Genomic DNA, 72,089 nt, shown 5'->3' with positions numbered 1-72,089 from the left:
ACAACAGAAGTCTGTCTCTCAGGCTGAGCTGTAGGTCTAGAAGAACTCCCACTCTGAGCTCGATCTTTACCTCGCTGAGGACACACCTTAGCAAAGTGTCCTGACTGCTGACAGATATTGCAGTTCCCGAAGACTCCTACACACTGCTCTTGGGAGTGTCTACCTCCACACTTTTTAGAGAACGAAGATGAAAATCAGAATTCTGTCCTGAACCAAAATTCTTGGAGCCACTGGATCTAAAAGAACTGTTCCCCTGCTTCTTGAACGGTTTCCCTTTTGCTCTGAAACCATTTAATGTGAGACCTCGGTTCTAAACATATAATCTTGGATTAGACAATAACTAAGCATACAAGATCCAAGATTAAAATAAATAAATATTTTTTTAAAGGAACACTGCCTCGCTCGATCGGTAGAACTCAAACGATCGAGCGAGCAAAGTTTCAAAACCTGCTGTCCGAATGAACACCAGCTCCGCTCGATCGGTAAAGTTCAACCGATCGAGCGGGCAAGCTCTTACAAAAATAGAGAACAAAATACAGCTCCCTCACTCGATCGGTCAAACTCTACCGATCGAGCGATGTCAGCTCTGAACAAAACTTCCAGAAATTAAGCTTGCCAACTCATCTCCAATATTCATTCAATACATGTAAGGCCCTTAAATTAATTATTTCATGATTAGCTTAGTTGATTATTATTTATTTTGGAATTATTGGAGATTAATTGAGTCGAGATTGAATTGATTTAATTTGGAGTTTCAGGGACCGGTTTGCAAATAAGCCGGTTGACTAGTCAATGAGGATTAATATATTATTGTTATATACATAATATCTATCCTATCCCCTACCTCTCTCCACCATTCCTTCTCCCTCCTCCATCACACCGAGACCGAGAGAAAGACATGGATGGCCTTTCAAGCTTTCTTTCTGTCTGATTCGCTCGATCCGACCGTCAGATTTTAGATTTGAGTTGAGATTCACGATCACCACAACGAAGGCTTCGTTTGGACGTAAGTTTTGCTACGATCCATGAACTTTGATTTTTGTTGGGTTGTCAGAATTTGATAATTTTTGGGTATGATGTGCTTGAGCTAGCATAGACCGTGTATTCGAAGTCGGTTCGGATAAAGATCAAAGTTTGGGTTTTATATGAATTTTTGGAGCATATTTCGAAAATGGGTCTTGGAATTTTGGTTTGGATTTAGTTGTTTTGATGAATTGGAAGATGATATGAGTTGTATAGAATTGTTTGATGATGTTGATGACTTTTGGTTTGAACGTTTATAGACGTTATGCCGTCGAAATCGAGTTTGGATTATCGGTTGTTTTGTTTCGGTTTGATTTCCGGGTTTGATTTGAATTGGTAGATTGATATCGAATCCGTATATTCTTCATTTTCAGACTTGGATTGGAGTTTCGGGTTTGGATCGGACTTGGGAGTTGAATCGAATTGAGAATTGAAGACGGTATATCGATTGAGTTTTTTTGTTTTGATTTTTTGCGATTCGATTGATTATTTATTTGAGTTCGTTGTTATTTTCAGATTTGAATCCTCGACGAACTTGAAATGGTAAGAAGACGACAATTGAATGAATGAGACGATTAACTCAAATTTGATTTAATTCGAGTGCCCAAAAGAAATCACATACTTGTATGCTATTTGAATTATTTGATTTTATCTTGGATGAGTTTATTTTCACTTGCATACATCTTGAGCCGAAGATTCGATTCGTTTTGAAATTAGACGATTTAGGGAGCTATAGTGAAGTGGCTTTGGATTTCGAGTTTTTCCAATTGCTAGAATACTTCTTATAGTTGCTCTGAAGTCTAGGGGTTTGAGTTGAGCGACATCCACCCTGAATGGGTGTGTCGGTGAGTTGTTCGTAAAAACTTGACCCCGGGATCCCAATCGAGTACCGATTGATATTCGATTATCCGATTAGATAATCCCGAGTTTTGAATTCATGCATTGCATTTTAATGCATTTCGAGTTGAGTGCTGATATGCCTTTTTGAATTGATTGACTCGTTGTTTTATATAACATAATTTGATATATTATTTGGAATTTCTTGAATTGTCTCTTTTACTGGGAATTATATTCTCACCGGATTATCCGGCTGCCGTTTTGTTTGTATGTGTACTTGACGGCAGGTGGGGCAGGATCGAGTCAGAAGCTGCATGACTAGATCGAGTGGGAAATGATAGAGTGAGGACTTTGTTTTAGAAGTCATACCTTGTATTCGAACTCCCGTGTATTCCATTTTGAGTTGTAGAACTTAGAACCGATGCTTGTTCTACATTTTTATGTATTTGAATACCTCGTTGTTGGAAAAATATTAGTTGGATCATGTTAGAGTCCTTATGGGTATGATATTACACTTTTGGAGACATTTTTGGAGCAGAAACAGAAGGCCATGCGCGCCCGCACAGCCCAGAAGGCACGCCCGCGCGTCCTGCACTCTCTCGGAGGCTCGGACAGGGTGTTATGTGCGCCGCGCGTCCCTCCTATAAAAAAAAATCTAATTTTCGCGACGTGGTTTTGCGTCGCCGAATTTAAGGTGTGCACCGCTAAATGTCTTATTGATTATTTTTATTTCTTTTGATTACATGATTTATTTATGTTTGAAAGATTAGAATCTGGGTGTTCACATTAAGTGGTATCAGAGCGATAATATTCTTGGAATTGAATTAGAGTGAGCGGGGTAGATCGAGTCCGCATGGATTGAATTCTCGCATGTGATTGATTTATTTAAATGATTTATTTAAGATACATGCGATCATGCTTTATTTATTGAGAATTATTTGAATTACATGGCTATGTGATTTAAATTTTAAAGCATGAATTACTTGAAATATGAACTGTATTTTAATTTCGGATCCGAGTTCCACCATCTGCTTGAGCTAGCAGATCACAGATTGTTTGCGTTGTGAATTAAAATCCGATTGAGATCCGAAATTCAGTAATCTGTAGTTGAACGAACTTACCAAACAAAGATGTGGAACACCGAATTTTGATATGGAGATTTGGTGTCCTTTTCATACCAAATATTAGAATTGTATCCTGAAGAATTTTAGCAGACGACAACCAGCAGTAACTACTTCGACTGATCTAGATTGTACCACTACTGCCCTGATAGATGCCACTCTGACACCAATGGGAGTACTACCGATAAGGTTTTAGTCATTTAGATTACCGATTTTGAAGAGTACCGAGAATGTTGTTGGATGCAGAAGTTGAATAGAAGAGATCGATCAGTTGGGTGATTCTCTGAACTACACAGATGACCGGAGAATTCGGTTAGTGTGGTACCAACTTAGAGGATCGATAAAAGTTGGTAGAATTTAAAGAAGATAGCATTAGGGAATCAAGGTTCGATCATTTTTTGGAATCCTCTTTCAACCGAATTTCTTCGACATATTCCTTTTCACCATTTGATCAGAGTTAGAGGGATTTTGAGATCATCTTTAATCAAAGAGAAAGCAGTTTATGAAATCAGTGAGCAGTGCCTTGAGATCAGAAGACGCTGTCAGGTCTGTCATCAGCCCGGACACTATGCCAGAGTTCGTCATCATGATATTATCGAAAGATCTCTGAAGGGAATTTCCTTGTATCTTTAACTCCGACAAAGGTACTAGCCGTTTCAGTTGTTCCTTTCGTCCACAATAGCAGAATCTATGAGAATTTAATCATATGATGAATTAATCTTCGAGGCAACAAATTCTAGTTGTACTCTTATCGAGGATCAGACTTAGATTTCACCGATGATGACCGTAGGAAACAGTAGAGTATGGTTCCTATTCTTATGCTGATATGATCGGTTACGCACCTTATCTTTCTTCTTATCGATATTTATTGATGCATCTCGGTTGTTGAATTTTGATTAACAGTAGTCGCAATTCTTTGAATTGATGGGATAAGTTGGAACCGAACATTATTGTACCTCAGATTCAGACTTGATTGAGATTTTGATTTGATTGTAACTGAGCAGTATCGTACTTCAGTTATCAGATTTTGATTTGATTGTAACTGAGCAGTATCGTACTTCAGTTATCAGATTTTGATTTGATTGTCTATTAGCTGCTTTGTCTAGTACAGGACTACTGTGGATTGTTTCAGGAATTTGACAGATTCAGATCCGAGTCAATAGACAAACGGAAATCCTCCGGTAAGGATTCTCGATTCCAGGATTCTTTGTTAGTTGATCTGCCGAATGACCTTCTGATTTTAGAATTTCGCGGAGGGATTCTCTTGTTCACAGCTGATGCCCTAGAATCTAGCCTGAATTGGTTGATAAACCAATGGTTAGAGAGTTGCTGTTATCATCCAGATGAGATTTCTGGATTACCTCTGAGTCATGAGGTTAGATTCAGTAATGACTTGAGATCAGACGTCATCAGCTGAGAGTTTGATAGAAAGAATTATTGAAGACTGGACTTGGATCGAGGTATGACTGCTTTGGAGTATAGTCATATCGTTTGTAGTGAAACTCGTCTACAGTATTGTAGATCTTTTGAACTGAATCTATCAGATGTATTTAGATGAAATTAGAAATTCTTACCGATATTTTCGGTTTTGTTCGAAGAATAGTACTGATCATACAGAGTATTGGAGAATGGTCTTACAGAATTGAGTGCCGAGACTTTGCATGCTATACTATTGAAGTCTGAAATTTGATTGTATCGAGATGTCCTTTTCTCGATCATATTATTTCTAGAGCTGGAATTTCTGTGATCATTGCAAGACCGAAGCTGTTTTGATTGAAGCCAAACCGACATTTGTACTTGAGAATTGAAGATTTTGAGTTCTATAGCAGATTTTTGAGAGATTCTTATCGTCGTGGAGCCGATTTCTCATCTAACTCCAAAGAATGCACTTGTACCTGAACCGAACCTTATGAGATCAGTTTGTTTGACATGAATAAGAGATCGACCCGAGCTCCAGTTTTTCTTATTTCCTTTGTACTGATAATCCTCAGTGCATTGCATCTTCTTATCCAAATTCTGGAGGTATTCTTATTCAGAGGGAGTCTATGATAGCTCAGTCATAGTAGCAGCTGAAGCAGTACGAGACTCAACATCCGATTCATGATATTAAATTGGCAGTAATCTTATTGCTTGTAAGATCGGGCATCACTATCTCCAGTGAAATTTTCGAAGTCTTTTCTGAACTGAGGAGTCAAGTATGAATTGCGCAGCCGAACTGATTTTGAGATTGAGGGAAAGATTGGATATGATGAAGAATCTGATGGTGAAGCCCAGTATGATCCGAAGTAATACAATGCAACAACTGAAGTTTGAACAGAATGATCTATTATTATTTTATCTACTGCCATTATTCTCTTTGAGCCGATGGATCTGTTCTTATGTCATCTACTATCCTTGACTTTGCTGACCGATGAGTGTTGCACTTCCGATTTAGAGTCTGGAACAGATATGAAGTCAATCAGAATTATTTTATCCGAACTGAGCCAGAATTGATTTTGAAGATGGAGATAGCGTAGAAAACAGATTCGAATTCGATAATTTAATGAAGAAGAGTCAGAACTGGGCACAGTCTGAGTTTCAGGACAACGACGATACCTCAGTTGTGAGTAATTGTTTTGTTGTGCCAGAGATTTTGATTGAGACAGAGTATCTTGAGATTGACACTTTGCAGTTATTCATTATTCTTTCAGACGAACGAAAGATATTCAGAGGATTGAGGAATCGACCTTTTTATAAACAGATGAAGAATGAGGTTCAAAGTACGATTTATAATTGCTAGTTTGTCCTCATTTGATAGCTGATAGAGAGAAGGAGCCAACTGTCTGTGGTACAGTTAATTGTCAGAATGAAAGGAAGATTACTTTTCAACGAATACCTTTCTGAAGCTATCGATCAGTTTGGAAATTTGAAGTCACCTGAGCTTTAATAAACCGATTGCAGAAATCTGCTACTGTACTCCGTACGGAATGAATTCCAGACTCGACCCGATGTAGAGAAGTTGGTCAGAAAGAATTTCAGATTGTTTTGATCTGTCGCAGTTTATCCGTGCAGAATAGAATTGGGAGTGTTCGACATGTGGTCACGGAGGTATAGAACTGTCTGATTTGGAGATGCTATCTGATTAGAATCGAGATATTGCTGTAGTCTGCTTCAGTTTTCGTATAGAATGGATTCCAGACATGACAATATGATTGGGACTGTCGTCAGGAGGATTTTCAGATAGTTGACTTGTCAAAGTCTGTCCTTTCAGAATGAGATTTTGAATTAACTCTTCCCTTGAACTCAATCTTTAAGAGACTTTTGTTATTGGATCATAATTGGGTTCAGTTTATTATCCTCAGAATGACGGACATCCAAGAATAAGCGATATAGACTTTAAGAGTATATGCTGAGCAGTAGTGCTTGATTTTGGCACTAGCTGGATGAATTTCTCATCTTTTGCGAAGTTTCTGTACAACAGCTATCAGACGAGTATCTTGATATCAATTTTTGTAAATGAGTTGTACGAGAATAAATGAAAATCCCAATTGAATTGGGATGATTTTTTGAGTTCCCTGACTTGGGATCAGATTTGATTTGAGGTTCGATAGATGGATGGAGATTTCCTGTCTAAAATGAAGACGACTTGAGGAGAAGGATGAACGAAGTACTCGGATTCCGACGCAAATCTCTGTACTTATGTTCAAGGAAGCCGAGTAATTCAGAAGATTCTTCCGTTTAGAGTTGTGGCAGTTATGATAAGAGAGAGAACTGTCTCGATGAACTCACGGGTTCCTTTGAGATTCTAGAGGAGATAGGCGATCTTGCCTACCGACTTTTACTCCTTCAGTTCTCCTTGTTTTCCACTAATTTGTTCTTCCGTATTCTTCGGGTATTCTCGACGTACTTCACGTCTTTTTTGTTGCCAAATTCATAAATTTTCTTTGATGTCGAGAAGGAATTGATGAGTCGCCAATTTTGTTTGAGACGACCGATTCAGAGTTGACCGAGCATAGTGGCAGATCCTTAGCGAAACCGATTCAGTTGAGTTTGTGCAGTTGAGCCGATACGGATTTGAAGAAACGGTGCAAGAAGCGGAGTTTGAATAAAACCGCGTTTACAGAGTTATTTTGAGAGAAGAATTAGTATAGCAGTCTTTGAAATTCATCTTGTTTTTTATGAGATTGAACTGCTTTGATTTCGAGGACGAAATCGATTCTTAGAGGGGGAGAATTGTAAGGCCATGAAATTAATTATTTCGTGATTAGCTTAGTTGATTATTATTTATTTTGGAATTATTGGAGATTAATTGAGCCGAGATTGAATTGATTTAATTTGGAGTTTCAGGGACCGGTTTGCAAATAATCCGGTTGACTAGTCAATGAGGATTAATATATTATTGTTATATACATAATATCTATCCTATCCCCTAACTCTCTCCACCATTCCTTCTCCCTCCTCCATCACGCCGAGACCGAGAGAAAGCCATGGATGGCCTTTCAAGCTTTCTTTCCGTCTGATTCGCTCGATCCGACCGTCAGATTTTAGATTCGAGTTGAGATTTACGATCACCGCAACGAAGGCTTCGTTTGGACGTAAGTTTTGCTACGATCCATGAACTTTGATTTTTGTTGGGTTGTCAGAATTTGATAATTTTTGGGTATGATGTGCTTGAGCTAGCATAGACCGTGTATTCGAAGTCGGTTCGGATAAAGATCAAATTTTGGGTTTTATATGAATTTTTGGAGCATATTTCGAAAATGGGTCTTGGAATTTTGGTTTGGATTTAGTTGTTTTGATGAATTGGAAGATGATATGAGTTGTATAGAATTGTTTGATGATGTTGATGACTTTTGGTTTGAACGTTTATAGACGTTATGCCGTCGAAATCGAGTTTGGATTATCGGTTGTTTTGTTTCGGTTTGATTTCCGGGTTTGATTTGAATTGGTAGATTGATATCGAATCCGTATATTCTTCATTTTCAGACTTGGATTGGAGTTTCGGGTTTGGATCGGACTTGGGAGTTGAATCGAATTGAGAATTGAAGACGGTATATCGATTGAGTTTTTTTGTTTTGATTTTTTGCGATTCGATTGATTATTTATTTGAGTTCGTTGTTATTTTCAGATTTGAATCCTCGACGAACTTGAAATGGTAAGAAGACGACAATTGAATGAATGAGACGATTAACTCAAATTTGATTTAATTCGAGTGCCCAAAAGAAATCACATACTTGTATGCTATTTGAATTATTTGATTTTATCTTGGATGAGTTTATTTTCACTTGCATACATCTTGAGCCGAAGATTCGATTCGTTTTGAAATTAGACGATTTAGGGAGCTATAGTGAAGTGGCTTTGGATTTCGAGTTTTTCCAATTGCTAGAATACTTCTTATAGTTGCTCTGAAGTCTAGGGGTTTGAGTTGAGCGACATCCACCCTGAATGGGTGTGTCGGTGAGTTGTTCGTAAAAACTTGACCCCGGGATCCCAATCGAGTACCGATTGATATTCGATTATCCGATTAGATAATCCCGAGTTTTGAATTCATGCATTGCATTTTAATGCATTTCGAGTTGAGTGCTGATATGCCTTTTTGAATTGATTGACTCGTTGTTTTATATAACATAATTTGATATATTATTTGGAATTTCTTGAATTGTCTCTTTTACTGGGAATTATATTCTCACCGGATTATCCGGCTGCCGTTTTGTTTGTATGTGTACTTGACGGCAGGTGGGGCAGGATCGAGTCAGAAGCTGCATGACTAGATCGAGTGGGAAATGATAGAGTGAGGACTTTGTTTTAGAAGTCATACCTTGTATTCGAACTCCCGTGTATTCCATTTTGAGTTGTAGAACTTAGAACCGATGCTTGTTCTACATTTTTATGTATTTGAATACCTCGTTGTTGGAAAAATATTAGTTGGATCATGTTAGAGTCCTTATGGGTATGATATTACACTTTTGGAGACATTTTTGGAGCAGAAACAGAAGGCCATGCGCGCCCGCACAGCCCAGAAGGCACGCCCGCGCGTCCTGCACTCTCTCGGAGGCTCGGACAGGGTGTTATGTGCGCCCGCGCGTCCCTCCTATAAAAAAAAATCTAATTTTCGCGACGTGGTTTTGCGTCGCCGAATTTAAGGTGTGCACCGCTAAATGTCTTATTGATTATTTTTATTTCTTTTGATTACATGATTTATTTATGTTTGAAAGATTAGAATCTGGGTGTTCACATTAAGTGGTATCAGAGCGATAATATTCTTGGAATTGAATTAGAGTGAGCGGGGTAGATCGAGTCCGCATGGATTGAATTCTCGCATGTGATTGATTTATTTAAATGATTTATTTAAGATACATGCGATCATGCTTTATTTATTGAGAATTATTTGAATTACATGGCTATGTGATTTAAATTTTAAAGCATGAATTACTTGAAATATGAACTGTATTTTAATTTCGGATCCGAGTTCCACCATCTGCTTGAGCTAGCAGATCACAGATTGTTTGCGTTGTGAATTAAAATCCGATTGAGATCCGAAATTCAGTAATCTGTAGTTGAACGAACTTACCAAACAAAGATGTGGAACACCGAATTTTGATATGGAGATTTGGTGTCCTTTTCATACCAAATATTAGAATTGTATCCTGAAGAATTTTAGCAGACGACAACCAGCAGTAACTACTTCGACTGATCTAGATTGTACCACTACTGCCCTGATAGATGCCACTCTGACACCAATGGGAGTACTACCGATAAGGTTTTAGTCATTTAGATTACCGATTTTGAAGAGTACCGAGAATGTTGTTGGATGCAGAAGTTGAATAGAAGAGATCGATCAGTTGGGTGATTCTCTGAACTACACAGATGACCGGAGAATTCGGTTAGTGTGGTACCAACTTAGAGGATCGATAAAAGTTGGTAGAATTTAAAGAAGATAGCATTAGGGAATCAAGGTTCGATCATTTTTTGGAATCCTCTTTCAACCGAATTTCTTCGACATATTCCTTTTCACCATTTGATCAGAGTTAGAGGGATTTTGAGATCATCTTTAATCAAAGAGAAAGCAGTTTATGAAATCAGTGAGCAGTGCCTTGAGATCAGAAGACGCTGTCAGGTCTGTCATCAGCCCGGACACTATGCCAGAGTTCGTCATCATGATATTATCGAAAGATCTCCGAAGGGAATTTCCTTGTATCTTTAACTCCGACAAAGGTACTAGCCGTTTCAGTTGTTCCTTTCGTCCACAATAGCAGAATCTATGAGAATTTAATCATATGATGAATTAATCTTCGAGGCAACAAATTCTAGTTGTACTCTTATCGAGGATCAGACTTAGATTTCACCGATGATGACCGTAGGAAACAGTAGAGTATGGTTCCTATTCTTATGCTGATATGATCGGTTACGCACCTTATCTTTCTTCTTATCGATATTTATTGATGCATCTCGGTTGTTGAATTTTGATTAACAGTAGTCGCAATTCTTTGAATTGATGGGATAAGTTGGAACCGAACATTATTGTACCTCAGATTCAGACTTGATTGAGATTTTGATTTGATTGTAACTGAGCAGTATCGTACTTCAGTTATCAGATTTTGATTTGATTGTAACTGAGCAGTATCGTACTTCAGTTATCAGATTTTGATTTGATTGTCTATTAGCTGCTTTGTCTAGTACAGGACTACTGTGGATTGTTTCAGGAATTTGACAGATTCAGATCCGAGTCAATAGACAAACGGAAATCCTCCGGTAAGGATTCTCGATTCCAGGATTCTTTGTTAGTTGATCTGCCGAATGACCTTCTGATTTTAGAATTTCGCGGAGGGATTCTCTTGTTCACAGCTGATGCCCTAGAATCTAGCCTGAATTGGTTGATAAACCAATGGTTAGAGAGTTGCTGTTATCATCCAGATGAGATTTCTGGATTACCTCTGAGTCATGAGGTTAGATTCAGTAATGACTTGAGATCAGACGTCATCAGCTGAGAGTTTGATAGAAAGAATTATTGAAGACTGGACTTGGATCGAGGTATGACTGCTTTGGAGTATAGTCATATCGTTTGTAGTGAAACTCGTCTACAGTATTGTAGATCTTTTGAACTGAATCTATCAGATGTATTTAGATGAAATTAGAAATTCTTACCGATATTTTCGGTTTTGTTCGAAGAATAGTACTGATCATACAGAGTATTGGAGAATGGTCTTACAGAATTGAGTGCCGAGACTTTGCATGCTATACTATTGAAGTCTGAAATTTGATTGTATCGAGATGTCCTTTTCTCGATCATATTATTTCTAGAGCTGGAATTTCTGTGATCATTGCAAGACCGAAGCTGTTTTGATTGAAGCCAAACCGACATTTGTACTTGAGAATTGAAGATTTTGAGTTCTATAGCAGATTTTTGAGAGATTCTTATCGTCGTGGAGCCGATTTCTCATCTAACTCCAAAGAATGCACTTGTACCTGAACCGAACCTTATGAGATCAGTTTGTTTGACATGAATAAGAGATCGACCCGAGCTCCAGTTTTTCTTATTTCCTTTGTACTGATAATCCTCAGTGCATTGCATCTTCTTATCCAAATTCTGGAGGTATTCTTATTCAGAGGGAGTCTATGATAGCTCAGTCATAGTAGCAGCTGAAGCAGTACGAGACTCAACATCCGATTCATGATATTAAATTGGCAGTAATCTTATTGCTTGTAAGATCGGGCATCACTATCTCCAGTGAAATTTTCGAAGTCTTTTTTGAACTGAGGAGTCAAGTATGAATTGCGCAGCCGAACTGATTTTGAGATTGAGGGAAAGATTGGATATGATGAAGAATCTGATGGTGAAGCCCAGTATGATCCGAAGTAATACAATGCAACAACTGAAGTTTGAACAGAATGATCTATTATTATTTTATCTACTGCCATTATTCTCTTTGAGCCGATGGATCTGTTCTTATGTCATCTACTATCCTTGACTTTGCTGACCGATGAGTGTTGCACTTCCGATTTAGAGTCTGGAACAGATATGAAGTCAATCAGAATTATTTTATCCGAACTGAGCCAGAATTGATTTTGAAGATGGAGATAGCGTAGAAAACAGATTCGAATTCGATAATTTAATGAAGAAGAGTCAGAACTGGGCACAGTCTGAGTTTCAGGACAACGACGATACCTCAGTTGTGAGTAATTGTTTTGTTGTGCCAGAGATTTTGATTGAGACAGAGTATCTTGAGATTGACACTTTGCAGTTATTCATTATTCTTTCAGACGAACGAAAGATATTCAGAGGATTGAGGAATCGACCTTTTTATAAACAGATGAAGAATGAGGTTCAAAGTACGATTTATAATTGCTAGTTTGTCCTCATTTGATAGCTGATAGAGAGAAGGAGCCAACTGTCTGTGGTACAGTTAATTGTCAGAATGAAAGGAAGATTACTTTTCAACGAATACCTTTCTGAAGCTATCGATCATTTTGGAAATTTGAAGTCACCTGAGCTTTAATAAACCGATTGCAGAAATCTGCTACTGTACTCCGTACGGAATGAATTCCAGACTCGACCCGATGTAGAGAAGTTGGTCAGAAAGAATTTCAGATTGTTTTGATCTGTCGCAGTTTATCCGTGCAGAATAGAATTGGGAGTGTTCGACATGTGGTCACGGAGGTATAGAACTGTCTGATTTGGAGATGCTATCTGATTAGAATCGAGATATTGCTGTAGTCTGCTTCAGTTTTCGTATAGAATGGATTCCAGACATGACAATATGATTGGGACTGTCGTCAGGAGGATTTTCAGATAGTTGACTTGTCAAAGTCTGTCCTTTCAGAATGAGATTTTGAATTAACTCTTCCCTTGAACTCAATCTTTAAGAGACTTTTGTTATTGGATCATAATTGGGTTCAGTTTATTATCCTCAGAATGACGGACATCCAAGAATAAGCGATATAGACTTTAAGAGTATATGCTGAGCAGTAGTGCTTGATTTTGGCACTAGCTGGATGAATTTCTCATCTTTTGCGAAGTTTCTGTACAACAGCTATCAGACGAGTATCTTGATATCAATTTTTGTAAATGAGTTGTACGAGAATAAATGAAAATCCCAATTGAATTGGGATGATTTTCTGAGTTCCCTGACTTGGGATCAGATTTGATTTGAGGTTCGATAGATGGATGGAGATTTCCTGTCTAAAATGAAGACGACTTGAGGAGAAGGATGAACGAAGTACTCGGATTCCGACGCAAATCTCTGTACTTATGTTCAAGGAAGCCGAGTAATTCAGAAGATTCTTCCGTTTAGAGTTGTGGCAGTTATGATAAGAGAGAGAACTGTCTCGATGAACTCACGGGTTCCTTTGAGATTCTAGAGGAGATAGGCGATCTTGCCTACCGACTTTTACTCCTTCAGTTCTCCTTGTTTTCCACTAATTTGTTCTTCCGTATTCTTCGGGTATTCTCGACGTACTTCACGTCTTTTTTGTTGCCAAATTCATAAATTTTCTTTGATGTCGAGAAGGAATTGATGAGTCGCCAATTTTGTTTGAGACGACCGATTCAGAGTTGACCGAGCATAGTGGCAGATCCTTAGCGAAACCGATTCAGTTGAGTTTGTGCAGTTGAGCCGATACGGATTTGAAGAAACGGTGCAAGAAGCGGAGTTTGAATAAAACCGCGTTTACAGAGTTATTTTGAGAGAAGAATTAGTATAGCAGTCTTTGAAATTCATCTTGTTTTTTATGAGATTGAACTGCTTTGATTTCGAGGACGAAATCGATTCTTAGAGGGGGAGAATTGTAAGGCCATGAAATTAATTATTTCGTGATTAGCTTAGTTGATTATTATTTATTTTGGAATTATTGGAGATTAATTGAGCCGAGATTGAATTGATTTAATTTGGAGTTTCAGGGACCGGTTTGCAAATAATCCGGTTGACTAGTCAATGAGGATTAATATATTATTGTTATATACATAATATCTATCCTATCCCCTAACTCTCTCCACCATTCCTTCTCCCTCCTCCATCACGCCGAGACCGAGAGAAAGCCATGGATGGCCTTTCAAGCTTTCTTTCCGTCTGATTCGCTCGATCCGACCGTCAGATTTTAGATTCGAGTTGAGATTTACGATCACCGCAACGAAGGCTTCGTTTGGACGTAAGTTTTGCTACGATCCATGAACTTTGATTTTTGTTGGGTTGTCAGAATTTGATAATTTTCGGGTATGATGTGCTTGAGCTAGCATAGACTGTGTATTCGAAGTCGGTTCGGATAAAGATCGAAGTTTGGGTTTTATATGAACTTTTGGAGCATATTTTTAAAATGGGTCTTGGAATTTTGGTTTGGATTTAGTTGTTTTGATGAATTGGAAGATGATATGAGTTGTATAGAATTGTTTGATGATGTTGATGACTTTTGGTTTGAACGTTTATAGCCGTTATGCCGTCGAAATCGAGTTTGGATTATCGGTTGTTTTGTTTCGGTTTGATTTTCGGGTTTGATTTGAATTGATAGATTGATATCGAATCCGTATATTCTTCATTTTCAGACTTGGATTGGAGTTTCGGGTTTGGATCGGACTTGGGAGTTGAATCGAATTGAGAATTAAAGACGGTGTATCGATTGAGTTTCTTTGTTTCGATTTGTTGCTATTCGATTGATTATTTATTTGAGTTCGTTGTTATTTTCATATTTGAATCCTCGACGAACTTGAAAAGGTAAGAAGACGACAATTGAATGAATGGGACGATTAACTCGAATTTGATTTAATTCGAGTGCCCAAAAGAAATCACATACTTGTATGCTATTTGAATTATTTGATTTTAACTTGGATGAGTTTATTTCCACTTGCATACATCTTGATCCAAACATTCGATTCGTTTTGAACTTAGACGATTTAGGGAGCTATAGTGAAGTGACTTTGGATTTTGAGTTTTTCCAATTGCTAGAATACTTCTTATAGTTGCTCTGAAGTCTAGGGGTTTGAGTTGAGCGACATCCACCCCGAATGGGTGTGTCGGTGAGTTGTTCGTAAAAACTTGACCCCGGGATCCCAACCGAGTACCGATTGATATTCGATTATCCGATTTGATAATCCCAAGTTTTGAAGTCATGCATTGCATTTTAATGCATTTCGAGTTGAGTGCTGATATGCCTTTTTGAATTGATTGACTCATTGTTTTATATAACATAATTTGATATATTATTTGGAATTGCTTGAATTGTCTCTTTTACTGGGAATTATATTCTCACCGGATTATCCGGCTGTCATTTTATTTGTATGTGTAATTGACGGCAGGTGGGGCAGGATCGAGTCAGAAGCTGCATGACTAGATCGAGTGGGAAATGATAGAGTGAGGACTTGGTTTTAGAAGTCATACCTTGTATTCGAACTCCCGTGTATTCCATTTTGAGTTGTAGAACGTAGAATCGATGCTTGTTCTACATTTTTATGTATTTGAATACCTCGTTGTTGGAAAAATATTAGTTGGATCATGTTAGAGTTCTTATGGGTATGATATTACACTTTTGGAGTCATTTTTGGAGCAGAAACAGCAGGCCATGCATGCCCGCGCGTCCTGCATCTCTCGGAGGCCCGGACAGGGCGTTATGCCCGCTTGCGCCTCGTTTGGCGCGCCCGCGCGTCCCCCCCTGTTAAAAAAAAAAAAATCTACTTTTCGCGACGTGGTTTTGTGTCGCCGAATGTAAGGTGTGCATCGCTAAATGTCTTATTGATTATTTTTATTTCTTTTGATTACATGATTTATTTATGTTTGAAAGATTAGAATCCGGGTCCTCACAATACATAATGATGAATATAATAAATGCAACAACAGCATACAAACTTCAATAATCACATAAACGATACAACATAATCAACAAGTTCGAGTTCTCAACATGCTTCAAAACATAAAATAGATTGACATGCTGATTCGACTTCTAAATCGAGTCCCACTTCTATCTCTCAATCTTGATGCTAACCAAGTTTTCGCTCACTCGATCCTGCCCCACCTGTTGCCAAGTACACATCCTAAACAAAGCAACAGCCGGATAACTCCGTTGAGAATGATATTCCCAGTAAAAGCGACATAACATGCAATAACAAGTAATATATCAATAACATGTTATAAAGCCAACATATTCAATGTTAATACGAATGAAATCCATGTCTTTAAAATCGGGATATCAACTCTGAAAATCAAGGGATTGTTGTTATTATTTTGGGATCCCGAGGATGAGATCACGTAACAACTCATCGACTCTCCCGATCGAGGTGGTGCCACGTATCTCCATCCTCTAGACTTTGGTGCCACTACAAGGAGTATGTTGACACTAGGTGAACTTTTACACCCAGGCCACTCGATTATAGCCCCCAAATCGTCTAACAAAAAGGGCGTACAGCCCGCTGAAAATCAAAGATTTAGGCTCGAGATGAATGCATAAAAAAACATAAAGCATTAAGCCATATAACAAAAGTTCAAACAACAAAATACAAGTTCCCCATTCTAGAACAAGTATTGATGCAAGTATGTGATTTAAGGGAAACTCAAGAACCAACTGTCTTGATTGTGCTATCCCGCTAAAACGATGTCTGCTTGTACCTTTTGATTCGCAATAGCTCCAATTCTTGATAAGCTACAAAAGAGGTTATATCAAAATCTATACAACCTAAAACAACAAGGCTCAAGGTAAACTCTTTACCGCTCTTCGTCTAATCTCTTTGACGATCGACTTCTGCTAACTCTGGGCTCAACAACTTCAAACGAATCTGTACGGAGGCAAAAAAAGATCACAACGACGAACAAACGAAATAGCCAAAAGTTCAACAACTCGAACGGTTCAAAATCTCAAAACTCAAATCGGGGGCATAACGGCTATATTCTGATCAAACCGAAAACACAGACAACAGTATAACATTGCAAACAACTCAAATTAATGCTAAAACATCAATAACAAATCAAATCCAAGACATCTCAAAATCCATTTTTTCAAATTATGCTTCCAAAAAATCATAACAAATCCGACGACGCTCTATTTCAAGACCGACTGAGAATAATCGATAAGAACTAGCTCAAGAACAACATAACCGAAACTTAATCGATTCTAACAACATCCAAAAATAGAAGTATAACTGATCGGAGAAAAACTTACGATAGAACGAAGCTCTCGCTGCCGTGATCGCTAATCTGCCTTTGAAAATAAATTCTAACGGACGGATCGACCAGAAACCGGAATCACAAAGCTTGAAGAAGGCTTTGGGCGCCTTCAATGGAGGGAGGCGAGTTGGGAAGGAGGTGGAGTGAAAAGAAAGGTCAACTCTTGTATAAATATCTATTAAAGTCCAAATTTGCCTTTTAGTCCCTGAAAAATCCAAAAATTACAAAATAAACCCTGATCAAAATCAAATCGACTCTTGAATTCTGTAACCTCCGATTATCTCAAATAAACTCAATTAAGATAAATTTGGGGCATTACACCTTAGCCCTACCTACCTTTCTTGGTAGCACTCTTGGAAAGTGTTGATTATGTTACCAATTGACTATTGTTATATCCCTAGCAATGATGGACCCAAAGAACTAAAGGGTACCAAAAATTTATATTGCAGGGACAGAAAAGAAGTATGCCACCAAGCATATGGTATCTTGATAGTGGTTGTTGCATACACATGACGGGAAACAAGGAGCTGCTTCAATTAATCAAACCAAAAGCAAAAAGGAAGGTCACCTTTGGAGACAACATTAAAGAAATCATTGAGGACATCAGATCAATATGTATATCTAACTCTACTATGATTGATGATGTTCTTCTTGTGAAAGGACTTAAGAATAACCTACTAAGTATAAGTCAATTATGTGATATAGGTTATGAAGTCAATTTCACTTCCCAACACTGCACCATATCACTCATGTCTGACAAATCCATAAATTTCAAAGGATATAAAAGTGAAAATGTTTACAAGGTTTATTTAAATATTTTATCTTTTTCAAAAATCAAAAGCCTTGTATCCTTGAATGTTGATGAAAACATTCTTTGGCATAGACGGTTAGGTCATGTTGGTCCTAGTACCATTGAAAAACTGTTTAAACTTGATCTAGTTGTTGGTATGTCAAAGCTTAATTTAAAATTAGATTATATTTGTGATGCATGTAAGCTTGGAAAACATACAAAAGAATCTTTTAAAAGCAAAAATTTTGTATCCACTTTAATTCCCCTTGAACTTCTCCACCTCGATCTATGTGGTCCCTCGAGGAACGCTAGTTCAAGAGGAAAACTTTATGCATTTTTCATTGTGGATGATTTCTCACGTTTCACTTGAACATTGTTTTTAGACCACAAAAATGATGCCTTTGACTATTTCAAAGCTTTTGCCAAAAGAGTTGAAAATGAGAAAAATCTTTCTATCAAACAGATCCGTAGTGACCACGGAACTGAATTTCAAAATGAAAATTTTACAAACTTTTGTGTAGACAAAGGCATTGGTCATAATTTTTCTTACCCTAGGATTTTGCAACAAAACGGTGTCATTGAGAGGAAAAATAGGACACTTGTAGACATTGCGAGTACCATGTTATATGAGCATTCTCTACCAAAATATTTTTAGGTTGAACAATGAGCACTGCTTGTTACATCATCAATCGTGTATCAATAAGTCCAATTCTCAAGAAAAATCCATACGAGTTATGGAGGGGGAGAAAGCCTAACATTTTATATTTTCATGCATTCGGATCAAAGTGCTTCATTCATAATAATGGTAAGGACAATCTTGGCAAGTTTGATGCCAAATCCGAAAAAGGTATTTTCTTAGGTTATTCTACTTCGAGTAAGGCATATAGAGTTTTTAATAAACGCACTTTATTGTATAAGAATCAATGCATGTTGTATTTGATGAATCTATTTCTATACCTTCTTGCACTAACAATGACGATGTTGAATTACTCAAAGAAGAGATGGCCTCCTCAAGCTTAAATGATAACAATGATACAAGTGAGGACACATCCCTTCCAAAAGAATGGGCACTTCACAAAGACCATCCTATGAATCTCATCATTGGAAGTCCATCAAAGGGAGTATCTACTCGTTCATCTCTTAATAATTTTTGTAATAATCTTGCATTTGTTTCTTATGTTGAGCCTTAATCTATAGATGATGCATTATTAGATGATTCATGGATTATTGTTATGCAAGATGAGTTGAATGAATTCAAGAGAAACAGTGTATGATATCTTGTTCCTAGACCTGATGATAGACCTGTTATAGGTACTAAATGGGTTTTTAGAAATAAAATTGATGAGCATGGTATAATCAATAGGAATAAAACTAGACTTGTAGCTAAGGGTTATAATCAAGAACAGGGCATAGATTATGATGAAACTTATGCGCATGTTGCTAGACTAGAATCCATTCGCATGCTACTTGCTTTTTCTTGCTCTAGAAATGTTAAGTTATTTCAAATGGATGTGAAAAGTGAATTCTTGAATAGTTATTTAAAATAATAAGTTTATGTTGATCAACCATCTGGCTTTATTGATCCCCATTTCCTTGACCATGTTTACAAACTTGATAAAGCCTTGTATGGATTGAAACAAGCTCTTTGAGCTTGGTATGAAAAACTTTCTTCGTATCTTATCTCTAATGGTTTTTCTAGAGATGTTGATATTACTTTGTTTACCTTGACTAAAAATGATGAATTATTGATTGTGCAAATTTATGTGAATGATATCTTTTTTGGTTCGACTAATGAAACTCTTTGCCAAGAATTCTCCAAGCTTATGCAGGACCACTTTGAGATGAGCATGATGGGGGAACTTAATTATTTCCTCGGATTGCAAATCAATCAATGCAAAGATGAGTTCCTTATCAACCAAGGAAAATATATTAAGGAGATTCTCAAAAAGTTTGGAATGGATAACTCAAAAGCATCATCTACACCTATGAGCACATCAATCAGACTCGACAATGATGAGAATGGTAAAAATATAGATCAACAATATTTTTGTAGCATTATTGGCTCCCTACTTTATACAACTGCTAGTAGACCTGATATTATGTTTAGTGTTTTCTTGTGTGCACGATTTCAATCATGTCCAAAGGAATCACATTTGTTCGCTTTAAAACGCATTTTCAAATATTTTTCAAATACTCCAAATCTCGTCTTATGGTATTCCAAAAATTCTTTTTTGTATTTAAAAGCTTACTGTGATTCCGACTTTGGTGGATAGAAAAAACACTAGTGGAATTTTATTTTTTTTTGGGAAACTGTTTAGTATCTTGGTTTTCAAAGAAATAAAATTGTGTTGTGTTGTCAAAGACCGAAGCCAAATACATGGTTGCTGGTAGATTTTGTGCGCACATTATTTGGATGAAGCATCAATTGCTTGACTATGGTGTATCTTTCTCGAAAATTCCTATTTTTTGTGATAACACTAGCGCCATATGTATTTATTCAAAATTATAAGCTCACATTTTATATGAATTAATTGTTAAGGACTTAAATGCAATTTAAAAAAGCTAAGGGTCATTTTTGTAATTGTGAACTCAAGCAGTTCGGATCCTTCGAACCCAGTTTGGGCCAGTTCGGATCGTCCGAACTGTTTAGCGCCCATTCAGCTAAATTTTTTTGAATTTTACCCCCAAAAATCAGATCGGATCGTCCGAGCCTCTTCGGACCGTCCGAACCACTCCTTGGTTAAATTCAAAATTTATTATTCCTCGTATTTTGGATCCACCGCTCAAACTTCGGACGCTCCGAACCCCTTCGGATGCTCCGAACTATCAAACACTATCCAATTCAGTCAACGTTATTAAATTTTCTAGGGTTTCGGAAGCGCCATCAGGATCGAACAATCCGAACGACTTCGAATTCTCCGATCTGTTCAAAATTTATACGACAAATCAGAAAACTTATCCCTCGATAAATAGGATCGGACCGTCCGATTCGCGATCGGTTTGTCCGAACTCTAGCCTATAAATAGGCTTCAGACCTCCCGATTTTATTCATACCTTCTCTTCCTTTCTCTCTTATATTTCTTCGAAAAACCCTCTAAAATGCCTCGTCGCAATATTGAAGTTGGCGGTTCGAGTCACAATACTTGACCCCGCATTGAGCATATCCCTCATGACCCAAACCAACCAGCCGAAACTTGTCCAATTCTCTATGATTACCCCTCACTCCCAATATTTCCCGGTCAACTTCTCGATATCGACTATCTGGAAAGCTCTCATGTTCTTTTGTTGGGCCTTATCAATGCTAAAAAATGGGCTTCTTTTTTCCTACCCTCTATTTCTGACCTCATTTTCCCTTGTCTTCTTTTTGAGTTATACTCCAACCTTGAACTCGAACTGGGCGGTGATGATATTCATATCGCCATAGTTGTTCAAGGTCAGCATATTTATTTTTCTTCCGCTGATCTTGCTGATTGGTTCGGTCATCCTAGGAACGGACCAAGTCTCTTCTTTTCTCAGCGATGTCCTCAAAAATATCCTACTTTTTATCGTGATGAAGCCTTATCTACTATTCTTGGTTGTCCTGCCACTGCCGCAGACGATCGTCTTCTTCTCAAAAATATTTGTCCTGATTTTCAAATTGTTCAAAAACTTATCACTTCATCTATCGTTCCTCGCAGTGGAGACATCTCCACCTGCAAATATCTCGACCTTTACGTTCCTTTTCATATTATTTCCTCTCTTCCTTTTAACCTTCATCGCTTTGTTATGCAGGTTACGCATAACACAACTAAATCTTCGAAGCGAGTTAGTCTTCCTTTTGCTCGTTTCATTAATTGAATTTTGACTCATTTCGATATTTATTTTGATGGCGTGGAGCATTTACCTATTCCTGATTCTCATATCTTTAACCATGCTACTGTCACCAAGATGGATTTATCTTGGAATCTTGTTTTCTCTCGTGGGGTTGACGACCCAACTCGTGCCTTTTTAAAATTTTATCCTCTTAGAGATTTTTTCATTCCCTATTCAAATCTTCTTCTCTTTGTTCAGTTGAAGGGATTTCCTTCTAGACCTCCTCCCGAAGAATTTTCTTCTTCTTCCGGTCTTCACCGTAGTCCACATAATATAGGTGATCTTCCTTTTCTTTCTCCTGAGGTTCCCCCAACTCCTCCGAATCAATTTTCATTTGATCGTTTCTCGGAGCAGTTGAATCTCATTGAGAACCTTTTGATCAACCACTCTAATGAGTCTAGAGCTTCATTTGCCGAGTTGAACACTCGATTTACTTCTTTGGAGACTCGTTTTGATCACTACATGTCACATCCTCCGCCGCGAAATGAAGATGACTCTTAGATTTTATTTATTTTTTCATTTAAGTTGTAATTTTAAATTTAAATGTAATTTCTATTTAGTTGTTTAATGAAATTAGTTTATGTTTTATTTTCTCTTTTTTAATTATTAGTTTTTTTTATTATTGCAAAAAGGGGGAGAAAAAAAATTGGTTAAATAATAAATTAATTAAATTTTTTAATTTAAAATATGTTGTTTATTTAAGGGGGAGTTATTTAAATGTTTATGTTATTTATTTTAATGCATATTTATTTCTCCTATTTAACCAAGTTTTGTGATCATAAAAAAGGGGGAGATTGTTACGCCTTAAACACATGCAAATCTCGTGTTGTGAGATTAATGTTTTTAATGCATTAACAATTCTCAAATATTATGTTTTGATGATTACAAAACTAGGTTATATTGTTACTAATATTTTAAAGTGAGAAAATTGCAGATATTAATAGTTCTCGTCAAATAAAAATATTGGAAGCAAATACCGATAGCCAAAAATTGAAGAAAATATGTTAAGTGTTCAAATTTCAGAGTTCGGAGGATCCAAAGACTGTTCGGACGGTCCGAAGTATTTCTATCAATTTTAAATTGTTTGTATGGTAGTTCGGATGTTGCGAAGACCAGAGTTCGGACAATCCGATTAGAGATCAGACGGTCCGAACTATATAATCAATATTTTAATATTCGGAACCAAGTTCGAAGGGCACGAAGTATAAGTTTGGACAATCCGAAGACCCGATCGGACGCTCCGATCTCTTTACGGTGAAGGCAGATCACATCCGAAGACTTTTGCTCGACAATGAATTTAATGCAACAGATCGGACGATCCGATCTTCAATTCGGACGATCCGAACAGTGCTACTGCCGCACAAATTTTAATTTGAATTGGTACAGTTTGGAGGCTCCGAAGCCCATATCGGACGGTCTGATCTTACCCGATTCAGCACTATAAATAGAGGCATTCCGAGACCATTTGAAGACACAACTCAACATCCGACTCTTTCATTCATTCAAGCACCATTTGAGCAATCCTTCAAGAATTTTATGCCTGTTTCAAGTTCCTCATTATATATTTGTGTATCGAGTTGTATAAGTTCTTGAAAATCATAGTTGTGTATACTCGAGTGTGAAGCCGAGTTTATCGAGTTGTTGTGCCTATCCTTGGAGCCTTTAAGGCCAAGTTTTTCGAGTTGTTGTGAAGCTATCCTTGGAGCCCTCAAGGCCAACGACATGGTGATCGTGTTATTATTGTATCGGCTATCTTGGAGCCATCAAGGCCAAGACGAAGTGCTAGTGATACCTTGGTTAATCAATCTTAACCAAGAAGGGGAGACGTAGACGATTTATCTTCGAAATTCCATAAACATATCCTCTCTTATTTAACGCTTTATTTATATTCCTTTATTTACTTAATGGGTTTATATTTGACTGCCCTATATCTTCCGCTTGCGTTTTTGCAAAATTATTTTAAATTGCTAAAGTTGCAAATAGAACCTAATTCCCCCCCTACGCATTAGGTTCCAACAATGCATGATATTACTGTTCATGATTTATATGCGGCATTGGCATATCACATTGAGCCTGTGTATTCTTTTGAGATAACCTGTTGTTTCTAAGGCCACTCAGTCCTAGGGTTTTCTTTGTACGATCGGGTACCGTGTGACACCCATTGTATCAATAGAGCAGCGTGTACGGTTTTACCTAGTACAGGTGATAGTCCAAGATCGGAGTTCAGTATGTGTGGCACCCACTGTATCTTCGGATCAGTGTGCACAAATTAGTGGCACCTGTGTTCTGAGCATGATGTTCTAGATCTCGATCCCAGTGTACCAGAAAAATATTCATTATTTCATGTTGCATGCGCTATATAGACCTGTATACAAGTACTTTGCGTTCTGTGTGTTAGCGCTCACGTCCTTGATTTTATCTCGGACATACCATTTGATGGGATGGGTTTACAGGTGCATCAGAAGCGAGATCAGCGGTTGATCAGTGACTAGGGAATTGGTAGCAGCGGTCACCACAGGTTTCTAGTTTAATACTTTCCTTTGGTATTTATTCAATTGGATTGTATTGATTAGGTTCTAGTGATTTACCGTTTGTATTCTGTCGGGTTGATAGTATTTGGTTTAATTTTTCCGCAGTTTCTCTAATTATTGTTGTTTAAGTTTTAATTGCATGCGTAAGTATGTTTAGTAGGTGATTCCAGAGCAGGTCGTTACAGTATCTGTATATACCGTTATATACCGAAAAAATCTTATATTTTTTTAAATTTTAAATTTATTGTTATTATGTATTTTAAATTTTTATAGACTGTCACGGTATTTAGGTTTCCGAAAATTTTAAATTTCATAGCTTTACCGTACTGAAAATTCTGTATTGTTACCGTATCACACCTTAATCTTCGATATAATGAAAATTCGATAAATTTGATATTTTTTCGGTATGGTAACTTCTATATACCAAAATTTCGGTATTTTTCCCACCCCTAAATGAAATAAATAAATTGACTATTTTTTTTTTGCACTTTGAACCCTTTTTAAGCGAAGTGTTGCCATAGCGACAAATAATCTTCACAAAACTCCAAACCAACAACTTTGTTATTAAAAAAAAGAAAAAAAAATTGAAAGTGCAAAAGAAGAAAATTTTGCAAGCAAACCTTTTTTAAGATTATGAGTATCTCACGAATCTATATCCGTGAGACGGATCAATTTAATCCATATTTAATATAAAAGTAATACTTTTCGTAGAAAAATAATATATTTTCATGTATCATATATGCACAATAGTATGATGTTATTCACTTTGGTCTCAAGCCCTCATTTATTTATTTTTGGATTTTACTCAAAAATCCTCATATCAATTAGGATATCTTTCCATCTTCTAAACTCATGATCTTTCTGATCATGTATTTTCAATGTGGAACTCTGGACACATTCTCAACATATTCATTGTATGAGCAATTTAGATAAACATGACTTAGATTGAATAAAGTTGTAGGATACATTTTATATTTGATATTGTTTGTGTTTTGCATATGCATGTCTAGTGTACTTGTGCTCTAATTTTTTATTCCATTTATTTCTTACATAAAACATTATTATCGACATAAGTTTGTGCTATAGCCCACATGTTCTTCCTTTTTGTGGGTTTCAATTATCGGTCGTTCTATAACTAGGTCTAGGATTTCGGCCAGCAAGAAAGACTTCTAATATTTTGGGCAACGAAGTATATTGAGACTCTCCGATGGATATTGTAGTTGTAGACGGCATGGTGATACAGATGAAGGACAAGATCTTTAAGCTACTCTCCAACGAGTATATACGAAATCCTGTCATGTTAGTCCTAGTAACAAACAAGATTTGAAGGATGCAATGACCCTTTAGAGTGTCAAGAATCATGATTAGCATCATATTCAGGCTCGTTGTGCATGCTCTCACCGGTGAAGGGTTGTATGAAGGTTTGGTATGGATTGCACAGTGAGTAATTGGGAAAAGCGCCAACGTGGAATTTCTCATAAACCAATGAAAGTGTTCGCCTTTACCAGTTGTCACGCCACTCCAACGGGCTTGTTGATGCTAAAAATAAAGCCCGGATCAGTTTCTGTTGGATCTGTGTCTATAATTGGTGACTGGGACTCGTGCAAGGGAACTAAAGGATGCTATTTGGGAGTTAGGTGTTGTGCTGGAATTTTAATCTTTTCATGGACAAGGGATTGAATTAAAGCATCGGGCCAAATTCTTACATGAAGTGCTGGAAGCCCAATAGTAAGATAGCCGTTGGGGGCCATTTAATAGCTTCTGTTATAAGCATGCACAAAGATTTAGTTGAATGCAGTTCGAACAAAAGAGATACAGAAACACACACACTCTCAATCATCTTGGAGACAATAAATCTGAAGCAAGGGGGATTCAAGATTTAAAAGAAGTATCAATCAAAGAAGAAGATCAAGCAGCTGGGGTAGCTCAGAAATCTTTTGGTTCATGTATTTGATTTTATGTGAATGAATCATGGATGATTAAAACTTGTGTATTCGGATATTGAATTGGAATAATAAAAGCTGGTTCCCTTTCCCTTGGATGTAGGCACATCATTGCCGAACCACGTAAACTCTTTCTTGTTGATATTCTTGCATATTGTTATGTTATTTGATTATATGGTGATTATCATTTGGTCATAGTATTCTACAGATGAGGTTTAGATTACATCTTTGTGTTCTTGGTGAATTTTGTGTATTGGTGGATCGATTGCATAACAGTGGCACCGTCTGTGGGAATCATAGACATGATGGGATTGATGAAGTTTGACATAGAAAAGTTCATCGGAAAAGAATGAATTTTCCCTATGGAGAATCAAGATAAGGGCGATCCTTGTATAGCAGAGTTGGGCTGAGGACTTGTTAAAAAATATGAAATGTCAAGCTCCTTGAAGGACAAGGAGAAGGATGAGATATTGGACAAGGCTCGGTGTGCCCTTATCTTGTGTTTAGGGGATGAGCCATTGAGAGAACTGTCCCGAGAAAGATAAGCTATTGCTATGTGGATAAAATTGGAAAACAACTATATGACTAAGAGGGTGTTTGGCTAAGCTTATTAAAAAGAACTTATAAGCTCCTAGAGCTTAAAAGTTGTTTTACGAGCTTATAAGCTGTTAGAACTTATTTTAAAAATAAGCTGTTAAAGTGTTTGGATAAACTTATTTTAAATAACTTAAAGATGTTGATGTGTTTGGTATTATAAGATCTTTTAATCGTCGAAATTACCAAAAAAGGTATAATTATATGAAAATAATGTTTCGAGTTATACATATATGAAAATAGTTTTAGAATAAACATATATTTTAAAAAATAAAATTGTTATAATATTTTATTTTAGAAAAATTTATGTGATTTGACTTTTTTTTTAAAAAAATAATATTTAATATTTAATGGGTAAAGGATATGTTGGAGATTTATTAAAATATTTAAGGATATTTTAGAGAGATAAAATGTTAAAATAAGATCTTTTTGAAAAAAGTACCTCCCCCTTACTTTTTTAAAAACAGCTTATAAGCTGTCAAACAGCTTATTTTGACAGCATATAAGCTGTTTTTAAAAAAATTTACCAAACAGATCCGGAGAGCTTTTAAGCTATAAAACAGCTTAAAAGCTGTTTTTAAGAGCTTAAAAGCTCTCCCAAACACCCTCTAAGTCTTTAGCAAATCGATTATATGTGAAACAGAGATTGTATTCCTACAAGATCCAAGATGGCAAGATTATTGAGGACCAGATTGATGACTTCATCAAGATTTTAGATGATCTAGAGAATGTGGAAGTAAAACTTGATGAAGAAGACAAGGCACTAATATTAATTAATGCTCTTCCAAATCATATGACAACTTCAAGGATGCTATGCTCTATGGGAGAGATCATTCCATCTCTCTGGATGAAGTACAATATGCAATTCAATCTAAGGAACTGCAAAGAAAACTACAAGCTAGTGGGAAGTCTTTGGAGAAGGACTGACTGCTAAGGGTAGATCATTTAGGAGAACTCAAAATCCTAACAGGAACAGGACTCTATCTAAGATCAAGACAAGATTTAACTACTTCATATGTCACAAGGAAGGCCACTTCAAGAGGGATTGTCCAGAAAATAAGAAAAGGAGACCTCATGACAAAGCCAAAGATTCAGGAGAGGCAGCAGTAGTCTTAAATGGATATGAGTCTGCTGAGGCCCTGATGATGACACAAAGTAGCATGAAAAGTGAGTGGATCCTATACTCTGACTGCACCTTTCACATGTGCCCGATCAAGTCATGGTTTCAAGAGCTGAGTGAATCTTATCAAGGATTAGTGCTACTAAGAAATGAAAGATCATGCAAAGTAAAGGGGATAGGAAGTATTAGACTTCAAATGCATGATGGCGTTGAAAGACTAATCAAAGAGGTAAGGTATGTCCCTAAGTTAAAGAGAAATCTAATCTCATCGGGGACCCTGGAATCAAATGGATGTACCTTCAAATGAGAGAATGCAGTTATGAAGGTTTCTAGAGGCTTTGTTGCGTGTTTTTTGCTCGCAAGCGCACGATGTCAAGTTATAATATAGCAATTAAGTCCAAGTCGATCCCACGGAGAATGAATAAATGATATTATAATAAATATTTGCGAATAATCAAATCCTAATCCTATGTAGAGCTACGAAAATGGGTTGATTTTTTTAAAACTAAAATTTGCAAGAAACAAAACTAAATAACCACGAGTTCACGAGATGAAAATTCAATAAGCGATGAATGCTAAAGGTTAGACTTCACTTGACTTTCCACCACAATTTATTTCTAATGATTGTTCAATTATAATTTCTTCTAGTTTATTATCCAAGAATCCATATTATTTTCTACTACCTCTCTCGAGTGTCAAGCAGAAATTCGTATTCAATAGCAAACTCAATATGTCTATCTAAGTTCAACTATTAAATCCGGTAAATGGCACGAGAATTCTTCTAAAGACTTCTATGGAGTTATATGCCTCTCGAACAATATAAACACCAAAGATGTATTTTCCTATGTCGTATTCAAAATCTCCTCTCTCGAGTGATAGATTCCAAACAAAATATCATTCAATCTATGGCCAGTAAATTGAAAGCATTAAAATCAGGAAAACACAAATAAATTGTGCGAAGAAATTTAAATGTATAAATCAAAATATCTCAATCATGGTTTCCACTCAAGATCCGTCTACCTCTAGACTAAGAAATTAGTTCATAATAAATTTAAAGATCAAACAAAATATGTTTTTTCAACAATCCATAAACTAAGAAAAATAGAGTTCAAAGAGAAACTAGAACGAATTAGAATGAAGCTTCTCTGTCGCCGGATGCCGCCGTCTTCCATCTTCGTACCAAATTCTCGAGCTCTTGTGTAATCCCAAAACTCTCTATAGCCGTCCTTATGCTCTGAAAACTCCATAAACCCTCGTATCCTCCAAAATAAGCCATAAAATCCTTTTTAATACTCGATCAAGACTTTCCAAAATTTTGGACACTGCGCAGCGCTGGAGCGCTGGTAATCAGGCGCTGTAGCGCCCGTTCAATTTCTTCAACAGCGCTGGAGCGCTGGTTTGATAGCACTGGAGCGCTATTTCCTCGACTTTTCAACTTTCGGAAGACTCCGTCTAGCGCTGGAGCGCTTAAATAATGGCGCTGGAGTGCTGGACTAATCACTCTCAAATTCCATTTTTCAACTCTTTTCTCCAATTATTTTTGTCCTTTATTCATCAAATAAAATAATTAACACTCAAATTCCTGCAAACAACACAAACAACAAAAGAAATGCATAATATCACTCAAAACATAACAAAAACAAAGCTAAATAATATAAAATATAAGTGCAAAAATTGCACTAATCAAATCTCCCCAAACTTAGACTTTTGCTAGTCCCGAGCAAAACAAAACAAACAAAACACTGACATACAAAGAATTAAAAAGACACAAGAAAGCAGTAAAACTAGAATAACCCAACTGGCCTCAGATGTTCAACAAATAATCCATGTGTAGCTAATTTTCTCAAGAGTCCTCGTGTGTGTGTGTGATTAGACAATCCCATCTACCCACCTAACTTTCGATCAAATCATGCAACCAGTAAGCCTCAAAGAGTCATTAACCCCGCCCTTTAGTTTCAGAATACTCTCAACCAAGTTCAACTTCTACTCGCATAAATCAAAAGGACTTTTTTCAGTGATTACATTTTTTTATAAAATTACCGGATTTTTCACCCGATTTTTATTATATTTTTTTAGCCCCATAAATTACCCGCATACTTAGCTATAACTAAAGATAGAATTCGGATTTTAATCCCCTCGTCTATAGCCCGGATGGAGCATCAACCCCATTATTTTTTCCGCAAACTTAGCATGGAACAGTGAATAGGATTTCAAACACTTTCCAAACCCGGATAGAGTTGTAAGAAAATTTAGATTTTAACTTTTGAAACCCCATTTAATCCGCATACTTAGTCAAGCATAAGTCGACTAGGATTTCAGTCCCTTACTCCTAACCCGGATGGATTCATCAATTAACTTTTACCTAAATCATTTCTATGCTTATATCAGTCTACCTCGGTTTTGAGCATAAATCGCCAGAGTTAAGAATCAAATTATCCAATCCACTTACAAAATCCACATAAATTTTTCTACTTATCAGGAGTATCGACAGTCAAGACTATAGTGCATAAAAGGTGAGAACTCAAGATACAATGTCGTCAACACTAGATTATAAACTCCTTTTCTTTTCCCAACTTCATCATCATAGGCCATTTTTCTTTTGCTTTTCTAATTTTCATTTTTTTTTTCAAAAACACAAACACACAAACAAAAGAAACAAACACAAAAACGAACAAGCGAACAATAAAACTGACAGAAAACAAAACATGCAGAAACACAATACGAACGAATAAAAGTAAAAACAGATGCAGGAACTAGTGACTACTGCAGCATTCAAAACCCATCAAACTCTGAAACCAACTTCGCTTCAACTTCAACAACAATCAATTCAACAATCAGCTCAACAAAACTCATCTAAAACAAGTCATAAAAAACAAACAACATCCCCCCAAACTCAGATATGTGCATTGTCCTCAATGTGAAATATCAATAAAAACAAGTAACATACACATACCTATGACAATGACCATCAGTGGTCATCGTCCAGGTTGTCATCCCGAGGGGGCCAAGTAGGAGGCTGGGGAAACGGCTGATACTCGCTGGATCCTGGAAAACGCTGGGCAAGGCTCGTCGTGAAATCCACCATATAATCCATAAACTGATCAGTCCGACGGCAATGACTGTCTAGCCTCTGCTCCAAACGTGTCAAACGCTCCTCATACAACGGATCAGATCTTGGAGGTGGTAGTGGTGGTGGTTGGCTGCTACTGGTAGGACGGTCCTGAGGTGCGTCTGGTCGCGGAGGAGGTGGTACAATCTCTCGTGGAGTCACAGTAATAGGTCCTTAGACCTTAAAAAGCTCTTCATCTGCACCACATGTAACTCCAGCATGTGCACAAAGCGCTGTGATCAGAGCAGGGTCCGGCAATCCACCAGTCGTGGTGCCCTTAACCGCTGCAATAATGGAATCCTGAATGATATTCCCCAAGTTCACCGACTTTCCTGTGAAAATACTGTAAGTTAGGACAGCCCGTTTCTTTGTCACATCAAAAGTGTGGCCAGTGGGCAGCACAGAGCAGCTATAAAAAAAAAAAAAAACCAAGACCTCGCATCTTGCTTCATTTTACCGGAAGGAAAATGCACCACTGATTCATTCTTCATCTTCCATTGCACTCCTTCTTCACAAAGAGTGGCAAGTATCTCGTCATAGTCCACATCACTTGCCTTGAATGCCAAATATTCATCCTCATCTATAGATGGCATACCATAGAGGGTGTTAATGATATGCCCGTCAAAAGCCACCCGCTTACCTCGCACTAATACATGGTATTGTTCATGCTTGCACTTCAGATTGGCATAAAATTTTCGGACTAAGGAAACCACGGCATCACCGGGAGGTTGGACAAAACCCGTGCATCTTCGCTCATGAGCTGCATGTCATGCATCCCAAAATGTTAGAGGAGAATTAGGATCAAAACCTCTTTCTCTAACCGTGCATCTTGCTCTTGGCGGCCTCTTCATCCCAAAACCGATGGGCATCGAAACTCCCTGACGAAGAGGCACCCTGCTTTTGTTTATTCTTTGGCGCCATCACAACAATTCAATCACAACTCAACCAAGCAATAATTAACAGCAATTCACCACTTCCAACAATCTCGTTCAAGCCTCAACCAATAAACACAATTTACCACAATTGACCACGCCAATACACCGCGCCACCCCAATACATACGGCCGCAAAACAACTCAAAATAAGCACAAATAACCGTGTGATTCACAATTCTCCAACATAATCCACAAAAATTTCTGATAAGCACCAATGAATTAACAAGTGTACATGAATTCAACCCAATTCAATAATCGATCTGATAACTCTTGAACAACCCATGAGAAGAAAATTTTCAAAATACCTCGGTTTGAAAACACGATTCCGGCAAATATAGAACATAAACACGTCTCCTGGCCTTGAATTCAAATTTCACCTCTGTCAAAGAAAGAAATTTGGACGACGCACTTTCCTCCCGAAGAACCCTAGCTACCTAATTTCTAAAAATTGGATGAACTTGAATCCGAACACACGCTGCTAGGAAAGGATGAATTTGTGCGATGGATGGTGTAGCCGAGATTTTCAAGTGGGATTTTTTGGTTTGCAGGGGCGGATCGCGTGGAGGAGGAAAGACAAGGCTGGGGATAAACAGGGGTTCGAATGAATGAAATCAGAGATCCCCTTTTATTTTTCAAATTTTACGCGATAGCGCTGGAGCGCTATACAATTGGCGCTGGGGCGCCCGATAATCTTCAGAGCGAGCGCTGGATATTTAGCGCTGGAGCGCTTAATCCTCGAATTTCATACTCCAAAATGTGATTTTTGTAAAGAAAAGTACCTGCAATAAAACTCTTAATTAGGACTAAAAGTAGTAAAAATAAATAAAAAGACTGAATTTCAATAAAATTAACTAAGAAAATAAATAAAATAAAACGGAATTAAAATTTTGGTTGCCTCCCAAAGAGCACTTGGTTTAACGTCGTCAGCCCAACTTTTCTGGAGTGTTTATGCAGGGTCTATCAAAGCAACTTTCTCCATGTTCCGCACTTCATTGCCAAAGTAATGTTTCAACCTCTGCCCATTGACTTGAAAGGTTTGACCATCGTGACAGCTCAGTTCAATGGCTTTATAGGAATGCACTTTCACCACGGTGAACGGACCAGACCATCTTGACTTTAACTTACCTGGAAATAACCTGAGGCGAGAATTAAATAATAATACATGCTGTCCAGGATCGAATTTTCTCTTCAGTAATAATTTTTCATGCCACTTTTTGGTTTGTTCCTTGTAGAGCTTGACATTTTTGTATGAATGATTACGAAACTCCTCGATCTCATGTAACTGCAACAATCACTCTTCATCGACAGCTTTCAAATCAAAATTCAGCTTTTTCACTGCCCAATACGCTCGATGCTCCAACTCCACTGGCAGATGACATGCTTTACCAAAGACCAACCTGTATGGCGACATGCCAATCGAAGTTTTGAACGCAGTCCGGTATGCCCATAGTGCATCATCCAACTTGCTTGCCCAATCCTTCTGGTTCGTGTTAACAGTCTTTTTTAGAATTTGCTTAATTTCTCGGTTGGATATTTCAGCTTGCCCATTTGTTTGAGGATGGTATGCACATGCCACTTTATGCCTAACCCCATATTTTGTTAGTAATAAATTAAAGATTTTATTGCAAAAATGCGTACCTTCATCACTGATAATGGCCCTTGGATTTCCAAACCTCGTGAAAATATTTTTCTGTACAAATTGCACCACTACACGAGCATCATTAGTGGAGTTGGTGATTGCTTCCACCCATTTCGAGACATAATCAACAGCCAATAAAATATAAGATTGCCCAAAAGATATAAGAAATGGTCCCATAAAATCAAATCCCCACACATCAAATAATTCAACTTCTAAAATATTGGTGAGAGGTAATTCATGATGCCTAGATATATTTCTCATCCTTTGACATCTATCACATGATTTTACCAAGGTATAACTGTCTTTGAATAAATTTGGCCAATAAAAACCAGACTGAAGTACCTTGGCGGCTGTCCGTGTGGCTCCAAAGTGACCACCATACGGTGCAGAATGACATTGTTCCAAAATTTCTTTTGCTTCAGCTTCATCTATACATCTTCTTATCACTTGGTCCGAACACTTCTTGTACACAAACGGATCATCCCACAGATAAAACTTGACATCATGGAAAAATTTCTTCCTTTGGTGATGATTAAGATCTGGAGGCAAAACACCACAAGAAAGAAAATTAGCAAAGTCAGCAAACCAAAGAAGTTTAGAATTTACCTCAAAAAGATGCTCATCGGGAAATTGCTCCTTGATGAGTTCATATTCAGCTTTTCCTTCCAACTCCAAGCGAGACAGATGATCCGCCACTAAATTTTCACTCCTTTTTTTGTCTCTAATTTCAAAGTCAAACTCTTGTAGTAAGAGTATCCACCGAATCAATCTTGGCTTGGCATCCATTTTGGCAAAGAGATAACGAATAGCTGCATGGTCAGTGTAAACAATTACTTTAGAGCCAATGAGATAGGACCTGAATTTGTCAAAAGAAAGCACCACAACCAACATCTATTTTTCAGTAGTAGTGTAATTTTGTTGGGCTCCGTCAAGAGTGCGGCTGGTGTAGTAAATCACCCAAAACATCTTATCTCTTCTTTGCCCCAAAGCTGCTCCCACAACATAATTGCTGGCATCACACATCACTTCAAACGGCTCTTTCCAGTCGGGCACAATCATAATAGGCGCTGAAATTAGTGCCTCCTTAATTTTTGTGAACGCCTGTAAACACGCATCATCAAAAATAAAAGATGTATCTTTTTTTAATAAATTACATAAAGGCTTAGTAATTTTAGAAAAATCTCTAATAAAGCGGCGATAAAACCCGGCGTTTCCCAAGAAACTCCTAATGGCTTTCACATTATTTGGCGGTGGAAGATTTTCAATCGCAACCACTTTTGCTCGATCCACCTCAAGCCCATTATATGACACTTTATGCCCAAGTACGATGCCTTCTTGCACCATGAAGTGGCATTTTTCCCAATTGAGCACTTGATTTTTATCTTGGCAACGCTGCAAAACAAGGGTCAGATTGTGCAAACAATGATCAAAAGAAGACCCAAACAGAAAAATCATCCATAAAAATTTCCATGACTTCTTCCACCATGTCAGAAAAAATTGCAATCATGCACCGCTGAAAAGTATCCGGTGCATTACACAAACCAAATGGCATTCTCCTAAAAGCATAAGTACCATAGGGACATGTAAAATTTGTTTTCTCTTGATCCTCTGGCGCTATACAATTTGATTGTAGCCAGAATAGCCATCTAAAAAACAGTAATGTTTATAACCTGCCAACCTGTCAAGCATCTGATCAATAAAAGAAAGAGGAAATTGATCTTTTCTAGTAGCCTTATTCAACCTTTTATAATCAATGCAAACTCTCCAACCAGTAACAGTACGAGTTGAAATCAACTCGTTTTTCTCATTTTTAACTACAGTCATACCTCCTTTTTTTGGCACAACCTGTACTGGAGACACCCAAGAACAGTCAGATATAGCATAAATAATACCAGCATTCAATAACTTCAAAACCTCAGCTTTTACCACTTCCTTCATCGCAGGATTTAACCTCCTTTGATGATCAACATAGGGACTATATGACTCCTCCATTAAAATCTTATGCATGCAAATATTGGGACTAATTCCCTTGATATCAGAAATTGATCAACCCAAAGCAGATTTAAATTTTCTCAAAACTCTTAATAATTTATCATTTTCATCATGAGTAAGAGAGGATGAAATAATTACCGGGTTAGTCAAATTTTCTCCCAAAAATGCATAGCATAAATGACCAGGTAGTTCTTTCAATTCAGGAGTAGAAACTGGTACCTCTTTGCTGGCTTCCTCAGGCAATGCTTCAATTTTTTCTTGGCCATCTTTTTCCTTTGGCAAAATTTCAAGAGCAAGAAACTGCTCTCTAAGTTCCCAATCATCCCCATCAAACTGGTTCACAGAATTAATTAAACATCTAGCCAATGTGTCCTCTAACCCCATTCCTGCACAAAAATTATTTTCATGAGAATCAGATGAATCAATACGATTACAAGAATGTACCTCATCATGGTATTTCATGGTTTTATAGATATTGAAGGTGACAGCTTCACCACCAACTCGTAGAGTTAATTCACCCTTATGCACATCAATTAATGCTCTGCCAGTCGCCAAGAATGGTATCCCCAAAATTAGAGGGACATCCTGATCTTCGTCCATATCAAGCACTACAAAGTCAGCAGGAAAAATAAATTTATCTACTTTTACCAAGACGTCTTCCACAACTCCTCGAGGATATGTCAGAGAACGGTTAGCCAACTGCAGAGTAATCATGGTTGGTTTCACCTCGCCAAGCTCCAAAGACCTGAAAATAGACAAAGGCATTAAATTAATACTTGCACCTAAATCACATAATGCCCTATTAACAGTCGCACCACCAATAATATAAGAAATAGTAAAACTCCCTGGATCTTTCAATTTCTGTGGCAGTTTCTTTTGTAGGATGGCGCTGCACTCTTCTGTCAACTTCACTGTTTCAAACTCTTCAAGCTTTCTCTTCCTCGCCATTACATCCTTCATGAATTTAGCATAGTGTGGCATTTGCTCCAAAGCATCAGCGAATGGAATATTGATATGGATTTTCTTGAAGATGTCAAGAAACTTAAAAAACTTCTCATCCAATGCTTTCTTCTTGAATCGCTGAGGATATGGCAGAACAAATTTTGGCACAGGCAGTTTCTCAGGCACAACTGCAGACTTGCTGGAATTTTTGCTATCAGAGTTTTCGGACTCCACCACAATCTCTTCAACTTCCGCATCATCCACTGCCTTTGGGTTATCAGTTCCAAGTTCTTTACCACTTCTAAGAGTAATAGCCTTACATTGCTCCCTAGGATTAACCTCAGTGTTGCTAGGAAACACACCTCTCTACTGATTATTCAATGCATACGCCAGTTGACCAATTTGTGTTTCAAAATTTTTCATAGAAGCGCTCACATTGGTCAAGTGCGTCTCCATACTATCAAGCCTATTTTCATTCCTCTTAAATCTTGTGGATGATTCTGCAATAAAATTACTCACCAAATCTTCCAACGATGCTTTACCCTCACCATTTTGAGTATTGAACCCCGGTGGATGATTCAACACATTCTTATTGTTTTCATAAGAAAAATTCTCATGATTACACAAACTAGGATGATACTGATTGGGTACAGGATTACCTCGATAGTTGTTGTAATTCCTGTTGTTCACATATTGAGCTTGCTCCACACTCTCAAATCCATCAACATAATTTACAGCAGTCGCCAGTGATGTTTTCTCAGTAGAACTTTGATTCCCTTTGGTCAGTGCAGCCAACTGTATAGAAATAGTAGCCATCTGAGCAGTCAAAGCAGTGAATGCATCAACCTCATGAATTCCAGTAGGCTTTCTTATTGCAGATCTCTCACTCGGCCACTGATAACTGTTAACAGTCATTTGCTCAAGCATCTCATAAGCCTGTTCAGGAAATTTAGAAAATATTGAACCTTCAGCTGCAGCATCCACAGAAATCCTTGTTGGGACATTCAAACCATTGTAGAATAATTCGATCTGTTCCCAATCTGGAAAATTATGGTTTGGACACATCCTAAGAAACTCCTTGTACCATTCCCAGGCTTCGTACAACTGCTCAAAATCTTGCTGTTTGAATGTAGTGATCTCTATTTTCAACTGAGCCGACTTAGCAGGAGGAAAGTACTTAGCTAGAAATTTAGATGCCATATCATCCCATGTAGTGATACTCCCAAGAGGTAAAGACTGCAACCAACCATGAGCATTGTCCCTAAGAGAGAACGGGAACAATCGTAGTCTGATGGTGTCCTCAGTAACACCATGAATCTTCACAATGTCAGCAATCTCCAGAAAAGTACGCAGGTGCAAATTTAGATCTTCAGTAGCTGCACCCCTGAACTGATTCTGCTGTACCATATTAATCAGAGCTGGTTTCAACTCAAAATTATTTGCCGTGATATTCTGCCGAGCTATCCCAGAATAATGAGTATTGATTACCGGTCGAAAGTGATCTCTGATTGGCACCGGAGCAGTTTCAAGTCTTTTTCTTTCTCTTTCTCTTTCTCTGTTTTCTCTGTTGTCAGCCATTTGTTGCAACTCTTCTATTCTATCTTTTCTCAACGTTTTAGTAGTTTTCTCGATTTCTGGATCAAAGAGCAGTGAGCCGTAACTTTGGCTTTTTCTCATAAACTGCATAGACAGAGAAAAATTTAAAGTTAGAACCAATAAAATAAAATAAAATGCTCTAAATAAAAATTAATACTAATTAGCACAATTTAATATAAATCAAATAAAATTCAATCCCCGGCAACGGCGCCAAAAACTTGTTGCGTGTTTTTTGCTCGCAAGCGCACGATGTCAAGTTATAATATAGGAATTAAGTTCAAGTCGATCCCACGGAGAATGAATAAATGATATTATAATAAATATTTGAGACTAATCAAATCCTAATCTTATGTAGAGCTACGAAAATGGGTTGATTTTTATAAAACTAAAATTTTCAAGAAACAAAACTAAATAACCACGAGTTCACGAGATGAAAATTCAATAAGCGATGAATGCTAAAGGTTTGACTTCACTTGACTTTCCACCACAATTTATTTATAATGATTGTTCAATTATAATTTCTTCTAGTTTATTAGCCAAGAATCCCTATTATTTTCTACTACCTCTCTCGAGTGTCAAGCAGAAATTCGTATTCAATAGAAAACTCAATATGTCTATCTAAGTTCAATTATTAAATCCGATAAATGGCACGAGAATTCTTCTAAAGACTTCTATGGAGTTATATGCCTCTCGAACAATATAAACACCAAAGATGTATTTTCCTATGTCGTATTCAAAATCTCCTCTCTCGAGTGATAGATTCCAAACAAAATATCAGTCAATCTATGGACTGTAAATTGAAAGCATTAAAATCAGGAAAACACAAATAAACTGTGCGAAGAAATTTAAATATGTAAATCAAAATATCTCAATCATTGTTTCCAGTAAAGATCCGTCTACCTCTAGACTAAGAAATTAGTTCATAATAAATTTAAAGATCAAACAAAATATTTTTTTCCAACAATCCATAAACTAAGAAAAATAGAGTTCAAAGAGAAACTAGAACGAATTAGAATAAAGCTTCTCCGTCGCCGGATGCCTCCGTCTTCCGTCTTCGTACCAAATTCTCGAGCTCTTGTGCAATCCCAAAACTCTCTATAGCCGTCCTTATGCTCTGAAAACTCCCTAAACCCTCGTATCCTCCAAAATAAGCCATAAAATCCTTTTTAAAACTCGATCAAGACTTTCCAAAATTCTGAACACTGCGCAGCGCTGGATCGCTGGTAATCAGGCGCTGTAGCGCCCGTTCAATTTCTCCAATAGCGCTGGAGCGCTGGTTTGATAGCGTTGGAGCGCTATTTCCTCAACTTTTCAACTTTCGGAAGACTCCGTCTAGCGCTGGAGCGCTTAAATAATGGCGCTGGAGCGCTGGACTAATCACTCTCAAATTCCATTTTTCAACTCTTTTCTCCAATTCTTTTTGTCCCTTATTTATCAAATAAAATAATTAACATTCAAATTCCTGCAAACAACACAAACAAAAAAATAAATGCATAATATCACTCAAAACATAACAAAAGCCAAGCTAAATAATATAAGTGCAAAAATTTGCACTTATCAAGCTCTCTGGTAGTCATGAAGGGAAATAGGATTAACTCACTATACATTCTGCAAGCCAACACAATAATAGGTGGATCAGCCACTGTTCAAGAAGAAAGGGATAAGTCCAAGCTCTGGCATATGAGATTTGGACATGTGGGAGAAAGAGGCTTGATGGAATTGTCTAAACAAGGTCTGCTCTGTGGAGACAAAATAAAAGGGGTGGAATTCTATTATTACTGTGTTCTTGGAAACGTCAAGAGAGTGGAATTTGGCCCAGGCAAACATACATCAACTAAGCCCCTTGAATACATTCATGCTGATCTTTAGGGTCCCTCTAAAACACAGACTGATGGAGGAGGGAGATACTTCTTGTCCATAGTTGATGACTTCACTAGAAGAATTCGGACATATCTACTGAAGTCAAAGGATGAGACTACTGAGAAGTTCAAGGAATAGCTGCTCTCTATAGAAAACAAGTCAGGACTAAAGGTCAAATATTTCAGAACTGACGATGGACTTGAATTTCTCTCTAAAGATTTCAAGGATCTCTGCAAACAAAAGGGAATAACCAGGCATTTTAAAGTGCCTAGAACCCCACAACAAAATGGGGTAGCAGAAAGAATGAATCGTACTCTACTGGAAAAGGTGAGATGCTTAATCCTAAATGCAGGACTACCCAAGACATTTTGGGATGAAGCACTAGAAACAACCACCTACCTGATAAACAGGTGTCCTTCAATTGCTCTGAACTTTAATATCCCACCCCTTTAGAGAAATGGAAAGGAGAACCTGCTGATTATTCAAAGTTGAGGGTGTTTGGGTTTCTATCTTATGCTCATGTGAAACAAGATAAGCTAGAACCAAGAGCTCTTAAATGCATATTTATTGGTTATCCTGAGGGTGTGAAAGGATATAAGATCTGGAACTTGGAGGCTACTGGTCCTAAATGTTTTAATACAAGATATGTTACCTTTGATGAATCTAGGATGGCTTATAACCAAAAGAAAACAGACATTCAAAGTGACAATGAAAATAACTTGGAACTACAAGTTGAGGTGGAGCCTTCTAACATGAGCATACCTCCTGTAGTGACCCGTATTCAGAATTAATGATTAGTGGACAATTAATCAAGTGATCATGTTTAGATTAAATAAAATATGATTAAGGAATTTCCAGGATCTAAGGAGTTTAAAAATGGATCCAGAACACTCGAAAATGGCGGGGAAGGTTTCGAGGGTTCAGAGGGATCGGATTCTCTGAACCAGGTTCGGAAGGTCCGAACCTAGAATGGAGACAATACCCAAGAACGGATTCTCTGATGAGTTCGAAAGCTCTGAACTCAGATCGGAGGCTTTGATCTTGCATGGACAGCTGTCCGGAATTAATTCGTCATTGATGACATCATTGAGGGGACTTCGGACGCTCTGAAGGTGGATCGGATGCTCCGAAGTAGTGTCGGTAGGCGTCCTCTATAAGCTAGACATGTGGTTGGCTGAGGGAGTTTGGACAGAGGGTTTTGACGCTCCGATCAAGATCGGAGGCTCCGAACGTGTGATCGGATGGTTCGATCGCTGTCTATATAAGAGGCAGCCGAGATCATTTCTCAGTGCACTAATTCCTCTCTTCTCTTCTTCTTCTTGTAGTATTTTAGCTATTTAGGGGCTTTTTAGGCATCCTATTAGCGAGCCGGAAGTGTCTAGGTGCTACGGGGCTAGTAGTGGAGCTGTGCCTATGTTTTTGGACTATCGTCATCAGCGGGCTGACGACGGACGAAGGTATAGCTTTGGATTCCTAAAAATAGTTAGGAGTATGCAATATTTTAGTTAAGACTTTTAAAGCTTAATTATTAATGCATGGGTATTTTCATTGTAGAGCTGATGATAGACTTGAGAACCTAGAGTGGGACTGCTAGGACTGCCTTTAGTAAGGTACATAAGTACTGACTGAGATGGCCAGCATGATATATGATATGTGTTGCATGAGTATGTGTTATGTGTTTCCCATGTTTTTATTTCTTTAGCACATGCATGTTTTTATACATACTGGACTGCATCCCGTGAGATGTGAATCATGATAGTTTCCATCGGTGATGAGTTACTCCTTATGGATTCGTGTCTGGGAAGGCTCATCCCCTGGTTTTTCTATCACTAGGAGCAACCACGATGGTGGAGTAGACGCTATAGTTGATAGGGGAATATACGAGTGACCCCATGGACTAACTATCCAGCACGGCGCTATATATTCACGGCGCCCTGATCAGACTTATTTACCCTTGTTTTAAAGTCATTTATGTGCTCATATATTTTATATATCATTGCTTCCGTATTGATCATAGTCGCTCACATCCAGTATTTTCTGTATGTCTGGACACCCCATTCGACGGGGCAGGTGAAGGTGCAAGTATTGCGTCCAGTAGCTAGGAGAGGCCAGTGACCATTGAAGACAGCAGGTTTTGCTGTAGGTTTTAATTGTCTTTAAGACTAATTATTCGATTGGGTTGTATAATCGAATTTGTTTAGTCGGTTGTATTCCGCCGACCAATATTTATTTATGTCGTCCATAGAGAATTTATGTATTTATTTTAATTGCATGCTTAATTATGCTCTAACTCTAATTAGGTAGTGGATCCAGGTTGGGTCGCTACATTTATTGGTATCAAAGCGCATGCAAAGAAACTTTTGGACATATTAATGAGACTTTTGGTCATCCTTGTAGGAATGATGAGACCTTTAAAAGAAATAATGATAAGGCGTTTAGGTTGTCCGAAGACTATCATCATCGGCAGGATTTTTAAAGATTTGGCTTATGGGATTCCAGCAAGTGCGGATAGGAGAGGAGGATCGTGTCCGACTTTTCGAGATTTCTACTCATGTGGATCCTAGCTTTGGATCGAGTACCAGATGCCGGAGGCACTGGCAGAGGATTGGTTGGGACGCACTTGATGTTTGCATCTATACCATTCAGCCATGATGACACACCTCTGAAGATTCTTCACTCGTAGTTGGAGAGATTGTCATAGAGATTTTATCTCATCCATTGGGAGTTGCACATATATCAGTGATGCATCCGATCGATAAACAATATCTAGGTTTGAAGCGTGAATAAATACGTCTGTCGGAGTATGCTTGCATCGATGCTTAGACAGATGAGAAACTCCATGCTCAAAATCAAGATCAAGTATGATGATTTAATACTATGTTGTTATAAAACAGTATTTATGTTGTAAGTAATTAGTCATCAGACACTGGTTGTATCATTTCAAGTTATTGGTTGTACATTTTTCATTGTATTTTTGGATACTGTATTTGTATTACATGGGATTGTAATAAAGAAATTAAATTGTACATAAACTTGAAACGATGATACATGTATTATTTTTTGAGATTAATCCAGCGATATTTGTATTTCGACTGTAGTGATTTTGCTAAGGTTTAGCATGGTTCTAGTTGATTAGTGTTCAACTGTTGTAACTCATAAGTTTTGAGTAATCCAATTGTAACTACTCGCCATGTGGTTAGTCTAAGGTGTTTTCTTAGGATGACCTAGTTAGTCGTTTGATTTTGGTTAGTGCCAGCGATGGGGTAGTTATTCAGTAGGCATGTGTTTTGTTCTAGGTTGTTCCTCAAAACAGTAGTCAGTTTGACTTTCTTAGGCTGTGACCTTGTGATGACGGATTTTCATCAGGGAACCAGGTCGAGTAATACCAAGAGTTGTGAAACATTACCAGGAATAGACGTGAGGAGGCGCGACCCTATGCTGGCGTACCTGTAAGCTTTTGCGCTTTAGGAGGTGGCCATGGGAAGGCTACTCAGTCTAGGGATTTGGTAACAGTCATGAAGGGGTATGACCTTGGTGTGGATAGATACCCAGTTTGGTATCAGAGGTTTAGTTATCGTCTGGATTTTGTAAGATATAATGATTTGGGTTTTTCTGTCATCAGAACCAGTCTTGGAGGGATTTTCTAGACAAATGAGTGCTCTGAGCAGATAGAATTTTGACCTATGAGATATTTCTAGACTAGTGGATCTAGTAGATAGCCGAATTTTTTACCAGTGATGATTGGGAATATCATCTGATTTAATCAAAAATTCTAATGGGGTTCCTTGTGTTAATATTTATCCAAGATTCCGGATTGTAAGCTATTTTTGGGTGTTGCTCAATGATGATATATTTCATCAGTGGTGGATTATATCAGGTGCTGAAGACTGTACTGGATTGTTCAAAACAGGATGGAAGCGTGACCTACACCAGTGTTCTCTAGAAGATTGTTCTAGATGTGGGCTAATCGGTGGGAGGTTATCCCAGTTTTGATTTGTTGCACAGTCTTAACAAGAGATATAACTACCAGGAATGTGTTCAGATATAGTTGGAATCCTTCGGACTTGGCAAGTCTTGGTTTTCATCCCGAATAAACGAGACAATTGATAGTAGGTCCAAAATGGTGTAGGATTGGTACCAGTGACTACTTGTAACTATTTTCGGACTCTTTCGGGAGTAGGTATGTTGAATCAGGTGTGATTCTTGTGATTCCAAGTGTTTGAGATTAGCAGACTTGTGGCATTAAGATCAGCGTTAGTGATAGAGCCATATAAATTTTAAATCAGTGAGTGTCTGATTTGATTGATGTTGTCAGGCTAAGAGTAAGCCGTAACGGATCAACGCGATTGATAAGTTCATTTTAATCAGTGTTGACTTGGAATGTAGTGAATCGAGAAATACTTGGGATATTATTTTGTTTCCTTATGCTTAGGGGAAAGGTACTTGGTACAGTCTCAGAGCAGTTGGTGATTTGGGTATAATTGGAATCTCTAGGATTGCGAGAGACAAATATTTTGGGATTGTTGCTAATCGAGGATGATTGCGAGCTGATTTATGTGGTAAAGTTTGGGTGATAACCTGGCTATCAGCAGTTGTAAGAGCTAGCAAGGGAATTGGTAATTTCCCATGATAGTGTTTTCTTGTTAAGAAGAAGTCGATATTGATCCAAGCAATTGCTTAATGTTAGCTATAATATACTCAGGATGAGTGATAGGAATCAAGTGTTGCTCCATGTCGATAGTGAAAGACAATTTTCGAGGGCTGTTAGCCGAATGCTTTGCTAAGAATATTTGATTTTTCCGTTGGGATTAGGTTCAAAGAGTATTTTGGATTCTAGTAGGGCATCGGCCAACGAACATCAGTTGTTTGGACGTAATGTGAGATAATAGCTGAGACTTGGTTTTCAGAGTCTTGCAGGTTTGTTGCTACTAATAATTCTGATGTGTTGTGCCATGGGAATACTAGAATGGATTGAGGACAATTGTCATAATCCAGTGCGAAGGACAATGCATCTTGTCTAAAGATGGGTCACATCTGTAAAAACTAATTGTCAAGGTTATTGCGTTTCAGCAATGGACAATGGTCAAGCTTGTGATGTGTAGCAATTTACTTCAAGCATGGAGTATTCCTAAGAGTAACTTGGTAACTAGTGACTTGTGATAGTTCCAAAGATGACGTGTTCGTCAGGAATCGTAGTATTTTCCAATTCTTGTCGGGACTGATGCATTTCAGTAGGAACATATGTTAGCAAAATGTTGAATCCGTTGGGACTAGTTTCCTTTAAGATTAGTTGGTCAGATCTCGTGAGGATGGAATTAGCGATGATGGTGCCGTCACAGACTTCGAGATGAGTTATACCAGGTGCAAATGACTGTCGAGTTTTGAGACGGAATAGGAAGCATTTCCATATGCCGGTGTACTGTGAAATGTCCTAGTTGAGCATTTTGGAGGGAGCTTGCCTTAGTTTTGATGTGTGTACAGTAATTGCCAGCATGTATAACTATCAGGAGGATGTCCAAGGGTAGCTAAATCCTGTAGAGAGATTTGACTAGCCTATAGATTGAAACTCATAGGTAAGTAAACTGTGATCGAGGTGACGTAATTCATCAGAAATGCGATTATTACCATTGCGGCGTATGCGTATGGCTTCGCAGACCAATGGTTAAGGGAGGACTTTGTGACATTATTGTCATGTGATGAGAGTTTCATCATGAAATAGTCTTAAGTTATACCAAGAAATGTGAACTGTGATTAGTACTAGACGTGGTGGATTGGTTTCCAATCATGTTCTAGGAGCTTGTCGTGCTTTATAAGGTTTATGGGAAGGTTACCCTAGTCTAGTAATTGTTGTAAGGAGTTACGTTGAATTTTAGATTAATGCTAGTTGGGATTCTCTAGAAGAGATATTCATGAATTGCTACATCAAGACGGTGTTGGGATGGGTATTCTAGACCGAAAGATTTTGGAACCATTAGATGGTTGGATTTAGTTAGTTATACGATGAATGTCGTAAGCCAATTAGGTTATGACGTGGGATCTTTCCATCTAAGATTTTCCTTTGAACGGTGATCTCGATCAAGCGGGTGTTTGTATCCCTTGTGATCAGTGAGATCGTGGTTAGGGCAGAAGGCGTATCAGTGCTACAATACATTAGTGCCAAGGAAGTTTGAATTTCGTCAAGTAACGCAGTAGTTTTCAGTTTCTGCGAGAGCCAAACTAAGGAGTTTGGAGATTACTAATGCGGTTCAGCATTAATGAAGCTTGAAGGATTTTGACAAGAGACTGATTGTGTCAAAAGATATTCGACCTGACATGCAAGAAGGGTCTTCAATATGTTCTCGAGATTTAGCCTAGATTTCGAGGACGAAATCTTTTAAGGGGGTGAGAATGTAGTTATCCATATCCAGAATTAATGATTAATGGATAATTAATCAAGTGATCATGTTTAGATTAAATAAAACATGATTAAGGTATTTCCAAAAGGATCTTATGAGTTTAAAAATGGATCCAGAACACTCGAAAATGGTGGGGAAGGTTCCGAGGGCTCGGAGGGATCGGATGCTCCGAACCATGTTCGGAAGGTCCAAACCATGAACGGAGCCAATACCCAAGAACGGATGCTCTGATGAGTTCGGAGGCTCCAAACTCAGATCGAAGGCTCCGATCTTGCATAGCCAGCTGTCCGGAATTAATTCGTCATTGATGATGTCATTGAGGGGACTTCGGACGCTCCGAAGGTGGATCGGATGCTCCGAAGTAGTGTCGGCAGGCATCCTCTAGAATCTAGAAACGTGGTTAGCTGACGGAGTTTGGACAGAGGATTCGGACGCTCCAATCAGGATCGGAGGCTCCAAACATGTGATCGGATGGTCCGATCGCTGTCTATATAAGGGGCAGCCGAGTCCATTTCTCAGTGCACCAATTCATCTTTTCTCTTCTTCTTCTTGTAGTTTTTTAGCTATTTAGGGGCTTTTTAGATGTCATATTGGCGAGCCGGAAATGGCTACGCGCTACGGGGTAGTAGCAGAGCTGTGCCTAAGTTTTGGGACTATCGCGATCAGCGGACTGATGACGGACGAAGGTATAGCTTTGGCTTCCTAAAATATTTATGAGTATGCAATAGCTTAGTTAAGGCTTTTAAAGCTTAATTATTAATGCATGGGTATTTGCATTGTAGAGCTGATGATAAGCTTGAGAACCTAGAGTTGGACTGCTAGGACTGCCTTTAGTAAGGTACGTAAGTACTGACTGAGATGGCCAGCATGATATATGATATATGTGTTGCATGAGTATGTGCTATCTGTTTTCCATGTTTTTATTGCTTTACCACATGCATATTTTTATACATACTGGACTGAATCCCATGAGATATGAGTCATGAAAGTTTCCATTGGTGATGAGTTACTCCTTATGGATTCGTGTCTGGGGAGGCTCAGCCCCTGGTTTTTCTATCATTAGGAGCGACCACGATGGTGGATTAGACGCTATAGTTGATAGGGGAATATACGAGCGACCCCGCGGACTAGCTATCCAGCACGGCGCTTTATATTCATGGCGCCCTGAGAAAACTGATTTACCCTTGTTTTAAAGTCATTTATGTGCTGCATATATTTTATATATCATTGCTTTTGTATTGAGCGTAGTCGCTCACATCCAATATTTTCTGTATATCTGGACACCTCATTCGATGGGGCAGGTGCAGGTAGTGCGTCCAGTAGCTAGGAGAGGCCAGTGACCATTGAAGATAGCAGGTTTAGCTGTAGGTTTTAATTGTATTTAGGATTAATTATTCGATTGGGTTGTATAATCAAATTTTTTTAGTCGGTTGTATTCCGCCGACCAGCATTTATTTAAGTCTTTTGCAGCGAATTTATGTATTTATTTTAATTTCATGCTTAATTATGTTCTAACTCTGATTAGGTAGTGGATCCAGGTTGGATCGCTACACCTCCTGACCAAAATCCAAGAAGTGAGGCGAAACAGGAGCAAGATCATGACTGATCCACTTCTCAAACAATAGACAATCTCAGCATTTATAAGTTGGCTAGGTGATAAGTGCATTTTATGCACTTAATTTTCATATGATTTTACTTGGCTTTTCTGATGTATCAAGCAATTTTATGCGTATATGTTTGTTATTTTTGTGATATGCAAGGATTGGAAGTTAAGTACCGAGAAGAGGCGCAAGAAGAAATCACAAGCCACAAACATTCAAAAATTATCGGAGATTCTAGAGACATAAAAATCCGATCTTCACCGTTTAAAATGAATTCAAGATGTTTTAAAGCTGTTGTAAAAATTTCAGCTCGATCCAACGGCTAAAACTCCGAAATATGATTTTTACAAGAATGTTGCGCGCTGGACACGAGCATCAGCGTCCAGTGCAATAATGATGAAAGGGCAGCACCCATGCGCTGCACAAGAGCACCTCTGCGCTATCTGTTCGAAAATCCAACGCCCCAGCACCAGTAACAAAGCGCTCCAGCGCCGGCCTGTGCGAAAATATGTGCAAAATTTTGAACTTTTAAAACTCTTGGTTTTGTTGGGCTTTCTTTAACGAGCTTCAAGCACATATAAAAGGGCCTTCAAGGATGCATAAATGAGGGTTGGAGGCCGCACAATCAGAAGAAAAAAACAGTGGCAACACGAGAGAAAGGATCGAGAGAAGAAGAGCTGCACACACGTTGAAGGAAGAAGAAGAAAGTTGGAAGAGAAAACTTCAAAGACGAAGGACACGGACGCTACTTCGGCTTTGTTTTCCTTATCTTTTCTTCTTTAAATTCTGAATTAATGTCTATTTCAAAGAACATGATTTTTTTTGCTTATTTTTTTTTATCATGAACTAAACTTTCAAGTCTAGAGGATGATGTAGCTTAGTGGAGACGACTTCTATGACTTTTTAATTTATTTGATTGAATTTCTTTAATTTAATTGTATTTTCTAAAATTGATTGTCTTTCAATTACTTGATCAATAATTTAATTATCATGTTTATTTGAAATTGGTGCTCGAGAGAGAGTATTTTGAATAGGACCAATATAAAATACACTGTTAATGTTTATATAGCTCGGGAGGATGTATAACTTTAACAGATCTTGTGTAGAACATCATTTTCACATATCATTAAGCCTAGATTTTTAATAGGGATATTGAAATCAAAGTTTAATTGATACATTCTATTTGTTGCTCGGTAGAGGAAAATAGAAATTCTTAAGTGTTTTTGGTTATTAGATGAAAGGAATTCATGAATATAAATTAATTAAAAATAGTTTTTGTCGAAACTAAGTGAAATCAAATCCTCTAAATATTTTCTCTCATTGATTTTCTCTCAAGTGTTTTATTTGCTCATTAGTTTTCTTATTTAATTTATTTGAATTTGAAAAAATCTCATTATTAATTTTCTAGATAAAATTTAGCATATTTTAATTACAAGCACTAATATAATTTTCAAGCATACTCCTCGTGGGAACAATACTCTACTCACTCTATATTAAAAATTGACAATCGTGCGCTTGCGAGCAAGAAATTACGCAACAATTTTTTGGCGCCGTTGTCGGACCAATTAGTATATATTTTAATTTAAATTTTTTTATTATTTTTAGTTACTGATTCATTGTTTTCTTTGTTTTGCAGTTTATGTGAAGATCTCAAAGCGTTGACTCTCTACTTTTTGATCCTGAGATCGAAAGAAATGCAAGAGATTTGAGAAAGTTAAGAAGAGAAGAAGTGAAAGATATGGCTAAGAATAATCCACCTCCTTTGGTGCCAATTAGAGATCACAGCCCCGTAGTCCAAGCTCACTATTCTGGAATAGCTCGTGCAACCATTAATAATGCTAACAATTTTGAGCTAAAGCCTGCACTGATCAACCCGGTTCAATAGAACCAGTTCAATGGAAGCGACATGACTGATCCTCATTTGCATCTGAGGATGTTTTTTGAGATCATGATACGATAAAAATGAATGATGTTTCTGAGGACATTATTAGATTTCTCTTGTTTCCGTTTTCTTTCAGGGATCAAGCAAGGTGTTGGCTTCAATCACTACCGTTGGGGAGCATTACTACTTGGGAAGACATGGAAGTGAAATTTCTAGCAAAATATTTTCCACCTGCCAAGTCCACCCAACTGATGATCGAAATCAACACATTTATGCAGCATGATTCTGAACAGCTGTACGAGGTTTGGAAGCATTACAAGGATTTACTCAAGCGATGCCCAAATCATAAATTTGCATATTGGGAGCAGATTGAATTTTTTATAATGGACTGAATTCTCCAACAAGGATGTCTTTGGATTCTTCAGCTGGAGGCACAATATTTGCAAAGGATCCTGCTCAGGAATATGAGATGCTGGAGCAAATGACAATCAACAGTTTTCAGTGGCCGACTGAACGATCTGGAATCAGGCAATCAGCCGGAATGTATGTCATGGATCCTCTTACATCTTTATCTGCTCAAGCCTCGGCTTTGACTTCACAGAAAGCAGTTATGAGCACTGAAAATTCTGAAGCTAAGGCTGTCACTATTGCACAGACACACATTCCTGACGAGGTCCAATACATTAACACTAGAGGCTATTGAGGATATCGAGGTACCACTTTCCTTAATTCTTATCATCCTGAATTGCGTAACCATGAAAATATTTCTTAAGCGAATGACAAGAATATATTGAATTCCTCTCCGAGATTTAATACAAATAAGGGATAAGGGAGGCTATCTTTGGAGGATGTGTTTAGTACTTTTGTGGTGGAATCTGGAAAAATGATGGCAATGAGTGAGTCTCGTCTCGATAGCCTAGAGATGCATATAAGCAATATGGATGCTACTATGAAATATTTGGAGACACAAATTGGGCAACTGGAGACTGAATTTAAAGATCACAACCGAGGTCAGTTCCCAAGTAATACTGAGATGAATCCAATTGAGCACTATGAAGCCAAAAAGTTGAGGAGTGGAAAAGAAGTTGGAGTTGGTGAACCGAAATCTGAAGTGGAGAAGGAGGAGAAGAGAGTTGAAGATGTTGAAGTTGGTGAGGGTAAGCCTATGGAGTTGAAGTTGAGCCTGAAGAGAAACCTATGTTTAAACCAAAGCTTCCTTATCCCAGAGATTCAAGAAGAAAGCATTGGATGATTAGTTTGCCAAATTTCTTGAGATTTTCAAGAAACATTATATCAATATTTCATTCATCGATGCTTTATTGCAAATACCGAATTATGTTAAATTCTTGAAAGAGGTGATTTCTAGGAAGAGGAATTTGGAGGAGTTTATGACAGTGAACCTGACTGAAGAATGCTGTGCTATCCTTCAAAAAAAGATGCCACAAAAATTAAAAGATCCAGGGATTTTTACTTTTCTTTGTACTATTGTTTCTTTTAATTTTAATAAAGCATTATGTGATTTAGGAGCTAGCATTAATTTGATGCATTTGTCTGTTTTCAGGAGTTTAGGACTTTGTAAGGTGAAGTACATGAAAATCGCATTGCAGCTAGCCGATAGATCGCTCATATATTCTCGTGGAATCATCGAGGATGTTTTGGTAAAAATAGATAAATTTATTTTTCCTACGGATTTTGTTGTGTTAGATATGAAGAAGGATGTAAATATACCGTTGATATTGGAAAGACCATTCTTGGCTACTGCTGATGCCAAGATCGATGTAATGAAAGGAGAGTTTTCGATGGATGTTGAAGGTAAGAAGGTAATTTTTAATGTGTTCAAGGAGGCTGAAAATCCATCCACTGAGAAGGTGAAGCAAAGTTTTTAATGCAGTAAAATTTTCAAGGGAGAAAAATCCGAAGGTTCCAAGGAAGAAGAAAGAGAAAGTAAAGTTCAAGAGGGTAATTTAATATGTTTGGAGGGTGAAAGAGAAGGGAAAACCTTCAAAAAAGTGGCAACAGACTAGAATTGGCATATAGTCGGGCTATGGACTATAAACAAAGCGCTTCTTGTGAGGAAACCCAAACTATTTTTGTTTATTTGCTTTATTTTTATTTTTTTATTTGTTTTTATTTTATTATATTTTTTTTTTGCATGAGGAAATTAGACATCAATGATAATTTTGATTGTTGTAGGTAAAAATTCAAAGCTGAAAGAGTTTAGGCGCCACCCCTGAAGAAGAGTAGTGGATGATCAAGATGATATCGAGTACTGACGTTCGGTGCCTTGTTTTTATTTAATATTGTACATTGAGGACAATGCACATATTTAAGTTTGGGGGTGTGAGAAATTTGAGAATTTTTTTATGATTAGAGAGTTAAAGGCATGATGTGTAAATATGTTGGTCTATGATGAAAAAAAATTTCTGCTGAAAAGTCACTGTTAGCTATATTTAATCTTGAGTTCTCTCATATATGCACGAATTCCATGATTTTCGATACTCCTAGCAATTAGAGAACAATTATGTGTGTAGTGACCCAACCCGGATCCACTACTAATCAGAGTTACGATAAAAGCGCATGCAATTAAACTTAAAGCGTAAAGATGCGGATAATTAAAATACAACAAATCTAATCGGCAGAATACAACCAACGATAACAATCGTGTATAAGTATTATTATACAACCAAATCGAAGGTTCAGGGTAAACAAATCCCTACCCTCTACAACCTCGCACTCTCCCAAGCTCAATCCTGTTGAGAGCCGCCTGGACCGTCCAGCCTCAAACCTGCCCCGCCACAAGGTACACCACGATACCCAAACACAGGGGTGTGAGCGACAACGCTCAATACGAAAGCAATGAAATAAATACAAATATGCGCACACAATATGATTTAAAACTCAAGTGAAAACACTTGCTCATGGCACCGGGAATATACAGTACCGGCTAGAGAGCTACTCCGCGGGGTACTCGTATATTCCATATCAGAGATGAGCCAACCCCATCCTAACCCGAATCCAAAACAGGATACAAGTCCCATATGAAAACTGTCATACCTTACTCGAGTCCAATATGAGATCACTGTTCCCTATGGAGACTGTCAATGACTCACATCTCTCCGGATGCAGTCACACGTAAAATCATGTATGTGCTAAGACAGTAAAACATGCTAAAACATGATAAGACATATAGCACATACTCATGCAACATACATGCAAATATATCATGCTGTCTATCTCGGTCAGTACTTACGTACCTCTAACACTGCTGGTCAAAACCTAGCTCCACTGGCCTATACTCCAAGCCTATAGTCCAGTCTACTGCTACTACAATGCCAATATCCATGCATCAACAATAAAGCTCTAAAATCCTTAACTAGGCTAATGCATACTCCTAAATATTTTTAGGATGCCAAAGCTATACCTGCGTCCGTCATTAGCCCTTTGCTGTCGATAGCCTCAAAACTAGGTCACAGCTCCGCGACGACGCCTAGATCACTAAGCCACTTTCGGATTTCCTGTAGGACGCCTAGATCTCAATAGATCTGAGTTAGAAGGCCTAGGAATTGAGAGAGAAGAGAGAAAATGAGCGAGTCACAAATGAACCTCGGCTCCTCTATTTATAGACGAAGTTCGGGCCGTCCGAACTAGGCTTCGGGCCCTCCGAACTGGTTCGGATCCTCCGATCATGACTTCGGATCGTTCGAACACGATCGGATCATTCGATCCTAACTTCGGGTCCTCCGAAGTCCCATCAGTGACGTCAGCCATGACGTAACCTTGCTGACGTAATTGATGACGTAAGCCATAACCCTGTTCGGGTCCTCCGATTCCACCGACGGAGCCTCCAATCCTCTTCGGATCCTCCGAAATCCTCTTCGGATCGTCCGAACTCCTCGGGCCTCCGTTCCTGACTCCGATCATGTTCGGTCCTCTGAACACCAGTTCGGTGCATCCGAACCTCCCGAGCCATGCCCACCATTTTCGAGTATCCTGGATCTATTTTCGGGCTTCGTTAATCCATTTGGAATTTCTTTAATCATGTTTTATTAAATTTAAACATGATCACTTGATTAATTACCTATTAATCATTACTTTTGGATATGGGTTATTACATTCTCCCCCACTTAATAAATTTCGTCCTCAAATTAAAGTCAGAGGAAAAGTACAAGATTCAACACGAATATTCTTTATTACAACTGAACAAGTACAAACTCGATACAAAGAATTACAAAATCTCAAAATAACTCGGGGTGTTCGGCTAACATCCAGCTCTCTAACTCCCAAGTAGCTTCTTCTGTACCTCTGCGCTGCCACTGTACCATCACCAACGGTATACGCTTGTTACAAAGTACCTTGTCCTTCCTGTCTAGAATCCGCAGGGGTTTCTCCACATATGATAGATCCTGATCTACCTTTACCTTGGTCGGATGCAAAATATGCGACTCGTCCGCCACGTACTGCCTCAACAAGGACACGTGGAACACATCGTGAATCTCCGAAAGATCGGGTGTCAAGGCCAGACGATAAGCCACATCCCCAACCTTCTCGAGAATCTCGAAAGGACCAATAAATCTCGGTGTCAGCTTACCCTTGCAACCAAATCTCATCACCTTCCGGAAAGGTGACACACGCAAGAACACATGCTCTCCCACCTCGAAGTGTAACGGTCTCCGGTGAGTGTTCGCGTAGCTAGCTTGTCGATCCTGGGCCGCCTTAATCCTGCGTCGGATCAACTCCACTGCATTATTCATCTGCTGAATCATCTGAGGACCCTCAACCTGACGCTCGCCAACCTCGTCCCAAAACAAAGGTGTACGACAACGACGTCCGTAAAGAGCCTCAAATGGTGACATGCCAATGTTGCGATGGAAACTATTGTTATAAGCGAACTTCACCAAGGGTAAATAATCATGCCACGCTGGGCCAAAATCCATCATCACCGCGCGAAGCATATCCTCTAAAGTGCGAATAGTACGCTCGGATTGTCCATCCGTCTCTGGATGATAAGTCGTACTCAGGCTCAAAGTAGTACCAAGGGCTTGCTGGAAACTACCCCAAAATCTCGAGGTAAATCTCGGATCTCTATCGCTGACAATGCTCAACGGAATCCTATGCAATCGAACAATCTCCCGCACATACAATTGCACCATCCTATCTAAGGTATAATCGCGGTTATAGGGAAGAAATTGCGCTGACTTTGACAACCGGTCCACGACATCCCAAATAGCGTCACAATTCCTGGAAGACATAGGCAAGTGGGTGACAAAGTCCATCGTCACATGCTCCCACTTCCACTCAGGAATCTCTAAGCTGTGAAGTAACCCTCCGGGTCGTCTAAACTCTGCCTTGACCTGCTGACACACAAGGAATCGGGACACGAACTGATAAACGCTGCGCTTCATCCCTTCCACCAAAATCGAGTGCGAAGATCCTTATACATCTTCATGCTGCCTGGATGTACAGAGAATCGACTATGGTGAGCTTGCGATAAGATCTCATCCCTCAAAGTAGAATTCTCGGGTACAACTACTTGACCAGAAAGACACAACAGACCGTCTCCCTGCAGATGAAAACCAGAAGTACTATCACTCTTAGCCAAACGGGCCAACTTCTGCGTCTTCAGATCAGAACAGTGAGCTTCACGGATTCGTCGATACAATGATGGCTCTGCAAGCACAGAAGAAACACGAATCCCTTGATGTTCTTTCTTATGACGGAATGTGAATCCTAAAGAACAACACTCCTCCACTTCCTTTGAAACTAAACTGGTACGAAGAGAACTCACATAGACCTTGCGACTAAGCGCATCAGCAACGGGTTTAGAAGAACCTGAATGGTACTTGATCTCACAGTCATAATCTTTCAACAGATCCATCCAACGACGCTGCCGCATGTTCAACTCAGCTTGAGTGAACAGATACTTCAAACTCTTATGATCGGTGAAGATCTTAAATCGTTCTCCGTACAAATAGTGACGCCATATCTTCAAGGCAAAGACAATGGCTGCAAGCACTAGATCATGAACGGGATAGTTCTCCTCGTGAGTCTTCAGCTGTCGAGAAGCATAAGCGATCACGTGGCCATTCTGAGTCAACACGCATCCCAAACCCTGGAGAGAAGCATCGGTAAAGACTACAAAAACACCTGATCCAGACGGCAAAGCAAGAACTGGAGCTGTCGTCAAACGACGTCTCAACTCACGAAAACTGTCTTCACAAGCATCAAACCACACGAAAGAAGCATCTTTCTTCGTCAACTGAGTCAAAGGCTTAGCTATCTGAGAGAAGTTCTCCACAAAACGTCGATAGTATCCTGCCAAACCAAGGAAACTACGAATCTCAGAAGCTGTAGTCGGACGCGACCAATTCAGAATAGCCTCTGTCTTGCTAGGGTCAAAAGATACGCCCTCCTGAGAAATGACATGACCAAGGAACACAACTCGGTCAATCTAGAAATCACACTTGCTCAACTTCGCGTACAACTGTCTCTCCCTCAAGACCTGCAATACAGTATAGAGATGATAGGCATGCTCATCCATGCTGCGAGAATACACCAAAATGTCATCGATGAACACCACCACGAACTTATCTAGAAAATCACGGAACACCCTGTTCATCAGATCCATAAAGACAGCTGGAGCATTCGTCAGACCAAACGGCATCACTAGAAACTCATAGTGCCCATACCGCGTACGGAATATTGTCTTAGGAATATCCTCCTGCTGAACTCGCAACTGATGATACCCAGACCAAAGATCAATCTTCGAATATACAGAAGTACCCTGTAACTGATCAAAGAGATCATCTATCCGCGGAAGAGGATACTTATTCTTCATTGTCGCTTGATTCAACTGACGGTAATCAATACACAACCGCATTGAACCATTCTTCTTCTTGACAAACAACACTGGGCTCCCCACGGCAAAAAACTGGGTCGAATATAGCCCTTACCAAGAAGAACTTTTAATTTCTTCTGCAGTTCTTTCATTTCTGATGGCGCTAAACGATAAGGAGTTCTGGAAATTGGTACAGTCACTGGCACTAACTCAATGCCAAACTCGATCTCCCTCACTGGTGGAAAACCTGGAATTTCCTTCGGAAATACATCTGGGCAGTCACGAACCACTGGTATCTCCCGGATATCTGGCTCTCCCAAGGATGCGTCAATGGCGTAGATAAGGTAGCCTTCCCCGCCAGACTCTAAAGCACGTCGGGCCTTCAGAGCAGAAACTACTGGCATCGGAGGTCGTGCTCCCTCACCATAGAAATACCATGACTCGTCATCCTCAGGTCGAAACTGAACAAACCTCTGATAGCAATCCACTATCGCTCGGTAGGCAGTCAATAGATCTATCCCAATGATGCAATCGAAATCCTCCATCGCTAGAATCATCAGGTTAGCACTAAGCTGATGCCCCTCAAAATCCAAAACACAACCCACAACTAGACGCTTGGCTAAAACCTCGCTACCCATAGGAGTAGAAACCACTAATAACACGTCTAGAGGAATATATGACAACTTATACTTCTTAGCAAAACATGCTGAAACGAAAGAATGCGATGCACCGGTATCAATTAAAATATATGCAGGAAAACCACATAAACTACAGATATCTGCAATCATCCGATCACTGTCAGCCTCTTTATGCTCCTGGTTAAGCGCAAAGACCTGACCCTGGGCACGTGGCCTCAAAGAAGAATGACCCCAAGAAGGAGTCTGAGTAGGCTGTCGCTGAGACTGCTGCGGCTGCTGGCGCTGCTGCGAAAACTGCTGCTGGAAAGGTGGCTGAACAGATGCCTGAGAACCTCCAGAACCACTCGCTGCCCCAATCAGCATCGGACAATCCCTCTTCATGTGACCCTCCTGGCCACACTGGAAACATGCAGTGGTCGATCGACCACACTGCCCTGGCGGATTTCTACGTCTGCACTGACGACAACGGTTCGGCCTCTGACCGCCAAAGTTATGCACTCCACCAGATCCAGAGGAAGAAGAAGAAGTACATCCTGGATTCTTGAAAGACTGTCCCTTAGGGCCCAAAGCACTGGCACTCGCTGACCTGGAAGAAGAAGAGTAAAGTCCCCTGTTCCTCCGAATACTGTCCTCAGCCTGGCGACAACGGTTCACCAAATCCTCATAAGTCCCATCGCCGCCCATAGCAACAATCCGATGAATATCAGGATTCAAACCCTGAAGGAAATGGTCAAACTTCGCCATAGAACTATCAGCAACATGAGGACAAAAAGGTATCAGATCAAAGAACTTCTACTGGTACTCCTCAATCGTCATCGTCCCCTGTCGCAAACTCAGAAACTCACTGGTTTTCGCCTGACGAAGAGCTGGAGGAAAATACAACCTCTGATAAGCAGTACGGAACTCAGCCCATGTGATACTCCTCTAGCTGCTATGAACGGTGCGGAAGTAGATCTCCACCACTTCCTCGCTCGTCCCTCAAGCATTAAGGCAAGAACCTCCATCCTATCCTCATCTGTGCAACGGAACTCCTGAAAACACTGCTCCATCCTCTCAAGCCAATCCTCCGCTTCTTCAAATGTCTCACCTCCCGACAAAGGCTTCGGGCTAACCTCCTTGAATCTGTGCATGCTCACTTGCTTGCGCTCCTCAGGCTATCCTTGACGACGTCTACGATCATTCGGGTCGCCCCAATGACCGCCGCCTCCGCTATCGTGGCTCTCATCATAATCTGCCATCTGTTACACAATAACAGATAATAACTTAATCCGCTTTACGAAATTCCCAGTGCAATGCGCTCTGATACCAAAAATGTAGTGACCCAACCCGGATTCACTACTAATCAGAGTTACGATAAAAGCGTATGAAATTAAACTTAAAGCGTAAAGATGCGGATAATTAAAATACAACAAATCCAATCGGCAGAATACAACCGACGATAACAATCGTGTATAAGTATTATTATACAACCAAATCTAAGGTTCAAGGTAAACAAATCCCTACCCTCTACAACCTCGCACTCTCCCAAGCTCAATCCTGCTGAGAGCCGTCTGGACCGTCCAGCCTCAAACCTGCCCAGCCACAAGGTATACCACGATACCCAAACACAGGGGCGTGAGCGACAACGCTCAATACGAAAGCAATGATATAAATACAAATATGCGCACACAATATGATTTAAAACTCAAGTGAAAACACTTGCTCATGGCACCGGAAATTTACAGTACCGGCTAGAGAGCTACTCCACGGGGTACTCGTATATTCCATATCAGGGCTGAGCCAACCCCATCCTGACCCGAATCCAAAACAGGATACAAGTCCCATATGGAAACTGTCATACCTGACTCGAGTCCAATATGAGATCACTGTTCCCTATGGAGACTGTCAATGACTCACATCTCTCCGGATGCAGTCACATGTAAAATTATGTATGTGCTAAGATGGTAAAACATGCTAAAACATGATAAGACATATAGCACATACTCATGCAACATACATGCAAATATATCATGCCGGCTATCTCGGTCAGTACTTACGTACCTGTAACACTGCTGGTCAAAACCTAGCTCCACTGGCCTATACTCCAAGCCTATAGTCCATTCTACTGCTACTACAATGCAAATATCCATGCATCAACAATAAAGCTCTAAAAGCCTTAACTAAGCTAATGCATACTCCTAAATATTTTTAGGATGCCAAAGCTATACCTACGTCCGTCGTTAGCCCTTTGCTGTCGATAGCCACAAAACTAGGTCACAGCTCCGCGACGACGCCTAGATCACTAAGCCACTTCCGGATTTCCCGTAGGACGCCTAGATCTCCCTAGATCTGAGTTAGAAGGCCTAGGAATTGAGAGAGAAGAGAGGAAATGAGCGAGTCACAAATGAACCTCGGCTCCTCTATTTATAGACGAAGTTCGGGCCGTCAGAACTAGGCTTCGGGCCCTTCGAACTGGTTTGGATCCTTCGATCATGACTTTGGATCGTCCGAACACGATCGGATCGTCCGATCCTAACTTCGGGTCCTCCGAAGTCCCATCAGTGACGTCAGCCATGACGTAACCTTGCTGACGTAATTGATGACATAAGCCCTAACCCTGTTCGGGTCCTCCGATTCCACCGACGGAGCCTCCGATCCTCTTCGGATCCTCCGAAATCCTCTTTGGATCGTCCAAACTCCTCGGGCCTCCGTTCCTGACTCCGATCACGTTCGGGTCCTCCGAACACCAGTTCGGAGCGTCCGAACCTCCCGAGCCATGCCCACCATTTTTGAGTATCCTGGATCTATTTTCGGGCTCTGTTAATCCATTTGGAATTTTTTTAATCATGTTTTATTAAATTTAAACATGATCACTTGATTAATTACCTATTAATCATTACTTTTGGATACGGGTTACTACAATGTGGATTTGTAAGGTGAATTAGATGAATTAACTCTTAACTCTTGTGATTTTTGCTTGAAACTGAGGTAGATTTTTATGAACATGGAAATGATTTAGGCAATTTTTTTGAATCAATTGAGTTTTTTTTTCACTATTCATTTGTTAGTCTTGATATGAAAAATACCAAACAAAAAATGAGTAGCTAAAAAGTTGCAAAAGAAAAGAAAAAGTTTAATGGCAGAGAAAGTAAGGTGAGGGGAGGCCTTGAAAAAAAAAAAGAAAAAAATTGAATTGAAATTCTAATCCAAATACAAGGCAAAAAGATGAATAATGTATTGAGTAGAAGGAAGCCAAGATAAATATCTCGCAATGCAATGCAAATAATATTTTAGCTACTCAATACTGCCCAAATTGAAAAAATCCAATCTCTTTGCTTGAATCCTGAGTTATTGATTACCATTGATACATATATCCATACTTATCTTCTGTTCATATACTTGAGCCTAAAAGTTAACCGAAAAAATCCTTTTGATCTGTGCAAATAAAGGTTGAACTTGGTGTAGAGTATTTTGAAACTTGAGGGCGAAGTTAATGATTTTATGAAGCTTACGGATTGCATGATTTTATCGAAAGTTGGGAGGGTATATGAGATTGGCTCCGAACCTATCTCTTATGAAGATGCAATGTCTAGCAAAGATAGGACACAATGGCAAAGGGTCATGAAAGAAGAGCTGGATTCACTTTTGAAGAATAATACTTGGAAATTTGTAGATAAAAAGAAAGATGACAGAATATTGGGCTACAAATGGATATACAAACTCAAATAGGATGCCACAGCAGCACAAAGGTTGAAGTTTAAAGTCAGATTAGTTGCAAAGGGTTACTCACAAATCGAGGGGTTAGACTTTAATGAAATATATTCTCTAGTGGTCAAACACTCCTCCATTAGGTTGATTCTGGCTATATTCACACAGCTAGATTAGATGTCAAAACGGCTTTTCTTCATGGTGACCTTGAGGAAACTATTTTGATGGAATTGCCAAAAGGGCATTCTTACACCAATGTCAAGAACAAGGTATGTCTATTAGAGAGATCTTTGTATGGCCTATAACAAAGTCCTAGACAGTTGTATAAGAAGTTTGATGAATTCATGGAGGAAATCAGATTCGAAAGAACTAGTTTTGATAGTTGTGTATACTATAAAACAAAGAAGGATCAATCAAAGACATATCTTTTGCTCTATGTGGATTATATGTTAATAGCAAGCAGGGATAAATTTGGGATTGAAAGGTTAAAGGAGGGGATAAACTTCAAGTTTGAAATGAAAGATCTAGGAGAGGCTAGAAGGATCTTGGGAATGGAAATTAAAAGAAACAGAAAGGAAAAGACTTTGCCCTTAAACCAAGAGTCATATTTTATCAAAGTTCTGAAAAGATTCAATATGGATGAGTCCAAAGCTACAACTATTCCCCTAGCACAACATCATAAACTATCACAAGATCAATCTCTAGTAAATGAAGATGATTAGGACGACATGGCAAAAGTGCCCTACGCCAGTGCAGTGGAGAGCATAATGTATGGAATGGTGTGTAGCAGGTCTGATCTAGCTCATGCCACAAGCGTGGTTTCAAGGTTCATGGCAAATCCAGGTAAAGATCACTGTGAAGCACTGAAATGGATCCTAAGATATTTGAAAGGATCAGTTAGCTTTGGACTAATGTTCAAGAAACAAGAGGATGAAACAAAAGCTATAGAGGGGTTTGTAGACTGACTTTGCAGGAAACTTGGACACAAAAACATCCTTAACCAGTTTCATCTTCACCATGTTTGGAACAACTGTGAACTGGAAGGCAATATTACAGTCGGTGATTGCACTATCAACTACAGAGGCTGAATATATAGTTGTAACTGAAGTAGTTAAGGAGTCAATATGGATGAAGGGATTGTCATTTGAGCTCGGTATACATCAAGATCAAGTCACACGTCATTGTGACAACCAGAGTGCCATTCATCTTTCCAAGCATCAGGTCTTCCATGAGTGTTCCAAACATATAGATATCAAGCTTCATTTCATCAGAGATATAATAGCCAAAGGAGAAGTTAATGTAGAGAAAATAGGGACAGAGTATAATCCAGCTGATGAATTGACTAAAACAATACCTCAATCCAAGTTTAAGTTGTGTCTAAACTTGGTTGGGATGGTGGTAAGGACTTAACATTAAATTTTTGAAGTTGGAGAGGGGTCGTTTATAGACAAGGTGGAGATTTGTTGGATCTCTGTCTATAATTGGTGACTAGGCCTCGTGCGAGGGAACTAAAGGCTGCTATTTGGGAGTTAGGAGTTGGGCTGGACTTTTACTCTTCTCATGGCCAAGGGATTGAATTAAATCATCAGCCCAAATTATTACATGAAGTGTTGGAAGCCCAATAGTGAGATAGCCGTTGGGGCCATTTAACAGCTTCTGTTATAAGCATGCACAAAGAGTTAGTTGAATGCAGTTCGAACAAAAGAGATACAGAAGCACACACACTCTCAATCATCTTGGAGACAATAAATCTGAAGCAAGGGAATCAGATTCAAGATTCAAAAGAATTATCAATCAAAGAAGAAGATCAAGCAGCTGGGGTAGCTCGGAAATCTTCTGGTTCATGTATTTGATTGTATACGAATGAATCATGGATGATTAAAACTTTTGTATTCGGATATTGAATTGGAATAATAAAAGTTGGTTTACTTTCCCGTGGATGTAGGCACATCATTGCCGAACCACGTAAACTATATCTTGTTGATATTCTTGCATATTGTTCTGTTATTTGCTTATATTGTGATTATCATTCGGGCATAGTATTCTACAGCTGAGGTTTAGATTACTTCTTTGTGTTCTTGGTGAATTTCTGTGTATTGGTGGATCGATTGCATAACAGATTCTATACTGGGTGAGATACATTTCCTACGTTGATTGTTATTAGAATATAAATTCAGTTCAGAATCTCAAGTAAAGTTCATTGAATTCGAGTGTAACCATAAGCGAGTGTATCTTCTCTCAGTTTTGTATATCAAACGTTACAGATTTCAACATCCCTGACAGAATATTGCACCAAACTCCAGAGTAAAGGTATGTCAAAGCATGGGAAACAGAGAACACAGTGGTTTCCAACAAACTCGAGCATTTTCATTCCGAACATCACATGACACCACCATTGTGCCGGTTTTAAGAGAATTCTTCTGCCTAAATCTCGACTGAACAAATAGGAATTCTTGAACACAAGCAGCAACCGATCATAGTATCCAGCATCTGCACCCCGAAGCATCTTGTGGCCCTTCAAACCATCTATCCCATGTTGTATGCATCGGACCATATGTTCTGGAAAACACATTTATATTAACAAAAGTAAAAATAGTTCAACGGTTGTATTTTTTCCTAAATAAGAAAGCAAGAACACCAAAGTTCAAATATCATTATAACCACATACTCAAACATACATACGCTAGGCGTACATAGTAGATATACAAGCAAGAGAAAGCTCTTACATTGGGAGTAGTGGATCTGGAGTTGTTTCAATACTGCTCAGTAGCCTATAAAAAAACACAATGTTCCGTCAAAGGTTTGGCAAAATGCAAATGGCATAAACCTAGCACGTACTGGAATAATCTTCTTCAGTTTTTACTTACTCTTTGCATGCAAACGACACTTTTCCTGTTTTCTCGATTAGTTCCAATTCCTCCTGAATGGCAAATATAGTCATGGAAACTACTTTATTCTTCCCATGTTGCATGGAGCATTCAATAGACAATCACAATATAGGGACAAAGAACAAGAACAGAAATCATAAATCCCTTTTGGCTGGAGTTCAATTCCGATGATACATTGGCTGAGATATATAATACATGTTTGGAACACTATCCCATGATTCATATATCCATCATCAAACCTCAACACATGACTGATAAAAAAAAGTGAAGCTATTCTTTATTTTTTACAGGAATCGAGCTAGTTTTTTCTCATCGCGGAAGACAACTCAATTAAAAACACAATCCCAAATCATCTTTTAAAAAAAAAAAAAAAGTATTCATGGGATAATGATAAAGAGAGAAGCACAACTTCAGTCACAAATTGTTAGAAAGACACGACGAAAAAGAGATAATACCGGCGCCTTTTTGGAGTAAGGAATCTATAACTGATTTGCACATCATCTCATAAACAAAGTACTCAGTTCCAACCGGACACAGCAGTGCCTTCCGTGGCATGATCTTATATTAAATTTCGGGTCCGAATATGTTAGTTCAACCCACTCTGATCCTAAGAACTACATACATCCTTTGCAAACTACAACTCTCTTCCCTATTTCTCATGATCCAATAATTACTATAAACAAATATAATAAAATTCCCTAGTGCCAAAAGGTATGGCTCCTTCAACGAACAGAAAAATCCGTCCTTCACAGTTCTTGATAATAATCCAACAACTACTAAGATTCATATTGATCGATTGAATTTCGAATCCACCACAAAATAAAGTTAAGCACGACCGAAAAATTTATTTGTTTTTTTTCAAATGTCTTGCCTAACTAGGAGAAATAGACAAATTTAACAGCGCTATCTAATCAGAAAACTCACCAAGAAAAGGCAAAAGTCTATCTATGCATTTCATGTTTCACAGCTGGCAATCAACAACGATACCAAAACCCAATTTCCCACATAACAAAACCAACAATATATATATACACACACATGTATAGATTATAATCATATATATGAGAAGAAATTCAAAAAGATGGGGGGAAAAAACCTCCAAGAATCGAGTTTCCTGCTCAAGTCTCTTCAATTCAGCAGCAATCCTGTGTTTCCCTTTCACATCTGTGGCGCCCACAACCGATCGCACCTCGCCTGAGCTTCCTGCTTGCATCCTATAATACTTGTAATGCGTTCGCTTTTTTATTTTAATTGCAATCAAGAAACGCACAAAAAAAAAAAGAGCCAAAAAACGGATAGTGAATTTGGACTATGCAAAGCACATTTTTAATCAGTTGTGATGACAAACTTGATGAAATTGGGAAATTCTTGGTTTGGAAAAAGTAAACAGAAAGTTGTAGTAGAAGTGAGAAAGACGCATTTTTTGAGTGGTGATTTCTTTCTTTACTTGAATTTTTGTCAAGAATCGAATGATGAGAGAAAGGTGGTGGGCTTTTTTTTAATTATTATTATTTTTTCCTTTTATTTTTTTTGTCTTTTCATGTTTCTTTGTTCCACCTAACGGAAGACTTTCGTCACAAGATCGATTTTTATGTAATGTAGTTGGATTCGTTCTCATATTCTAATGATAATTTTGGGCATGTCATTTGTTCTTGGCTTCTCCCTTCTCCTATAGGACAAGATGTCACATTAGCATTGATAAGCCTGAATTTTTATTTTTTTTAAATCCAACGGACGGTGGATTAAAGGCGCTTTTGTAGGATTAGTTGAATGCAAGATCAAATAATCATTAAGTTTGAAGGTTTGATTTCTCGTATCAATACTTTTTTGATAAAGTTAAGTGGTGTTTGAGATAGCTTTTAAGAAACAATTATCAACTTTTTCTTAACAAAATTTTCAAAATTTGATATTTGAGATAGCTTTTAAGAAACAATTATCAACTTTTTCTTAACAAAATTTTCAAAATTTTGAAAATTTTGTCACTACCTTAGATCATGTACAATGGCCGAGGATGTGGAGCGATGAAGCCCACATCCTTGGCCCACATCATTTTTGGCCCCTTCAAGGGGCGAGAATCTCGCACGCGGATATCCGCGTGCGAGGATGCAGTGGGCCCCACTCGGTGAAGCCCATTTTTTATCTTTTTTTAATTTTTTTAAAAATAAAGTTGATCTAACAGCCAGATTTTTCGGGTCGTTAAGATCAAACATCTGGCCGTTTTAAATTATTAAAATTAAATAAAAAATAAATTTAATTATAAAATAAATTTAATAATCTAGAGTTTTCATGGGGATGAATAATTAATAATGTATTTTTTTCTTAATTATGTGTGTGATTTGTTAAATTATGTTTTTAAATTTGTGTGCAAAATTTTAAGTTCTAATTATGTGTAATATAAAATTTGAAATATGAAATTTCCGTAATATTTATAATTTAATAATGTGTAATTTTAATTTTTTGTATTGTGCAAATTTATTTTGTTTTTAAATAAAAATATATTGAACGAAATAAAAAATGTATATTTCGACATACTCCCTACGACATCATTTCATCCTCGTAGCACCAAGCAATGAAGTTTTAATCGCTGACATCATAATGCTATAAAGTTATCAACTTCATCACACCAACATCATCTCACCATTAAACATGCTCTTAGTCACATAGAGCTTTCTCAATATACTTTATCCACTTGCGTAACTCACACGCTAATTGTAAGGCCCGTGATTATTTCATTTAATCCAAGATTATTTAATTTGAATTCGAGAATATTTAATTTGAAAATTTTTAGAGTTTAGATTTAAATTCTAATATTCTTAAATTATTTAGAATTAAAATTAAATTAAAAAAAGGTCCGAGGTCTATTTTGCAATTTTTGAAGTTCTAGGGGCTGAATTGTAATTTAGCTTGAATATATCCAATTTTAATTGATTAGTCAGCTTGTTATACGTGTAATTGAGTTATTTCATTTAGAAATTTTAGAGCAGAGATCGAGACTTCATCTTCTTCATTTGAATTTGATCTTCAATCATTCATATCTTTTGATCCGATTATCCGAATTTAATTCCGAGCATAGTTCCAGAATCCTTGCGAAGAGAGCTACGATTTGGTGTGAGTATTATTTTGTTTCCAGCATGTTTCAAAATCAGAATATTGGAGGAATCAGATTTTTATGCTCTATTCATGTTCTTGCGCTTTTATATTTTGTATATTCGAAATCGGAGCGAAGAACGAATATCGTTTGTATTTGTTATGATTTTCCAGCTATAGTTCGAACCCTTGCACCTTGATTGTGACGCCCGGGGCTGAAGAGGCAGGGAGTGATCGCCGGTGCCAAGAGGTTGCACGGACAATGAGCGGCTCCTGGTAGGCTTCTAGGCGGAGGGGGACATGAATGAACCGATCCCGTGCCGAAATGAGAGGGGATTCTGAGACTGTGTAGGTATGGGACTACATAGTTGAGGAGAGCTTAAAAGATTTCATATGTACTGCTCATATCAAGAAGGTGCATCTTCTTTTCGGAAGCTCATCACATAAGAACTCCAAAGTTAAGCGTGCTTGACTTGGGACAATTATAGGATGGGTGACCCCCTGGGAAGTTTTCAGGGTGCGTGTGAGTGAGGACATAAGCACGCTGAAAAGACTCGTCTTGATACAGTGGGGCGTTACAAATGGTATCAGAGCCGACCTCTCTTAGTACGGTATGGTTCGGGGACGAACCAAGCGGAAGCTGGTGGGCATGTGACGCCCGGGGCTGAAGAGGCAGGGAGTGATCGCCGGTGCCAAGAGGTTGCACGGACAATGAGCGGCTCCTGGTAGGCTTCTAGGCGGAGGGAGACATGAATGAACCGATCCCGTGCCGAAATGAGAGGGGATTCTGAGACTGTGTAGGTATGGGACTACATAGTTGAGGAGAGCTTAAAAGATTTCATATGTACTGCTCATATCAAGAAGGTGCATCTTCTTTTCGGAAGCTCATCACATAAGAACTCCAAAGTTAAGCGTGCTTGACTTGGGGCAATTATAGGATGGGTGACCCCCTGGAGTTTTCAGGGTGCGTGTGAGTGAGGACATAAGCACGCTGAAAAGACTCGTCTTGATACAGTGGGGCGTTACAAATGGTATCAGAGCCGACCTCTCTTAGTACGGTATGGTTCGGGGACGAACCAAGCGGAAGCTGGTGGGCATGTGACGCCCGGGGCTGAAGAGGCAGGGAGTGATCGCCGGTGCCAAGAGGTTGCACGGACAATGAGCGGCTCCTGGTAGGCTTCTAGGCGGAGGGAGACATGAATGAACCGATCCCGTGCCGAAATGAGAGGGGATTCTGAGACTGTGTAGGTATGGGACTACATAGTTGAGGAGAGCTTAAAAGATTTCATATGTACTGCTCATATCAAGAAGGTGCATCTTCTTTTCGGAAGCTCATCACATAAGAACTCCAAAGTTAAGCGTGCTTGACTTGGGGCAATTATAGGATGGGTGACCCCCTGGGAAGTTTTCAGGGTGCGTGTGAGTGAGGACATAAGCACGCTGAAAAGACTCGTCTTGATACAGTGGGGCGTTACATTGATATGCTGAGATTTGGATGATAACTTGTTGATATATGTTGGTTGAAGTATATTAGATTGAGTTTGATATCGTTTCGGTTATCGATTTTCAGTCGTTACGCCGTTGAAGTCGTTTTGATATTTTGTTGATTGAGCTGAACGTGATTGAACGCTTTGCCAATATATTGAGCTTATGATCACTTTATTTCAGATTATGTTGAAGCTTGACGACTCGAGAGTTTAGCCTTCGAACCGAAGAAGAAGTTGAGCTAGGTTTGAAGTGTTTCTTTGAAAAATGAATGATGAGTTTGAATAAAGTTTGATATATGTGTTTTTGGTGATATAATTTCAAATTTGGAATCACTCAAGAACCAAGAAGAAAAGAAAAGGTATAAGACGACATCGATTGAAAAGGGATATGATACTCGAGATCGATGATTTCTTGAGTATTCCTGAAGAAAATCACATACTTGTTGTGTATATGTTCTTGTTTTAGAACTAGAATTGTTGATCCATCACAGGTAGTGGATCTTTGATTATATTGATTATCTTTGATGTCGTATCGGAGATGAATTACCGAAAATGGATCCATCCAAGGTTCAGATGTGAATCTTGAGGCTTTGAGCGGCTTTAAATCTTTATCCAAGATCTGGTATGAGTCTTGAGGCCTGGAGAGGCTTTAATCTCAAAACCCAAGGTTGTATACGAATCTTGAGGCCTGGAGCGGCTTTAAATATCAATAAACGAAGTTTTTTTACATTATGAAATTTTCTTTTTATATCTTGAAATTGATATATGTTATTCTTGCATGTGTATGTCTTTTATACTGAGAATTATATTCTCACCGGATGTTTCGGCTATTATTTTGTTTGTATGTGAGCATGACAATAGAAGGGGCTGGAACAGGTCAAAGACAACCTTGAAAGAAGATGATCGAGATAAAATTGTGGACTCGGGGTTTGTAGCAGAAACGAGGAGATCTAGATCCTTAGCAAACATGTTAGAAATTCTATGTTTGGTTGTAGTTAAAGAACTCTTGTTCTTTTGATGGATTGTAAGCAACTAGAGGAATGTAAGAAATGCTTGTAAGCATGTTTAGAACTTGATGTTTATATGAATGCATGTTTTGGATTTGTTATAACATGTTTGGAAGGGTTTTTATATATCAGAAACGAAGCTGCAAAACAGGGCTTGTACCTGCCCAGGACAGGCCCGAGCTGCAGAAAATGCAGCTCGAGCGCACCCTGTTTTGAGCTTCTGTTTTGCGCAGCGAAAGGGAGTGCTCGTGCTGCAAATAGTTGCGGCTCGAGCTCACCCCCATTTGAAAAAAAAAAAATTTGATTTCTTGTCTTTTTAATTAAGGATGATTATTCTTTAATTGTCCTAAGATTGAGATTAGCAACTCGAGGCCTCACACTAATGATGCATGAGATAGATTATTCTAATAATAGTCTACCGAATGATCAATGAGAATTTTGAGGATGCAGTAATTTCAATCTTATGCCATACATATTGATATATTCATTTGATGTTGTATTTTTTTATTTTATTTTTATTTTTGAAAAAAACCAAATACCACATTGTGGTATCATACCATTGATAGCTTGTCTTGGTCTTGGCCGCGTTATAGATTGTAGAATAACAGAATAATATCTTAGTATGTTGCTATTTAATGAAAGTTGTGGTATCTATATTAACTAATTTCGATCTAATTAATTTCATGAATTTTATTTAAAATTACAATTTAACCTTTGTTATATAACTTTATAGATGAATTTTTTATTTTCCTAAAATATCATTATTTTTAAATCTTCAATCACATATCTGTCTATATTTTTGAATTCAAACTATTTGTAAAATTTAGATCCCTCCTAATAAAATATATATGAAATTAGTCACTAATTTGAAAATAACAAAAATTATAAAAAATTTCAAACTATATAGGCACACGACATGTGTAAATTTACACTTTATTAACTATTGTCAGCAATAATAAGTCAAAAATCCCAAGATTCAATTTAAAAAATAGAGTAGGTCTCGCATCTTACTATCTTATTAAAACAAAGCACCACTTAATAATCAAATTAAAATTAATTTGGTGAAGTCAAAGACGAAATATTTAAAATAATCTTCAAAAAACAAAAAAAATCTCTATCTTTATTTTAAGGGCTAATTGTCCTAAAATTCTCAACTTTGTCATCAGTCCCTTTATCAGAACAAATATATTTGCACTTCCTGACTAAACGTGTTTCTATGTTTTCACTCCCTAATTGATATCAAATTACCCAATTGACCTTATTTTTAATGAAAACCCACAAATAACTTTTTTTTATTTCTTTGGAACAATAAACAATTTTACTGCCTCCATCCTCTTTACATCGTGTTTCACCAACTTCAACCCTAACCCCCAAAATTGAAGAGATCGTGCATACGATATCCACTTACCATTAGCCAGTAATCCGTTTGGTTGTGTACCTAAATTTGAGGCGCATAAGCTTCTTCTTTCTTCAAGTGAGTCCATCAATTTTTCTCTTCTATTCTGTTTTTTGAATCTTGGTGTTCATTGTGCGAAAGAAATCTATAAACCTTGAAGTTAATAAGCAGTGGGGCTAAACAATCCTTGAAGTTAGGATTGCATAAATTTGGAGAAATAAGCCTAGGTGAGTTGTGGGTGAATTTCTTTCGTCAATCTTTATGAATTTCTTTTGTTAAATTGCATCGTTTTTAGTGAATTTATCTACAATTTGGTTCAGTTTAATGATTTCCTAATATTTGTGATTGTTATTGTGTGATTTTCTATAAATTTTTGACATTTTTTCAATGCAACCGATTTCATTTCCAAAATTTATGGTTTAGTATTATATTGATTTTGTGTTTCGTGTATTTAATTTTTGTAGGGATAATATTCATAGAGTTTATCCTCAATTTTTATGGTTGAGTTTTGTAATGAACAACTAAAATCATTTAATAATTACTGAAAATTCTTCAAAATATTGAAGCATTAAAGTTTGTCTGAAAATTCTTTAAATATGTTCGTCTTTACATAATATTTATATATAAAGTTTGATTTCTTGTAAATATATATGTTCATCTCTATAGGAATACAATTATATCCTTAAATTTTATTGTTTAGTTATTGAATGAAAAAATTGTTTGTTTTTTTTTTAAAAAATTGTCTGAAAATTCTTTCCAGTATTGAAACATGCATATCAATCAAGTTTGTATTTTTTTGTGTGTGTATTAGGTTCAGAATGGAATCTGGAAGTGGGTCTTGCAATCATTCATTTTTGGATGGTTGTAAGTGCAAGAAGCAGTTGTTTGTTATTTTAATTCTCAGTGGTTGTAGTTTGATGGATATATTTGTGAGGCTTGGAAACAAATGTGCTGAGATTACTCCAGAATCTATGATTTTGCAATACTTAGTTCCACAACACAAGATGTACGTGACTTTGAATGACGACGATGTCCTAAATATGATCTATCTTCATATGTGTTTGAAGTTGATCATGATTGAATTGAGGGCAGAGAGGAAAAAGAACATTTCAGCAGCCTAAATTTTTGGAGGTAAAATATATTAGATTTCTATACATATTGTATTTTTATAATATTTTAT

The 72,089-nt window shown here is 38.2% G+C and overlaps 1 protein-coding gene, 1 long non-coding RNA gene and 1 other non-coding gene across 3 annotated transcripts; 2 read left to right on the top strand and 1 right to left on the bottom strand.

Annotated features, from left to right (window-relative positions):
- Positions 1-37,595: 37,595 nt before the first annotated feature.
- On the top strand, positions 37,596-37,701 carry LOC140876946 (small nucleolar RNA R71). The gene has a single exon (XR_012149172.1). It is a non-coding gene; the product is annotated as a small nucleolar RNA R71 (small nucleolar RNA).
- Positions 37,702-63,225: 25,524 nt separating this feature from the next.
- LOC140875404 (guanine nucleotide-binding protein subunit gamma 1-like) lies at positions 63,226-65,384 on the bottom strand. Its single transcript, XM_073279070.1, has 4 exons — positions 65,029-65,384; positions 63,912-63,964; positions 63,771-63,815; positions 63,226-63,603 (listed from the first exon to the last, which is right to left on the bottom strand). Exons 1-4 carry the CDS (start codon positions 65,143-65,145, stop codon positions 63,519-63,521), a joined length of 300 nt encoding a protein of 99 aa, XP_073135171.1. The 5' UTR covers positions 65,146-65,384; the 3' UTR covers positions 63,226-63,518.
- Positions 65,385-66,902: 1,518 nt separating this feature from the next.
- Positions 66,903-69,517, top strand: LOC140876506 (uncharacterized). The gene is made up of 3 exons (XR_012148816.1): positions 66,903-67,040; positions 68,688-68,749; positions 69,368-69,517. It is a non-coding gene; the product is annotated as an uncharacterized lncRNA (long non-coding RNA).
- Positions 69,518-72,089: the final 2,572 nt, after the last annotated feature.

Source organism: Henckelia pumila, chromosome 1 (genome assembly GCF_033568475.1).
Source record: "Henckelia pumila isolate YLH828 chromosome 1, ASM3356847v2, whole genome shotgun sequence".
Taxonomy (NCBI): Eukaryota; Viridiplantae; Streptophyta; class Magnoliopsida; order Lamiales; family Gesneriaceae; genus Henckelia; species Henckelia pumila.
Note: the sequence above shows the minus strand (reverse complement) of the source record. Positions and strands in the feature narration are given on the sequence as shown.

Excerpts from the sequence above, each read along its gene's own strand:
- LOC140875404 (XM_073279070.1), bottom strand. The coding sequence starts at position 65,145 with ATGCAAGCAGGAAGCTCAGGCGAGGTGCGATCGGTTGTGGGCGCCACA. Across the intron at positions 63,816-63,911 it reads GTGTCGTTTGCATGCAAAGA|GCTACTGAGCAGTATTGAAA; the intron begins GTAAGTAAAAAC and ends GTTTTTTTATAG. Across the intron at positions 63,604-63,770 it reads CCAGATCCACTACTCCCAAT|AACATATGGTCCGATGCATA; the intron begins GTAAGAGCTTTC and ends TGTGTTTTCCAG.